Below are 72,089 nucleotides of genomic sequence, written 5' to 3'. Positions count from 1 at the left end.
TGCGATAAACCAAGTGGAATAGGCCTTTCCAGCCATTTGAGCCATGCCACCCAGCAGAAAAAGATGCAGACAATATACAACAAGCAACGACAGCAAAGCAAACCCTTTCCCAGCCCATCCTGTACCCCTATACACAGAGACAAGCCTCAAACTCCAGGACAGCCTGTCTCTGGACCTCCAACCTCCCTTTTACAATGATGATGATATTCAAACCCCAGCACAGACTTTGGTCAACTAAGAAAAGGTATTTTAAAATCAAGACCTTAATTCCACCACAAAGCTCAAGATTGGTGAAGAGATAACAGATGCATGGGTCATGATCTTTCAAGTGTCACTTGATTCTGGCATGGTCCCGGAGGACTGGAAAATTGCAAATATCACTCCATTTATTAAGAAGGGAGGAAGACAAAAGAGAGGAAATTATAGGCCAGTTAGCCTAACCTCAGTGCTTGGGAAAGTGTTGGAGTCCATTATTAAGGTTGAGATTTTGGGGTACTTGGAAACTAATGATAAAATAAGTAAAAGTTAGCATGGCTTTTGTAAAGGGAAATTTTGCCTGACAAATCTGTTAGAATTTGAGGAAGTAACAAGCTGGGTGGACAAAGGAGAGGCAGTGGATGTCATTTACTTGGATTTTCAGAAGGCATTTGATAAGCTGCCTCACATGAGGCTGCTTAACAAGATAAAATCCTACAGTGGTACAGGAAGGATACCAACATGAATAGAGGAATGACTGACAGGCAGGAGGCATAAAGTTGGCCTTTTCTGGTTGACTGCCAGTGACTAGTGATATTCCTCTGGGGTCAGTATTGGGACCGCTACTTTTCATATTGTTTGACAATGACTTAGATAATGGAATTGATGGCTCTGTGGCAAAGTTTATGGATGATATGAAGATAGGTGGAGGGGTAGGTAGTGCTGAGGAAGCAATGCGATTTCAGCAGGACTTAGACAAATTGGAAGAATGGGCAAAAGGTGGCAGATGGAATACAGTGTAGGGAAATGTATGATAATGCATTTTGGTAAAAGGAACAATAGTGCAGACTATTATTTAAACGGGGAGAAGGTTCAAACATCAGAGGTACAAAGGGTCTTCAGAGCAAGACTCCAAGAACGTTAATTCACAGGTTGAGTCTGTGGTAAAGAAGGCAAATGCAAACTGGCATTTATTTCAAGGGGAATAGAATATAAAAGATGAAGCTTTATAAGACACTAGTCAGGCTGCACTTGGGAGTATTGTCAACAGTTTTGGGCCCCATATCTCAGAAAGGATGTGTTGTCATTGGAGAGAGTCCAGAGGAGGTTCACAAGGATGATTCCGGGAATGAAGGGGCTTACATATGAGGAGCATTTGGGCCTGTACTCACTGGAATTTAGAAGAATAGCAGGGGATTCTCAATGAAACTTACCGAATGTTGAAAAGGACTAGATAGGGTGAATGTCGAGAGGATCTTCCCTCTGGTGAGGGTATGCAGAACTAGAGGGTACAGCCTCAAAATTGAGGGGTGACCTTTTAGAATAGAGGTAATGAGGATTTTTTTTAGCCAGAGAGTGGTGAATCGGTGGAATGCTCTGTCACAGACTGTGGTGGAGGCCAAGTCCGTGGGTATACAAGGCGGAAGTTGATTGGTTCTTGATTGGTCGGGGCATCAAGGGATCTGGTGCGAGGGCAGGTCTATGGGGTTGAATGGGATCTGGGATCAGCCATGATGAAATGGTGGAGAGGACTCGATGGGCTGAATGGCCTGATTCTGCTCCTATGTCATAGTGGGCATCACAGAGCACTGCAAAGTAAGTCCCTATATATCGTCTCCACAAACTCATTGGAAGAACAAGTGAACTGACCTTGGCATCCTCTTCCAGGCCAACTCGTCCTTCTCTCCGCTAACGACAGTGGGGTTCATGTGCCCATCACCAAATTCCCAAAATATTTTCCAGAATCAGAATCACTGACGTATGTCATGAATTTTGTTGTTTGTGGAGGAATTACAAGGCAAGATATAAAAGATCATTATTGGTTAAGTAGCGTAAAAAGAAAGCAAAATAGTGAAGTAGTGTTCATGAACCGTTCAGAAATCATATGGTGGTGGGGAAGATGTTCCTAAAACGTCTAGTGTGTGTCTTCAGGCTCCCATACCTTCTCCCTGACGGTCATAATGAGAAGAGGGCAAGTTCTGGATAGTGAGGGTCCTTATTGATGGATGCCTCATTCCTGAGGCACTGCCTTTTGAAGATGTCCTCAATGGGATTCCATCAACAAATTCCCAAAACACATTCCATGACAGATACTGGAACAGTGGACAGACTTACAGGCTAGTCTCAAACCCCTGAACAATACAGGACCTTCACTGTCTCTGGGGAACCTCCAGCTTGAAGTGGAGAAGTGGGGAACCAGGCTGGTACTGATGCCATGCAGCGGGGGAGCACTGAGACTCCCTGTGGGGCAATTGCCGACCCCACTGTTGACGAGTCTGCAGTTGCCGCGTTGGCCTCACCAGCCGCCTCAGAGCCCACACCGGCGCTCCTAACCCTGAGGTGTAATCCAGTCGCCTAATGGGATTAAAAAGTTGTTGAAATGTTCAGGTGTTGAAAGGCACTTTGTTAGTTCAGTTTCACACTGGGCTAAATCTGGACGGGAATCGAGAGACCGCAATGGCTTGTGTCCAAGGAGAAGTCCTTCTGACCGGCGGTGAGCCTGTTATTTTACCAGGATTTATTTTAACTTCCTGCCGGCGGTGTTATTTTTCATGCTCTGAATGACAGACTGGGTGTGTGAATCGGGCTGCCTTTCCCGCGTTGTGTGTTTGTCTGAAGGAAAGGCCGTTTCCGTGGTAAAATAGTGACCATCAAAGGTGACCCATTCCTCCCCACTTCCAAACTTTGCTCCTGGTGCTGCATTTTTTTTTCACATCCGCAAGAGCACACTGAGCATGCCCGGCAGGGAGCCGCTGCGCACATTGCGAAAGAAAATTGGGAAATGTCACTGCAGAGTGAGTCATTCACGGGGCGGTGTGGTTACTTCCCTTCGCACGCCAACGCTGCGCCTTGAGACTTTGCGCTCCACTTCCCCAATCCACGCTCTCAGTGTCACTCAGACACGGTAATGTGACGAGCTGGACGCGGGAAGCAAACCCGGGAAATGATGACTAATCTTTACCTTTCTTCCTGATGATTTAAGTGAAAAGGAATCCTCCCTTTTCACAATTCCTTCAGGGATATTTTAAATTGCAGAAAAGATCTGAGGGGTATAGACAGGGTAAACTCAAGCAGGCTTTCTCCGCTGAGGCTGGGGAGACTGGTACTAGAGGTCATGGGTTAAGGGTAAAAGTTGAAATGCTTAAGGGGAACATGAGGGGGAACTTCTTCACTCAGAGGGCGGTGAGAGTGTGGAACGAGAGGGTGGATGCAGGTTCAATTTCAATATTTGAGAGAAATTTAGATAGGTACATGGATGGGAGGGGTATGGAAGGCTATGGCCCGTCCACATGAAGGTCCATGGGACCAGGCAGAATAATAGCCTGGCACAAACTAGATGGGCTGTAGTGTTCTGTGATCATGGTCTTTCTTAGTAAAAGCAGTCCAGCTCAATTCAAACTAAAGTAAAAAAAAGAAATTGCAGGAAACACTGATCAAGCAAAGTGCTGGAGGATCTCTGCAAGTCAGACAGACTCTGCGGAGGGAATTGGACAGCCGACCTTTCAGATCAAATCCCTCCACTTGAACTGGAAGTGTAGAGGGGACACATACAAAGTGCTGGAAGGTCAGGGTGCATCTGTGGAGGGAACTGGACGGTCAACATTTCAAGTCATGAACCTTCACCTGAGAAGATAGGCAGTATAAACAGGTGGAAAAACCGGCAGGTTGTGGGTGGACCCAGGTGAGGAGAGGTAATAGGCAGATGGTGGGAGCAAGAGTGGCAGGTGGAATGCAGTGTGGGGAAGTGTATGGTCATGCACTTTGGTAGAAGGAATAAAGGTGTATTATAGTTTCTAAACAGGGAACAAATCCAGAAAGCAGAGGTGCATTTAGGGACTTGGGAGCCATGGTGCAGGATTCCCTAAAGGTTAACTTGCAGGTTGAGTCAGTAAGGAAGGCAAATGCAATGTTAGCATTCATTTCAAGAGGACTAGAATATAAAAGCAAGGATATAATGCTGAGGATTTAAGGCATTGGTCAGGCCATATCTGGAATATTGTGAGCAGTCCTGGGGTTCATGACACCAGGAATTAAAGGGTTAACTTATGAGGAGTGTTTGATGACTCTGGACCTGGACGTGCTGGAGTTGAGAATAAAGGGGGATCTCATTGCAACCTACCAAATATTGAAAGGCCTAGATACAGTACACGTTTCCTATAGTGGGGGAGTGTAGGACCAGAGGCCATAACCTCAGAATACAAGGACATTCCTTTAGAACAAAGCTGAGGAGAATTATTTTTAGGCGGAGGGGTGAACCTGTGGTGTTCATTGCCACAGATGGCTGTGGAGGCAAAGATCCTCATCATCTCCCCGTAGTGAGGATGTAGACGTGCCAACCTGATCTGTGCAGTTTCTGTGGCCTAATGAATGTTACAGGGTCCTAGCATGACCTTTTGTTAACGGGACCATCAATAATTCAATGTCTTTTTAACACTCGCTGCCTCTCAAGTATGGACCTGCAGTCTAGGGTCATTTCCTGATCTGTCTAAAATATCAACCCTCCCTCCAGCTGTACTTCATTGATGAATCAGTAATTTTTAAATTGTCACATATACTAAGATACAGTAAAAAAACTTTTTTGCTTGACATCCAGACACATTTCATTGCAAATTTTCAGCTTGCAACCAGCTTTTTGTACAAATATTGAACATAATTAAGTTTATGGACAAATTAATGATGCAACAGAAAATGACATTGAAATATATGTTTGGTCTCCACTCTTGTTGCCATTGGGTCTGTTTCAGAGCATTTCTATTTATCGCAGAGCATTTGCAGTTCCGATCACACATGACAGTGCTTAGACTCTGACTTCTGTAGAACAGTACAGGGCACCACCCTCTCCACTATGTGGAGAAGCCTATGGGCCTTGTCTCAGTCTCCCTCTCCTCCACCTGCCATGGACCTCTCTGACATTCCATCTGCTGCCAGATTTGTCTGGGTAGCCTCCAACCTGATGGCATGAACATCAATTTCCCTCTTTGGCAATTCTTCCCCTCTTCTATTCCCCACTCTAGCCTCTTACCTCTTCTCCTCACCTATCTCTTCCTCCTATGGTCCACTCTCCTCTCATATCAGGTTCCTTCTTCTCCAGCCTTTTTGATTTACCTACCACCTTCTGGCCCCTTCCTTCCCAGTCCTGAAGGGTCTCAGCCCAAAACTTAAGACTCATTTATTTCTACAGATGCTGCCTTCAGCATTTTGTGTTGTTCTGTAGAATAATCAATTGGTGTCATTACTCTTCCATCAAGTTTTGCATATTTATGGTTTGGCTGATTTATACAGTCTATATGTAATAGTTACTTGCACATAGTACTTTATAGAATAGCTTCTATATTTATTGTGTTTTTTATGCTGCATTGGATCCAGAGTAATAATTTTGTTCTCCTTTGCACTTGTGCGCTGAATGACAATAAACAATCTTAAATCTTTTTCTAGAAATAGCTATCTCCTTACAGGCTATCCCTGGGTTACTATACATAAAAAACATGGTCCCATATTATCAAAGGCAAGATGTCCATTCACTCCTTTGAATGGCAGAACCAACTCCCTCTTCACATTTAGAAATTGTTGTGCCTTTAGGGTGCTTTTTACACTATTCATTTCAATACGGTGAAGGCTTGGTTACTAGAGGGATAAGTGTATTTTCTAAGATGTGGTCCCAGCCCTGTATTAGTCACACTAAACTACTCATCTCAATTAAGTCATTCATAATAGCAGTAAGAGTCAAACCTCCTGTACATTCCATAACTCTGCACTCCAATGTGTAGATGCAGAAAGGATGAGCTGAAACATGTCAGGAGCTCTTGGTGCTTTGAAAAAAAACTGTCAGCTGTGCATTTTAACCTTAAAAGAACCCTTGTAACTGATCACCAATCAGACGCATTAACCTAGCTACAATGTATTATTATCAAGTAAATCTTGTGACTTGAGTAAGAATGTAATTTTAATTATCAATAGCTTCTAATGTTGTGAACCAAAATAATTGCAAGTATTTTCTTTAAAAAAGTTATTTGAAAACGCTGGTCAGGCTTTTTGTGGGAAAAGAAACTAGCAGAATTTGGGTCCTCAATCCTTCAGTGGAACTGCAAAAATAATATTTTGCAGAGATTCAGCACTTGTATTCTGATACGGATTTTAGAATTAAACGTAAGTATTAAACTTGTCAAAATTAGCTACTCAACATCTTCTCCCAAGTATTACCACCTTGTTGTGGTGGAGAGGCCAGAGATTTCTGAGAGCAATGCCACCTGGAGTTTCGCCATTTTGCACCTAGCTTCTGGTAAGGTCACCCATGGTGGCAAGGTCAAGGGTGTAATTCTAGAGTGAGTGATCCAACCAAGACCTGAACAGTGGAGCTGGTCGGTAGAGGATGACACAACAGCAGTGAAGGTGGAAGGTGGCTGCAGCATCTCAGGTTCCCCGGTCATTCTGAACTGACCCTGACCCCAATCTATCAAGGACCACGTGGTGGGTGGCTGCCCGTGCATCACGTTAAACAATGCCATGAGCAGGCACTCTCCAGTTATCCAGCATGAGGAAGCAGAATTGCTGTTCCTATTGATGCAATGAATGAGGAATCTTGAGGCAGAGATTTAAATTGCTTGAACAAAGAGTGGTTTAAAATCTCGAGTTGTTCAGATTTGGGACTGCATCTAAGATGGTGCAAACAGATTCCAGGAAATGAACCAACACCATGAATCTCTACTACAGACACTGCCTGATCCAAATAATTCCCTGTATTTCACTGTTGAAAAATCGTATTTAGCTCTACCACACAGAACTTGCAGTCAAATTTGAAATTTCTTATTAAAACTGATACACAATAGACTTGCAATATGAAAACAAATTCCGTAACAGCACAAACCATCTGCTCTCCACTAGAAAAGGGATTTGATACTTGTGTTATAGCTCCCAATTAACAATGACACTGAGATACTTCCTAGAATGCACTGGGACATCTTTGGGCATTTCAACATCAGATAGTTTCCCAGATGACGCAGCCAGGGTCAATCAAGCCCCAGCGTCAATGATCCATGAATTTCAACACCTCTTGATCCATAGCAACGAGGATGCACATTCTTAAGACTGTAAGATATAGGAGCAGAATTGGGCCATTTGGTCCATCGAGTCTGCTCCACCAGCAGCCTCGGGGACAGTCCTGATGGCTCTTCTCCTTGAAGCCAAGTTAAAGAGTAGGTTCTTCAGATGGGAGCACTTAGCACAGCAAATAAAGGGAAGTTTCAAAAAGGTACTATTTCAGAACCCACATCTTTTCCCTCAAACATGAAGGCACCTATTGATAATTATTTTGCATTCCTTTATTCTCACTAAGAACCTTCACAAGTGACAACAATATTCTGAAAGGAGAAATTCTTATCAGAGATTATCTTCATCCTTCCCTTTGAAAGCAAGAGGGTGAAAACTGCTGTACAGAGTTCCAGATGCATTAGTTTTATTAAAATAGTATTCACCAAGCAAATAGATACATCTGAAAAACAGCAGGACAAAATGTGTACCCCAAATTCAAACATATTCCAGGTTGAGTCAATAATATGATTGGGTTTCTTTCACAGCTAATAACACTCTGAAGCTTTTGCGATCAAATGCCAGTCAGCAGTATTTGTTGACAAGAGGCAACTAATCCAACAATAACAGTGGTAAGTACATGGGCGGGAAGGGTACAGTCCCAGTGTTGGTCAATGGGACTAGGCAGCATCATAGTTCAGTAGACTAGATGGGCTAAAGGACGTGTTTCTGCACTCTACCACTCTGTGACTCTAATCCCCCGGTAAAATAATTTGTTAGAAAGGTCAGGGAACCTTTGCATAACCAGAGCCAGCTTTTCAGGTCAGTGACTTTCCAAGAATTTCAGTAACAATGTTTTCTTTCAACATTAAGTAAGGCCATGAATCTTGGAAAATAAAACTTAATAATGCAGCTGTATTTATTGACAACTTCTAATATTGTGTATATAGGTTCTGAGAAGTCATTGGTACCAAGCCCATGCTGCACGTTTCAAACCCACTAATGCTTTCATGCCTCGCCATTTACTTTACCAACCCCCAGACCAGTAACACCGAAGCTAATGACAGCTTCATCAATATTAATCCTGCTGAGACTAGTGTCAGTCTTGCTGGAGGAATACAGCAAGTCAGGCAACATCTGTGGAGGGAAATGTTTCAGGTCAAGATCCTTCACATGGACTGGAAGGAGACAACAAACAAAATGGGGTTGGGGGTCAGAGCAAAATGAATGGATTTATCCAGCAGGCAGAAACCTTACCCATCCTCACTTGTAACCCAGGCATGAAGTTCAAACAAGCTGCTAGAAATAAAATGAGCAGCCATTTCATTACTCAAGACCCACGATTTCAATTGAACCCAATAAAAATGTTTTAATGTCAGATCTGATAAGCCTATACCTGTTAAACATAGTTACAAGCAAAATCCTAATATTCAATCACTTTGTAACCATTCATAGACTTTACAGAATGTTAATATGGATCAACAACCAAGGGCAGTTTTACTGGTGCAATATCAGCCAATGAAAAGGGACTGAAAGCATCCAAACGAGTTAGGGTTTTGATAAGACTAAAGATTTATCTTAAGTGTTTCAAATTGGGAATAAAGTCATTAATGTATCAGATACAACCATTTGTCTAGGAAGATCAAACTACTACTTTGTAAGACATGGCATAGTGACAAGTGTAGCTGCACACCCAGAATTTCACACCATTCCAGCCCGCTACAAGCTAATCCAAAACACAGCTGTCAACACGCCACCTTGGCAGCTATACTCATTCCGCTGCAAAATTATGACTTACAACCAAGCATCAAATTGTGTTCCAATCTAATTTGCTATACAAGCATGTCTGCAAAAGCCAGTCCAGGGCAAGTCTTTTAAGTTGTATGAGGAGACCAGCTGTAGACAATAATCATAAAGAAAAAATACTTTATACATATCCCAGGCCCAAGATGACTTTATAGGCAACAGAATTCACATTTTCCTGTTTAAATGGCCTGTATATTAAGGCAAAAAAAGCTCCTACAGTACAAACTACAACTTGCAATTCAGGCAACTGGCTGCACAAGAGTACCTGCCAATGAAATCATAATTCTTTAGTATTTAATGTCAAGGCTGACAAAAAAAAAGCCATTTGAACAGGAAGCTGGATGGTCTGCTGCATTAAAAATAAAAATCGGTGAACTCCTTCATATAAACAGTAGACACATCCCCGAGATCAGGAAACAGAATAATAACTGTATCCACAATTAGCCCCAGGGACAACAAAATATGCACAAAGGGACAAATCCTATGAAAAATGTATACAGACTGGCTGAGAAGTGTGGATATAAATGAAACATTAATAAAGGCTACAGACATTTACACTGTCAATTTTATTTTTTAGTTACAGTAATTTAAAAAGAGCAGACCGGCTGGATGAAATGATTTAGTCCCATCATTACGGAATGATACTAAGTGTACAGAGAATGATTGTGGTCATTTAACATGGTCGCTTCGTAACCCAAACCAGCTTTTTACCAGATGGGCCCCTATAAATAGGTGTAATTTTTGAGAAAGTCCATGAATGTACAAGATATGTTACAAGTACAACACTGGTTCACGCAACATTGACGTCTGTGACCATTTAAACAAATTTCTTGAATTCATCATACAAGACCAACACAAAAGCACCACCCATGCCTCGCAGGACATTGGACCAAGCACCTTTGAAGAAAGCTTTGCCACCCTCATCCTGCAAGATTTTCTTCCAGCAGTCAATTGTTCCTTTGTACATGATGTCAGCTGGAAATAGAAAGAATTAAAAAGAAAAGTTAGCTCAACCTCTATCAAAGAAAACCTCAACCAATCATCAAAAGTAACACAAAATGTCACTCGGCTGGTCAGTCAGAGTGGAATAAACAGTTGACGTTTTGGGCCGAAACCCTTCATCAGGACTGGAAAGAAAGGCGGCAGAAGCGTAGAGGGGAAGGAATACAAGGGGGCAAATGATTGGTGAAATGAAAGGTCGCTCTGCTCTACCCAGAATAGTGAGGCTTGTGAGATCCCACACAATGCAACTACCCAGCACGACTCTCCACTGGAGTGTCGAGCAACCACGAATAGTAGTTAGCTGTCAGCTTCTCTCACCCCTCCCATAAACAATGCTGGCAGGGAGTGAGGACTATGTCCAGCTCCAAAAGGAATCAGTAAATATTCCCGCTCAGGACGATTACAGCCACAGGAACTCCAGTAAGCTCCTTCTGCAGTACTTTTTAAAATATTTCTTACTGTGATGGTAATTGTTTACTGTGTAGGTGCTGCACGTCAGGGAACAAGCTCAGTTCTGTCTTAAGCATGCAATAAAGATACGAACTCAACAGCTACAAGAGACCGACTGGCTCCTGTGCCCAGAACCTACCTCCTTTCCGCCCAGACTGCATCATCATACGACGACGCACAGTATCAAATGGATAGGAAGTCACACCAGCAACGGCTGTCACAGTCTGAGCAATCATCCAGCTGACCACGATGTGGGTGTTCTTGGGGTCTGGGAGCATTCCTGGAGGAGAAAAGAGAACGGTAACGCTTAGCACCTGCAGGAAGCAACTTTGCGAACACGAGCGCGCACGGACGAGGCGTCGCAGGCTCACCTTTGGCAGTGTCATAGATCCCGAAGTATGCAGCTCTGTAGATGATGATGCCCTGTACGGACACGTTGAAGCCCTGGTAAAGTCCCTTCAGACCATCCGATTTGAAGATCTTGGCAAGGCAGTTGCCCAGACCCGAGAACTCCCTCTCTGCGGCAGACTTCCCAACATCCGCGGCCAGGCGCGTCCGGGCAAAGTCGAGTGGGTAGACGAAGCAGAGAGATGTGGCCCCGGCAGCACCGCCAGACGCCAGGTTACCAGCAAAGTAGCGCCAGAACTGTTTCTTGTCAATACCACCGAGGAAGATCTGCTTGTACACATCTTTGAAAGCAAAGTTGAGCGCCTGGGTGGGGAAGTATCTGATCACATTGGCCAAATTCCCACGCCAGAAGGAGATGAAACCTTGCTCTTTTGGGATGCGTACAACACAGTCAATTATCCCTTTGTATTGCTTTTCTGCTGCTATCTGCTTGCTCGCATGTTGCACCTGTAATAGATACACTCAAATTAGTTGGGGGTATCAAAATGGCCAGGAATGGCAGACCTAAAGCGATATTTAAACATCCTTTGGACTCTACACTGGCGAAGCTGATCTGTACAAAGCAGCCACGCTCGCAAACTAATCCCGCCCCCAAGCACTAAGGTGACCCTGTCTCGACTTCTAAGTGGCCAGGGCAGGTTTGACCTTCCAACTGCATTGCCTGCACACCGTTTCCTTAGCTACCGGCTTGCGTTTCCGGTTGCACTGGAGAGCCATGACATTGGGCGCCTACTGCACCGGGCAGACTGCAAAAGCCCCGAGAGCGATGGCGGGTGCGCTGTATTGCAGCTCCGACCCATCGGCATGCGAATTCCGCAGTCACTGGCGCTCTGCAGCGCCGAGCCGGCGCATCCCGTCCCTCTGCACAGCGACTGCGGGATTCCGCGAGATTAGTCATCGCAGCAAGCAGGGAAACACCTTCTGGGAGGGGCAGAACAGCTGAAACTATCCAAATTCTTGTCACGACGACAACCTCACTACAGACTGAACAAGAGAGATCCTGGTGATTTTACCGACAGATTCCCCCTCCCCCCTTACAATACACGTGCCTTGGGAACAATGAACAGGTCGGACCCAGGAAGCTCTTGTTCCTCTAACCATCACTGAACAACTTTTACTAAAAAATGCTTAAAATCCTCTCCCATCGGGTTAATTCCCCCACCCGGCTCGCCTCCGGATCCACAGTAGGAAGCGAGGCCGAGATGACTGCAGACTAGACCTCCCTCTCTTGGCGCCTCCTCCATCAATGTTAACTGGCCTTGTCCAATAGGCCGCGCTCCTTCTCCTTGCTACGACCTTGATTGTCTTGTAAGTCACGTTTGAAAATGTACATTTTTTTAAAAAAATAAAGAAAACACTACGGATGGCGGCCACATGAATGCAAAACGCTTTAACGTAAATGCTAAGTAGATGCTTATTAGCCGAATAGGGGAAGACACACTCATTTTCAGTAAGGTACTAGGTGATCGAAGGAGGAAGCTCCATTTTACATTCTACTCTACTCGAGTGGAGGAAAAAATAGTTTCATTAGAGCCAATTTTTCCTACGGATAACCACCAAGAGTGGATGCAATGCCGTCATGTCGCCCGCCGGCAGTCTGCTTTAGTACTGAGGAAAGAAAAGATAATCAACTGTTCGCGACGCCGAAATTGCATTAAAAGGCCTCGATTACCTGCAGTAGAAGCTTCACTCTCTCGATTGGGGCTACGGCCGTCTTGGAGATAGCAGCAGCCACGCCACCAGCCAGGAAATCCTTACTGAAACTTATGAGCTTGTCTGTTGCCATTTCGAGCTTCTTCAATTTACCTTCGCGTCCTTTGTGTTAAATATTGAATACAAGTGTCTCTTTTTTTTTAATTATATGCTGACTGACCACACAGCACTCCGAACTCCTGCCGGCGCCGATGAAATGGCCGACTTTGCAGCGGAAGTGAAGCTTTAAGGCGGCGAAGCTACCGCGAGAGCGCGAGAGCGCGCGAGCGGCTCCGGGGCGCGGCAGCCGCGCGTCTGATTGGTCGGCCGTGGCACTCCTCGCTGTGTGATTGGCCGGGCCGGCGTGGCCCCCGGGAGGCTCGCGCGCCGGCCCATTGTCCCGGGCGGACACGGGGGGGGGGGAGGGGGCGGGTGTTGCTGCGGAGCCGAGTGTAACCCGGGGTCCGCACTTTGTAACAGTGTAACAAACCATTGTTACTGTGCCAGCCCCCTCACCCACATCAATTACCACCTCGTTTGGGTGGAGACGGAGCCAGTAACACATCCAACTCCTTGAAGGTCACATTATCGCTTGGTTGCATTTTTCTCAGACTCTTTCACATGATACCGGTTCCGTGGAACCGCTGATTTCAAATTTAAAGTCAGCTCATTGCTGATTTACTGATGGTAACCTACACACGGGTTATGTCAGAAGGACGTTAGAGTGAGAACAGTTTTGAGTCCTTGCAACATACAACTGATGCATTTTTAAAGTTTTACTGCGGATTTACTCTGTTAAGGGTCAATTCGAGTTAATGACCAAGACTTTATCACCCTTTCCAGTCCAGTATTCTTTACCGTTCCTTGCTGCCCTTTCTTGCTTCCGGACAATCACGACGTTTTATTTCGGAGAAATATGCGAGTCTTCTCTGATTTTCCATCTTTTACGACTCAGTTGAACATAATCTTGCTTTTCAGCGGCAAATTTGCACGATTTAGATCCAAAATAAGATTTTAAACAGACTTAAAATATATCGGCACACAGAAGATGCGGTTTATCCTGTTCTGAAGACTCGTTCCCCTTTAAAAAAAATCCTGGGTATTAGTTGTGATTAAGAAGATTGAAGTGAGTTTAAACTGAACGCTGGGCGTTTCGATCGCATAACGTGAGAGAGTCAATGCTGTACTCCAGGATTTCTAAAGAGTCAAATGCAGACTTTCAGATCAACACACGCAAAATACGGAAGGAACTCGGTAGTTCAGGCAGCCTCTGGAGAGTCCTTCCTCCGGACTGGAAAGGAAGGGGAAGAGCTGCTGGTGAAGGATCCTGCCCGACCGGCTCAGTTGCTCTGCATTTCCAGCATCTGTAGAATCTCTTGTGCTTTAGCTGTGATGTTAAATTAAGGCGTTGCTTCCCAAATAAGACAAAACAAAACAAATCAACAAGGAGATCTAACTGAAGTTGAGTCATCTGGATTCCGGAGAGGAAACCAAGCAGCTGGACCTATTACTTCCAGTCCAGTCGGAGGTGAGGGGGCAGCACCGTAACGAGGAAACTGAGAACAAACTTGTGAATTATGATCCAGGCTTGTCTAATATCTGTGTGCACTGAGATTCACTCTGTTGTGGACTAAGCTTCGACTCGGACGGAGAGGCCAGTCAGTAGTGTTACATACCCCGTAACTGGGTCACTTACCAGCAAAGATAGAGAGGTCCGTTGAAGTCTGATGGTACTATTTTTAACAGTATTTATTGATAAAAATACACAAAAATAATATTAAATGCAAACACACAGATAAGATACGTCGTCAATACTAAATCTAAAAGCGCGGGTATAATAATAATCAATAAGAAATAGCTCTATCGTTGTCTAGGGGATAATGTACTGTCCGATGGAAATATAAAAGTCACTTTAGTTCAGCCAAGCTGTAGGCTGCAGCCTTTTTGGTTGGAGAGAAAGACGGAGGTTTAACTTGCCCATTCCTTTTATGATGTCAATCCTTCGAGAGTCGTTGGGGGACTGATTTCCCCTTCGAGGTTAGCTAAAGCCGTGCTTCCGTGGCAAGACCCACCAATTCCGAGGCGAATGGAAAAGGACGCATGTGGGCTGGTTCCACTGGCTTTGGCCGTTACAGGAGTTCTAGCATTTCTTCTGGTGCGTCTGAGGGGCTGTTCCCCAGACCCTCTTTTATCCTGACTCACAGGGTCTCAGATGTCAATCAGGTTGGGATGATGCAATCCCTCCACCAACTCCCCCTCGGTTCATTGCCTGGGGGGGGTGCTTCGATGCATCGTACAGGATTCAATACACAAGTCTGTCTCCAAGAGACAATAGCCGTTATCAATGGTTCCGCCTTTCGGAGGCCAGGACACATTCCAAACTCTTTGTGGATTCTGCATGTCTTTCTCTCATTTCCTGGGTCTCCCGATTGGAATCAATAGCGATCCTGCCATTCTCAAAAAGGAGGGGGCCACAGGCGTAACAGTAGAAGTGTTCCTGAAAGAGAAAATGCTGCAAGTGTTCTGTAGGTCAGGCAGCGTGTATGGAGGAACAAACAGCTAATGGTTTGGTTTGATGACCTTTGGCCAGAGTGTTCTGATTTCCAGCATCAGTGGATAATTTTGTTTAAACGTGAGGAAATCTGCATATGCTGGAAATGCAAAGCAACACACTTTGCAAAATCCGAGGGACTCAGCAGGTCAGGCAGCATCGATGGGAAAGAGTAAACAGTCGACGTTTCAGGCCGAGACCCTTCGTCAGGACTGGAAGGGAAGGGGAGAAGTCAGAATTTTGTTTTCTATTCTCCCCCCCTCCCCAAATATGTATCTCATTCTGAAGGAAAAACTGATTTTTACCCCATTTCAGGAAAAGCCACTTGAAGACTGTGATACTAGAATCTGGAGCAACTGACAATCTGATAGCATAGTGGTTAGCACAACGGTTTACAGTACCAGCAACCCTGGTTCAATTCCCGCCGCTGCCTGCAAGGTGTTGTACAATCACCCCACAAAAACGTACACCGGGTGTTCCCGTTTCGGGCTAAATCCTAAATCGGGGGTTTGCTGGACAGTGTGGTGTCAAAATGCCAGAAGGGCCTATTCTGTGTTGTACTCAATAAATAAATAATCCACTGGAAGAACAGCAGCATCTGTAGGTGGAAGGGAATTCCCGGTTTTGGGACCAAACCCTGCATTAGCAGATTGTTTCCTGCATGGAAAGATTCCAGTCTGTAGCAGGCCCAGTTACACTCCTGGAAGACCACGGACCATAAAGATATAGGAGAAGAATTAGGCCTTTTGGGCCATTGAGTTTGCTCTGCCATTTCATCATGGCTGATCCATTTTTCCTCTTGGTCCCAATCTCCTGTCTTCCTCTCGTATCCCTTCACGCCCTGACCAATCAAGAATCTGTTAACCTCTGCCTTAAATATACATAAAGATTTGGCCTCCACAGCTGCCTGTGGCAAAGAATTCCACAGATTCACCACTCTCTGGTTAAAGAAATTCCTCCTCATCTCCATTCCAAAAGAATGCCCCTCTATTGTGAGGCTGTGTCCTCGGGTCCTAGACTCTCCCACCATAGGAAATATCCTCTCCACTTCCACTCTGTCAAGGCTTTTCACCATTTGACAGGTTTCAATGAGGTCACCCCTCATTCTTCTGAATTCCAGTGAATACAGGCCCAGAGCCATCAGACATTCTTCATATGACAAGTCATTCAATCCTAGAAACATTTTCATGAACCTCCTTTAATCTTTCTCCAGTTTCAGCCCATCCTTTCTAAGCTAAGGGGCCCAAAACTGCTCACAATTCTCCAAGTGGGGCCTCACTAGCGCTTTATAAATTTTCAAACTACATCCTTGCTTTTATATTCTAGTCCCCTTCAAATGAATGCTAAACATCGCATTTGCCTTCCTCACCACAGACTCAACCTGCAAATTAACCTTTAGGCAATCCTGTACAAGGGCTCCCAAGTCCCCTGGCAATGTCAGAGACAGCTTTTTACACAGAGAGATGTGCGCATGGAACGTGCTGCCAGGGGTGCTGGTAGTGGCAGACACCTTAGGGAGAGTTAGGAGGTTCTTAGCTAGGTACATGGATGAAATTAAAATGGTGGGCTATGTGGGAGTGAAGCATTGGCTTGTTCTTGGAATAGGTTAAAAGATTGGCACAACATTTGCACCAGAGGGCCTGTACTGTGCTGTTCTGTTCCATGTTCTGTGTTCTAAGAGAGTCCCTTGTCCTCAAAGGGTTAATCAGGCACTAGAATTTCTCTCCAGACTCAGAGAGAAGAAACAACAGTCCTCGTGACCTCCCCCCCCCACCCCCACCGCCAAGCAGCCTCTCTTACGTGTGTATGGATTTTCAGAAGGCTTTGATAAAATCGTAGGAAAGAGGTTAATGTGAAAAATAATGTGGCAAGCTGGAATGCATTAAATATTGACATTTACAGACAAGAAAGGGAAAATAGGAATAAATGGATCTTTTCTGGTTAGGAGGCACTGACTAGTGAGGAACCAAAAAACCCAGTGCTTGTGACCCATGTTTGTTGGATTAGTTTCATTTCAAGTTCAAGTTTATTGTCATTCAGCTCCACACATGTATACAGTTAATTTAAACATTCCTCTGGGACCAAAGTGCAAAGCACAGTACATATATCAAATACAGCACATAAAATAATACTAACGTAATAATATTAAGAGAAAATTTAAAAGTATTCTGTATACAAGTTGACACAAAGTTCATATATGACATATAGTTAAATATACAACGGTATTTCAACTACTGGCGCTGTCATGAGTAACCTGTACTGGGTGGCAGCAGTGTGTTCAGAAGTCCCACAGCCTGGGGATGGGGTTCCCAACCTTTTTTATGCCACAGACCAATTAAGCAAGGGGTCCGTGGACCAGAGGTTTAGAACCCCTGGCCTGGGAGAAGAAACTGTTTCCCAGCCTAACAGTCTTATACTGTGGTACCTTCAGACTGATGGTAGAAGGTTAAAGAGATTGTGGGACGGAAAGTGGGGGGGGGGGGGGTCTTTGACAATGTAGAGGGGCTCTGCAAAATCAATGCTTCTGCTATATGTCCTAGATAGTGGGTGTGGGAGGAGGGGAGCGAGACCCCCAATCATTCTCTCAGCAATCCTCACCATCCATTTGGCATCATGGTTGGCACAAACATCGTGAACCGGACTGTCTCTTCCTGTGCTGAGCTGCCCTCTATATTGATTATTTGGATGAGGGAGCTATGTATAACATTCCTTACACTGTCAATGACATGAAACTGGGTGGGGTCATGAGTTGTGAGGAGACTTCAAGGGACTTGACTCCTGATGTAGGGCCTCGACCTCTTGCCAGTCTCTATAGATGTGCTAACTGGCTGCATCACAAGCTGGTATAGAGGCTGTAGAGGGCTGTAGGTTCTGCCAGCTCCATCACAGGCCAAACCCTCACCACCACGCAGCTTCAAAATGTGATGTCTAAAAAGGCAGCATCAATCACTAATCACCCTCATCATCTGGGATGTGCCCACTTTGTATTACCACATCAGACTGGTACAGAAGCCTAATGTATCAACATCTACCATTACCCTGGCAGAGTGTATCAGACACTTCCCACTCTCCGTGTAAAGAAACTACCTCTGACATCATCCCTGATCTGAACACAATACTCCAGGTGTAGTCTAACATTACTATGTGGTTCCTGATCTCAGTCCTCCAACTAATAAAGCCAACACCCCGTCAGGCATCATATTGACTCCTGCAGAGTTCTATAGAAGTACGGCAGAGATCATTCTCACTGGTTGCATCACAGCCTGGCATGGAACCTCCAAGGCACACTACGACTGCAAGAGACTGCAGAGGGTCACGGACTCAGACAGATCCCACGGGCATGGGTTACCTGAAATCCTATACTTGGGTTGTAGACTGGGCAGCTGGAATGTATGTGTTTGTCAGTGGAAAAGGCCGAGGATGGACAGGTTGGTGTGGGAATGGGAAGCGGAGTTGAAATGGCCACCGGCTGGAAGCTCCTGCTGACCGCTGTTGGCAGTTCGGATGCTTCACAAACCAGTCACCTGGTCTACGCCGGTGTCTAAGGGATGCAGAGGAGGCTGGAAGGTAAAGAGGAGGCTGCAAACAGTCAGCCATTTCTACGCAGATGCTGCCTAAACTGAGAACGTTTCAGGTTGATGACCTTCCTGTAACAAATATTTAAGCTCTTTCTCCACAGCACTGCAACTTATTTAATTTACCTGTTTTGAAAGGCGTTGTTAAATTGGCTCCTTGCGGCCTTTCAGGCAGTGGGCTACAAACGACAGCTATTTTATTATCAGGTTCTTGTGTCAGTCACCTCTGGATCTTTTGTCACAGCTCTTCCCAGCTTTGGGGACACCTACAGGAAGAAGTGCCTAAAGAGAAGGCAGCATCTGGGACATGCCCTCTTTGGGTTGCTACATTTGGAGAAGAAATACAGGAACCTGAAGACCCACACTCAACATTTTAATAACGACTTCTTCCCCTCTGCTATCATATTCCTAAATGGTCCATGAAACTATGAACACTGCTTATTGCAGAGAACATTCATGAGGATGTTGCTGGGATTTGAGGACCTGAGTTACAGGGAAAGTTTAAATAGGTCGGAAATTTATTCTCCGGAGTGGAGGCAAATGAGGGGAGATTTGATAGTGGTATACAAAATTAATGAAGAGTACAAATTGGGTAAATGTCAGCAGGCGTTTCCCACTAAGTTTGGGTGAGACTAGATTTAGAGGTCAAGGGCTAAGGGTGATAGGTAAAATGTTTAGGGGGAACTTCTTCATTCAGAGGACAGTGAGAGTGTGGATAGCTGGCAGCACAAGTGACAGATGCAGATTCGATTTCAACATTTAAGAGAAATCTGGTTAGGTACATGGATGGGAGGGGTATGGAGTTCAAGTTGATGGGACTAGTTCAGCGTGGACTAGAAGGGCCAAAGGGCCTGTTCCTGTGCTATAATGTTCTATGACTCTATTACGGCCTCATTATTCCTCTTTTGCACTGTATATTTACTTCTGTAACTTATAGTAGTTTTTATGTCTTGCACTGTACTGCTACTTCAAAACAACAAATTTCACGACTCTATCGGTGATAGTAAACCTGACTCTGATCCTGTCCGCATGTGACTGAGAAATTGGTTCAGCATTGGCCAAGCCCAATGCAAAAGTTAACTCGAGGAAAGGTTTACTTCAGGGGCGTGACAGATTGCCGACTGTTCAAATGGATAGAATGGAGCAAAAAAGTATAGGAAAATGTGCTGGAATAGTTGAATGGAAAATCCTCCAATATCTTAATAATTCCAGATTTGGGATGATCGACAAGTTAATGTCATATGCCTCCTGGTGGACAGTTACAGTACAATATCTGAAGCTACATTTCAGTGCAGGTGATGTGAGTATTTGGTCAGAGGCTACCAAGGAAGGGGTTAAAGTGACGTCTCTGGGGAGCACCTATACCCTTCTTAATTCTACTGCAATGTTTTTGTAACTCTTTGCAAAATCTCATGATGCTTAAGCCAGGTCAGAATTATATACAACAGGAACGAATGAAATTGTCAGGAGCTTGGAACAGCATTTTGGCCAAACTCTTCATCCTGACTGAGTGAACATACACTTAGTGGCCACTTTATTAGCTACACCTGCTCGCCAATGCAAATATCTCATCAGCCAATTGTGTGGCAGCAACGTCATGCATAAAAACATGCAGACATGATCAAGTTTCAGCTCAAACGTCAGGATGAGGGAGAAATGTGATCCAAGTGACTTTGACCGTGGAATGATTACAGACAGCAGTCTCTAGAGTTTACAGGAAATGGTGTGAAAAACAAAAAAAAAATCCAGTGAGTGACAGGTCTGTGGGTGAAAATGCCTTGTTAATGAGGGAGGTCAGAGGAGAACTGGTTCAAGCTGACTGCAACTCAAATAACCCTGCGTTAAAAATAGTGGTGTGGAAAAGAGCATCTCTGAATGCACAAAATGTCATGAAATGGATAGGCTATAGTGGCAGAAAACCTCACTGCGTTCCACTTAATAAACTGGCCACTGAGTGTATTCTGTTTGAGTCCAAGCAGAATATGTTCATAGGAATATTAAACATAATTGTGCAATTTTGTAGGACAGGAACATTTGACCTGCCTAATCAAGTTTATGTGTCTTTTAGTCTAATTGGGCAATCCACAGTTCTGTCTATTCACAATGTCCTTTAACATTTTTCCCTTATCAAACAGCTTAAGGTACAAAGGACAACGCCAATAAAACACTTAAGAGACCAGAACTTTGAAATTTCACCTTCCAGTAGCTGGGGTGTAATGACAGTTGTAAGAATCAAGGACAGTGTTAGTCAGGTGACTTAAGGTAATATATTTCTCACATACTTTCATTTTCAACTCAGATCACTTCCAGGGGTTTGGAAGCAATCTGAATTTTCTGTAGCATCATCAACTTCCAATATCTGGATGTCGGGGATATCATCAATGAGAGCTGCTGACCCCTTGGTTAATGTTTAGGGGTCCATTGCATAAAGAAGGTTGGCAATCTCTGCCGAATGCAAGTAATCGGAGAAGTGATCCATATCTGAATCTTTGTCCTCAACCTGCCTATCCAATTGCAACAACCTTCGATTCCAATAGTCTCAGTAACTCAGCACGTACAGATTATCAGGGCAGATAATTACACAGATCTGTAATACTCAGCAAGAAAATTCCTATTAATTTCATTTTTAAACTGGTGGTCCATTACTCTAATATTCCAGATAGGTTATACATGTTATACAAGGATAGGTTGAGCAAGGTAGGGCTCTTCTCTTTGGAGCAAAGGTGACTTGATAGAGGCTTTATAAGCATAGATAGAGTGGACAGCTAGAGACTTTATTCTAGGGCAGAAATGGCCAATAAAAGGAGCATAACTTTAAGATGCTTGGAGGAAAGTTTGGGGGGGGGGGGAATGTCAGAGGTGAAGTATTTACACAGAGAGTGGTGGGTGTGTAAAACTCCCTGCCAGGGGTGGTGCCTTATTAAGGGCATTTAAGAAACTCTTAGGTAGGAACCTGATGACAGTAGAATGCAGGGCTATGATGGAGGGAAGGGTTAGATTGATCTTAGAGTGAGTTAAGAGTTCGGCACAACATCGTGGGATGAATAATCTGTACTGTGCCGTACTGTTCTATGTTCTACACTAAACTAACAGGGGAAAGGTCCTGAAATTGTTACATTTCAGGATGCTGAAAGGATTAGAGGGTATAAGCTATAAGGGAGGTTGGACAAACTTGGATAATTTCTTCTAGAGTTTCAGAGACTGGGAAGAGACCTCATAGAAGTTTATACAATTATGAGAGGTGTAGACAGGGTAGACAGTAAGAATATTTTTTCCCCAGGATAAAAATGTCAAATGCTAGAGAACATGCATTTAAAGTGAGTGGCAGAAAATTTGAAGGAGATACAGGGGTAAGTTCCTTTCAAAGTTCAAAGTAAATTTATTATCAAAGTACATATATGTCACCGTGTACAACACTGAGATTCATTTTCCTGTGGGTACACTCAATAAATCGATAGGCTAATAAGCATAACAGAAGCAATGAAACTTCGGTGTTTAACCAGAGTGCAGAACACAACAAACTGTGAAAATACAGAAAGAACGAAATATAATAATAAATAAATAAGCAATAAATATCGAGAGCATGAGATGAAGAGTCTTTAAGAGTGAGTCCACAGATTGTAGGAATATTTCAATGATGGGGCAGGTGAAATTGAGTAAAGTTATCCCCTTTGGTTCAGCAAGGAATTGAAAGTTGTGGTTTAAAAGTACATTTTTTAGAGGGCAATTTAATGCTGCAGATTGTAGTGAGAGCAATTCAAGAGAGATATACTTAAAAGTATATTTAGAAGTATTCTCTAAACATTGCCATGTTTCTCCGGCACCATCGTGACGTCTTTCATACAGAGAGTCGCAGGCTGCTGAGTCAGCAGTAGAGGTAGAAGCAGATTAGATTGTGCTTTTAAGAAGCTTTTAGATAGGCCTGTGAATATGCAGAAAAGGGAGGGATATGGATCATATAAATTCGGAAAGATTTAATTTAATTTGGTATTCTGTCTGGTACAGACATTGTGTGCTGAAGGGCCTTGCTATTCTGTATTCAGGGGGTGTCATATTTGACTGGGTCTTCCAGCCATATTTAATTCAAGATTTGTAACTAATCTTGGGTGGTGCAGTGGAGAAATGTCTCTACCAAAGCAGGGGTAAGGTACTCCTTCCCTGCACTAGCCTGGAGTTCACCCTTGGGCATGGTATAACACCTGCTTAGCCACCCGGTCAGGGTCACGTGAAGTCATGGGAGCAGGTGGTGGATGGCCGTAGGAGCAGCCGGTGCAGATCACAAGTCCTGGTTATGCGACCACTGACACCAGGCAGACAATCTCTAAAGAGTATTGATGATGGCTGGGGTCACCTGTCTTGTATAGACACGGCCCAGAAGAAGGCAATGGCAAACCACTTCTGTAGAAAAATTTGTCAGGAACAACCATGGTCATGAGACAAATGATCGCCTACATCATACAGCCCTGGCACATAATGATTAATGATGTAACAATCTGACTATAAAGAAATATGAAACAAGTTGGTAGCCTTTTTCTCTAGAAAAGGATGGACCAAGAGATGGCTTGATGGAAGTCTTTATGATAGGATAAGAAGATGTTTCAACTTACAGGAAGGAAATTAGTGGTCGTAACATTAGTCACTATAAAATCCAAAGGAGGATTCAGTCAGAATGGTCCAATCAGCCACAATGCACTTATATCATAAGCCCATAAGACACAGGACAGAATGGGTCATTTGAACCATCGAGTCTGCTCCACCATTTGATCATGGCTGATTTACTTTCCCTCTCAAGGCCACTCTCCTGCCTTCTCCACTTAACCTTTGATGCCCTTACTAATTAATCAACCTTGGCTTTAAGTATACCCAATGACTTGGCTTCCACAGCCAATCTCTGGCAATGAATTCCATCAATTCACCAACTTCTGGCTAAAACAATTTGTCCTCTTCTCTGTTCTAAATAGACGTCCTTTTATTCTGAGGCCATGTTCTCTATTCCTAGACTCTCCCAATTCAATAGGTTGATAGGTACATTCATCGTCAGAGGAATGTATACAATATACGTCCTGAAATTCTTTTTCTTCACAAACATCCATGAAAACAGAGGAGTGCCCAAAAGAAAGAATGACAGTTAAAGTTAGAACCCCCAAACGTTATGGAAACATCACCTCCACGTCTACTTTCAATATTTGTTACATTTCAAAGAGACCCCTTTTAAGGAGCTGCTGGATAGGTAAAGTAAGAAATGAATGACAGGATACATTGAGAGGGTGAAATGAATCAATCAGAGAGGGGATCTTTGTACAGCATCAACTCCAACATATTCCTGGTGGGCTGAATGGCCTGGCTGTAAAATTGTGTGATAGATTCTAATAGATTCACCTTTGGTTTCAGCAGCAGCATGACCATGGACATGAAATACTAGATAAAATGTTGTGGACTTCAATCCTCATGGACCAGTCTGGTCCTCCCAAGATCAGAACCATCATCAAATTCACATAGTTGATCTTAATACTTTGCTCTACCACATTAAAGCAAATTGCATTCCTTGATTAGTTTGCTTAGTAGCCAGATAGAATGGCTACTATAAACCATTCTACTTGGGAACATCTTGAGTTCAGTACCATTTCCTTTAATTTCTGATGCCCAAAATACGTTCCATTTTGGTGGAAATGAGGATTGAACTCAAGTGCAGAGAAACTGACTGCTGATAATATCCCTAGAATCCACTTCCATGCTGGAAGAAACTCATGACTTGAGGCAAAGAGATGGAGGCATTGATCCAGTTATATGAGTCAGCATCTCTATCCTATGCTCAGTCCAGTTCTTCACGTCTGGGCCCCAGTTTAATTAAACCATGATAGATCTGCAACATCCCATAATCCATCAGTCCAATTATACGACCACAAGGCGTAGGAGCAGACGGTTGAGTCAGCTCCACCATTCCTTCATGGCTGGTTTATTGTTCATCTCTGTCCCATTCCCCTGCCCTCTCTGTGTAACTTTGAATGTCCTTACTAATCAAGACCCACACCACCAGGCTCAGAAACACTCATTACCCCTCAACCATCAGGCTCCTGAACCAGCCTGGATAACTTCACTCACCTCAACACTGAATCAATTCCACTACCTATGGACTCACTTTCAAGGACCCTACAACTCATGTTCTTGATATATATATGTATATTTATTAATTATTTTTTTCTTTTTTCTTTTTGATATTTGCACGATTTGTTGGCTTTTGGCACATTAGTTGTTTGTCTGTCTTTGTATGCGGGTTTTCACTGATTCTATCATTTTCTTTGTATTTACTGTGAATGCCCACAAGAAAATAAATCTCAGGTGACATATATTGTGACATAAATGTACTTCAAATTTTGATATGTCACCATATACAACTCTGAGATTCATTTTCTTGCAGGCATACTCAATAAATCTATAGAATAATGACCATAACAGAATCAATGAAAGAGCACCCAATTTGGGCGTCCAACCAGTGTGCAAAAGACAATAGAAAAATAGAAAACCTACAGCACAATACAGGTCCTTCAGCCCAGAATGTTGTGCCGAACATGTACTTACCTTAGAACTACCTAGGCTTACCCATAGCCTTCTATTTTACTAAGCTCCATGTAACCTATCCAGGAGCCTCTTAAAAGACCCTGTCATATCTGCCTCCACCACTGTCACCGGTGCCTATTCCACGCACTCACCTCTCTCTGCATAAAAACTTACCCCTGACGTCTCCTCTGTACCTACTTCCAAGCACCTTAAAACTATGCTCTCTCGAGCTATCCATTTCAGCCCTGGGAAAAAGCCTCTGACTATCCACATGATCAATGCTTTGCATTATCTTGTACACCTCTATCAGGTCACCTCTCATCCTCCATCGCTCCAAGAAGAAAAGGCCGAGTTCACTCAACCTATTCTCATAGGGCATGCTCTCCAATTCAGGCAACATCCTTGTAAACCTCTTCTGCACCCTTTCTATGTTTTCCATGTCCTTCCTATAGTGAAGCGACCAGAACTGAGCACAGTACTCCAAGTGAGGTCTGACCAGGGTCCTATATAGCTGCAGCATTACCTCTCGGCTCTTAAACTCAATCCACGATTGATGAAGGCCAATGCATCGTATGCCTTCTTAACCACAGAGTCAACCTGCGTAGCAGCTTTGGACGTCCTATGGACTGGGACCCCAAGATCCCTTTATCCTCCACACTGCCAAGAGTCTTACCATTAATACTATATTCTGCCATCATATTTGACCTACCAAAATGAACCACCTCACGCTTATCTGGGTTGAACTCCATCTGCCACTTCTCAGCCCAGTTTTGCATCCTATCGATGTCGCGCTGTAACCTCTGACAGCCCTCCATACTACCCACAACACCCCCAACCTTTGTGTCATCAGTAAATTTACTAAACCATCTCTCCACTTCCTCATCCAGGTCATTTATAAAAATCACGATGAGAAGGGGTCCCAGAACAGATCCGTGAAGCGCACTACTAGTCACTGGCCTCCATGCAGAATATGACCCATCTACAACCACTCTTTGCCTTCTGTGGGCAAGCCAGTTCTGGATCCACAAAGCAAGGTCCCCCTGGATCCCATGCCTCCTTACTTTCTCACTAAGCCTTGCATGGAGTACCTTATCAAATGCCTTGCTAAAATCCATATACACTACATTACAATAAACTGTGTAAATACAAAAGAAAGAAATAATAATTATAAATACATAAGCAATAAATATTGAGAACATGGGATGAAGAGTCCTTGAAAGTGAGTCTCTAGTTTGTGGGAACTGTTCAGTGTTGGGGTGAATGAAGTTATCTCCTTTGGTTCAAGAGCCTGATGGTTGAGAGGTAGTTACTGTTCCTGAACTTGGTGGTGTAAGTCTGGAGGGAGCATGTCCTGGGTGGTAAAGGTCCCTGCTGATGGATACTGCTTACCTGTAACAGCGTATTGTGTAGATGTGCTCAGTGATGGGGAGGACTTCACCCGTGAGGGACTGGGCTGTATCCAAACAAGAGAAAATCTGCAGATGCTGGAAATCCAAGCAACACACACAAGATGCTGGAGGAACTCAGCAGGCCAGGCAGCATCTGTGGAAGAGAAAAGTACATTTGACATTTTGGACTGAGACCCTTTCTACTACATTTTGTAGGATTTTTCATTCAAGGTCAATGGTGTTTCCATATCCGGCTGTGATGCAACCTGTCTGTATACTCACCTAGACTCCTTCTTTGGGTGGGACTCATTTCCACCTCGCCACTCTTTCATAGTAGAGGGCATTTATTTAAGGAGAGAGGGAAAGGTTTAAAGGGAATGTGAGGGGCAGTTTTTTCCCCACATACAGAGAGTAGTGGGTACATTTTTTTTTACTTTTGCTTGTTTTTTCTTTCCGCTCTTTTCTGTAAGTGTATACCTCGGATAAATACTTTGTGGAGATTTGTGATCTATATGATTATATGATATATATGTACAATGTCTGAAATACATCTTATGGAAATGTTTGTTTGATGATAAACTTCAATAAAAAAATAAATGACAAAAAAAAGGAATGTGGTGGTTGAGGCTGGTAGACAAGGACATGAATGTGCAGAGAGTGGACAAATTGGATCACGGGCAGGCAGAAGGCTTTAGTTTAATTTGGCTCCATTAGCTTAACTGGTTTGGGACAACATCCTAGGCCAAAGGGGTTGTTCCTGTGCCGTGTTGTTCTAGTTTGTATTGCTGCTGAGGTAAAACCCTAAGAGAGCGAGAGAGAGAAATTGACTTTCAACTCACGAGAGAGCATAGGCCGTCAACTATTTGTTGTTGATGTTTCTGTAGGTGGCAATTTCTTGTTTTTACGAGGTCGAGTTGCTAGCTCAACGCTCAACCCAGCACGGATGGGAAGGGTGCATGGGAGCCGGCTGGATTCAAAGTCCAGCGCTGATGTCACCACACCACCAGCTGGTAACTCCATTCCTAATAGTTCTGTCAGATTTTCTTCACCAGAAATACTGCAGCTGTTCAAGAAGGTGACTTGTCCTCTTCCATTCAAGGTGGGCATTAAATACTGTGCTTGATGATAAAAAAAAATGGCAAGCTATGCAGGAGGGACGGGTTAGATTGATATTAGAGTAGGTTCAAAGGTTGGCACAACATCATGGGCCAAAGGTCCTGTCCTGTGCTGTAGTGGTCTATGTTCTATGTTCTTGTCTGCAAGGCTGCATTCTGTTAGTGACTAAGAAAGGTCCCTCAGCTCCTTATATAATCACAGGAGTTTAGAAGAAAGAGGGCAGATCTGATTGAAGCCTGTCGAATATTGAAAGGCCGAGATAGAGTGGATTATGAAGAAGATGTTTCCTGCAGTGGGGGAGTCTAGGACCAGAGGGCACAGCCTCAGAGTAGAGGGGCGTCCCTTTAGAACAGAGATGAGGAGGAATTTCTTTAGCTGGAGGTGGTGACACTGTGGGATTCATATATGGTTGTGGAGGCCAAGTGATTTGGTATATTTAAAGCAGAGGTTGAGAGGGATAATAAATCAGCCCTGATGGAATTCTGGAGCAGACTTGATGGGCCAAATGGCCCAATTCTACTCCTATATCTTATGGAAATGTACATATCCTTAATCCCTTACCACAAACTGTTCAAGTTTTGATGAGAAGAAAGAAAAGCCCTGTGAAGTAAAAAAAGCTGCAAAAGTGAAGTGTTAAAAGTGGGGGCGACACAGTAGCATATTGGCTAACATAGTGTTATTACAGGGCCAGCTATAAGGTTAGGGTTCGATTCCCGCTGCTGTTTGAAAGGAGTTAGTACATTCTCCCCATGACTGTGTAAGCTTTCTCCGGCTGTTCTGGGTCCCCCCCTCCCCCACACATTCCGAAGTGTGGACTACAGACGAAGGCAAAAGAAGCGCAAGGAAAAGGAGAAACACTGCACGCAATGGCAGCCAAACTATTGAAATGGTAACTGCACAGGAATGGAAAAAGCTGCAGTAGGTTGTAAACTTAGCCACTCCATCATGACACTAATCTCACCACCATCGGGACATCTTCAAAAGGCAGTGCCTCAAGAAGGTGGCATCTGACGTTTAGAAACCTCACCATCCAGGCCATGTCCTCTTCTCATTACTACCATCAGAGAGGAGGTACGGGAGACGGAAGACACACACTGAGCGTTTCCAGAACTTCTCCCTCTCCGACATCAGATATTTCTGAATGGTCCGTGAACTATTTTTGCTTTTTTTTTTAACACTTTTAATTAATTTTGAAATATTATATATTTGTATATGTTGATTGTAATATATTTTATACATCGCACTGTACTGCTGCCACTAAAGAACAAGTTTCACCACATATGTCAGTAGTAATAAACCTGATCTAATTCAGATTCTAACACGAGGAAATCTGCAGATGCTGGAAATTCAAGCAACACACACAAAATGCTGGTGGAACGCAGCAGGCCAGGCAGCATCTATAGGGAGAAGCACTGTTGATGTTTCGGGCCGAGACCCTTCGTCAGGACAGATTCTAATTCAGATTCTGATGCCTATACCGTGCGTCTCGGATTCCGAGGGGTCCTCTCATTTTCAGATTAACCCTTCACTGTTAGTTTCCTGCAGCTAATTTTAAGTAGCTTTCTGGATAACTCTTCACGATGCTAATTGGTTGTTATTCAGCCATTCGGCCCATCGAGTCTGCTGTGTCGTTCCATTATGGCTGAATTATTATCCCTTATATGTACAAATACTTGAAGTAGTTTTGTCAACTGTCAATTTCGCATAAACATAGAAAGTCAGATTATAGCTTCTGAAGGAGTAAACAGAATTAGATTTTGGACTGAAGTTGAAGAAAAAAAACTTTTCTAGTGACTCGTAGAGAAGTTCAAATTTCAAATTTTTAACGCTTGTTTTGGCTTCGCTTCGCTTTTTAATTTGATTTAAAAATACAAATAGCAAGTTTGAAAAGAAAGACCAAGATAAGAAGCAACAATATTAAATGGCCATTTTGAACAGTAAGCAAGAGTTGGCGCTGAAGGAGAAACAGCGGGAAATGGTCGCAAAGATGTTTTACAGAAAGTAATATTGTTAACCACTTCAGTCACTGCCTTAATATGAAAAATCAAAATAAACTTCTTGGATATATACTCACTGAGTGGTCTTCTGTTGCAGTGGCCCATCCACTTCAAAGTCTGGCATGTTGTACTTTCAGAGATGCTCTTCTGCACAACACTGTTGTAATGCGTGGTTATTTGAGTTACTGTCACCTTCCCGTCAGCTTGAACCAGTCTGACCTTTCTCGTTAACAAGGCATTTTTGCCCACAGATCTGCCACTCACTGGATGTTTTCCACACCATTCTCTGTAAACTCTAGAGACTGTTGTGTGTGAAAATCCCAGGAGATCAGCAGTTTCTGAAATACTCAAACCACCCCGTCTGGCACCAATGGTCATTCCACAATCAAAGTCACTTAGATCACATTTCTTCCCCATTCTGATGTTTGGTCTGAACCTCTTGACCAGATTTGCATGCTTTTTTGCATCGAGTTGCAGACACGTGATTGGCTGGTTAGATATTTGTATTAACAAGCAGGTATAGAGATGTATTGAATAAAGAGGCCACTAAGTGTATGTTCCTCGTCGTGGTTTAGAGGCTTGTGTGCCTCAGTGACCCGGAGTCCTATGTTGGCTTTACGTTTTGGCTCTTGGTAGGGTCACCCATACCAAACAAGTCACAGAGTAGAAGCCAGACTAAGAGTGGTCCACTGGCCCTCTGGGTTTGGGGGTTCAGCTCAGGGCTAACAAAAGTGTTACAAAAACAGCAATGAAGAATCCTCCTACAACTGAGTGTGACAATATTCCTGTTTCTCCACCCAGGATTTGCATGACCGACAGCAGTGAAAACCGTGAGGAAGCTACTGACATTCCCAGCGCTGCCTGTAAGGCCTGTATGCTCTCCACATACCACGTGGGTTTCCTCTGGGTGCTCCGGTTTCCTCCCACAGTCCAAAGACGTACTGTTTGGTAGGTTAATTGGTCCTTGTAAATTGTCCTGTGATTGGACTAGGGTTAAATTGGGGGATTGCTGGGCGGTGTGGCTCGAAGGACTGGAAGGCCCGTTCCGCAGGGTATCACAATAAATACATAACAACGAGGGAAGCCCTGAACACCGCCAGGGGTCGAAGACCATCATTACCGCCCTCAATGCCAGCGGCATCATTGGCAGTAAATGAGTGAGTGTCTGCTATTACAACAATTTTTACAAATTAAAAATAAAATATCCTTGACCCTTTGGCAAATAGGTAAACTCCCAAGACAGCATTTGCACCCCGCAGAAAGCTGCCATTCCCCAATAACCAAAGCAGGAGGAAAAATGCTGGCACTCGGGCAGGTCAGTTTGAAGTAAACTGCAAGGACCATAGAAGGGAAACTAAAGTTTCACACAACAGCATTTTGTTGGCTGGATTCACCCACCATGTGATCACCAGTGGAAGAAATCCAACAATCCCGTCAGAATCACATTCGGAATGCCAGCTTACATTAACACTCGGACTGGCACCTGTAACCCTGATGTTTAGGCAATCACACAAGTAGGGGTGGTGGAGAAAGATCACAAATGTATCAGGAACTGTTCTGGGATGTCACAGTCTGGTCAATTTATAGATGTGTTATTGAAGCACTTATTAGATATAGCAACAAGTATTTTAGTCATCTTTAAAAGTTTATTATACATAATAATTTAAACAATCATAAAAACATGAGATGATCAGAAGGATTTCTATCTTTAGCCACATCGGGCATAAAGATTGTATAGAGTTCAAGTGTAAAACTGAATAAATTTGTTACCCATTTCAGCATCTGTTACGGTACTACGTCTTGGAAAAGGTGAACTACTGAAAGGAAGTCAGTGTATACCAGCAAATTATTTGTAACTTCAGTTTTACGAATCCTTCCTTCCTGTGCTGTGAGTTTTGTTTGAATAGTAAAACAAGGCAAGGAAGAAAGGTCAAAGTTATCCTTTCTAATTCATGCAACAAAGTAAATGATCTATAACTTGATAAGTATCCACACCGGGATTTGCTCCCAAGTTCATCATGTTATCTTTTTTTTGAACTTTACTCATTACCCTTCACCAACAGCATCTCAAATCACAGCGGTTTCCATACGTTAACTATGTCGATAGCTTTCAGCTCTAAAGACACCAACCCTCTCATCCCTTCAGTGACCAAGTCCTTGCTGACATTTAGTGCTGCACGAGCAGCAGTTTCCTCCAAACCCTGCACCCCCACCCAAAAACCTTTTCTCCATCTGCCACTGTTAAAACGCTCTCTTTGACTAGCTGCCTAAATATTACCCGAAGAGCCTTGCGTTGAGATTTATTCTGATAACATTCCCATGAAGTATCCTGGGTAGTTTTGCTACCAAGAGAAAAAGGCTGCTAATAAATATGTGGCTGTGATTTTAATAAACGTGTTAGAAATCAGGTTTATTTTTATGTAGAGTCATAAGGTGGATTCTGATATGCAATTAACTACTAAAATATAATCACCTCAGATGTTGACGTCATTGTGTCACCAGACAGCTTTGCTAATTCTAACTATAATTCTAACTTCTTGTTTTTCTCACAGAATTCAGAACACAGTCGATAACGTTCTACACTATATGTTGAGATTCATCATGCCCATTCCTCATCACTCTCTTTGGTGAAGGCATTCATCTTCCCCTTAGACCTTTGGTTCTTTTTGTTAAGAAAAAGGCTCAATATAAAATGGAAGTTTTTAATCAAAGCTTTAAAAATAATTTCCCTGTTATCTTGCCCCAGATGCCACAGCCACAATGCCATTGCTCCACATTGCCCGTACATATTAATAGGGGAGGCTGATGTCACTGAACTCATCATGAAAACGAGCAGCATATCACTTGTGCGTTGAGAATCCAGTTCATTGTAGGAAGAGCTTTCAAAGTTTCAGACTTTAGGATGTTTTATGCCCCTGCTCTTTCTGATTTTTTTACGACGTGGAAGATTGTAACATAGGAACAGCCAGTTGCTGTCCTCCTGCTCTCATTGTTGCAGGAGCCACCTCTGTCTTTCCCTCGCTGGTGAGAGGGAGCTTGTCTGAGATGCCCCAGTGCTGGGTAGTTTCGACGGACTCTGGATCAAGATCTCTTTTGGGGGCTTTGCCGTTGCTCGCATGGTGGGGGTTGGGGAGGTCAGTGAGTAAGTGTGAGTAGGGGTGGGGGGGGTTGACACTTTTGGTGCTGCTACTGCAAAGGGTGGGGGAGAGGGTGTTTTGGGGCTTCCATGTTCTATCATTCATTCTATGGGGCCTCTTGTTTCGCGGATGTCTGTGAAAAGTACAAATTTCAGGTTTTACACTGTATACATTCTCCGATATTAAATGAATGACTTGGATGAGGAAGTGAAAGAGCGGGTTAGTAAGTTTTCAGATAACATGAAGGAGCTCTGGATAGTGTGGAGGGTTGTTATGGGTTGCAATGGGACATTAACAAAATGCAGAGCTGGGCTGAGAAATGGCAGATGGAGTTCAGCCCAGACAAGTGTGGAGCAAATCATTTTGGAAAGTCGAATTTGAAGTTAGAATATAGGAGTAATGGGGGCATTTTTGGCAGTGTGGAGGAACAGAGGGATCTTGGGTTGGTGTTTAGGGGCATTTTAGAAAGGCACATGTGTGATAGAAGGATGGAGGCCATGTAGGAGGGGAAGGGTTAGATTGATCTCAGAGTAGGTTAAGTGGTCAGCACAACATTGTGGGCCGAAGGGCCTGTACTGTGCTGCAATGTTCTATGCCCTAATGTAACTACAGGAAGAGTTCACCTCAATAGGCAATTCACCTCAGTCAGCATTATCGCATTCACCTTTGCTTTGAATTCATCAATGTTCAGTGCAGCATGAGCAGGACCAGCTGTCTGGAGAGGAAGGTTCTTTCTGACCAGCCAGTTGCAGTCTGTGTTTGAGGTTTACAAGGCTCCTGTAATATGGATCCCTTCGTTCCGGTGTCTCATCCCCACCACTTGTTGCCGAGTCTGGATTGGTCAGTCTCGAAGCTCTTCCCCCTGATCAACCTCTTCAGTTCCTGGAGCTCCTCAGCCCTCAAGCTCTGGTCCACTCCAGGGCTGAGCTGATAGCTCAGAGGCGACACGATGTAGCCATTCTTGTACAGGCAAGCCCGCTTACAGAATTCAAACGTGCTAAACATCAAACCATAGTATGGGACAATCTGAAAGTTAAGTCAGAGCAGTGGTTACATCAGGCAGACAAAAAGGCAAATCATTAAAGATAAACATGAGAGCTTCTTCCAACAAGCGTATTTGAGACTCAAATATTATATACACTCTGTCCAGGAAGAATATAAAGAAATTGGAGTGGCATGGTAGCTTAGCAGTTATTGCAACACTATTACAGCGCTAGTGACCTAGGTTGAGTTCCGCGACTGTCAGTTCTCCCCGTGACCGCGTGGGTTTCCTCCAGCTGGTCTGTCTACCCCCACATTCTAAAGACGTACGGACTAGTTGGTTAATTGGTCACACGGGTGCAACTGAGCAGTGCATGTCTCTCGAACTAAAAAATAAAGAAAAGTCAACCTGCACTGAGAGATGAGAGAGGGGAGTTGCTGTGCTAAGAACAACTTTGGGATTATAGAGAGGTATCACGCAGAGATAATACAAACAAAGCCTTTGATCCCGACTGCTGTTGCCCTGGTGTGATTTTGTGAATATTATCATCAAAACGGCCGGCACAACTTTCAGCTGATTCCTGGGCATGGCCCTGTGGGTTACCGTAGGTGCTGTTCAGGGTGAACTAACCATGGTAGAGCACAAACACAGACTCCAGAGATCCCGCAGATGCTGGAAATCTCGAGTAACAAAAACAGAAGAGGCATTGGTTAGACCACATTTGGAGCACTGTGAGCCACTTTGGGACCCTTATCTATGTAAAAATGTCCTGGCGTTGGAGAGGGTCCAGAGGAGGTTTTCAAGAACGATCCTGGAATGTAAAGATTAAAGTATGAGGAGCATTTGATGTCTCTGGACCTGTACTCACTGACATTCACAAGAATGGGGGGAAGGGAAGCTCATTAAAACCCAATGGATATTGAAAGACTTGTATAGAGTGGACTTGGGGAGGATATTTCCAATAACAGGGGCGTCTACGACCAGAGGGGCCACAGACTCAGAATAGTAGGACATCTACAAAGATGAGGAGGGATTTCTTCAGCCAGAGGGTGGTGAATCTGCGGAATTCATTGTCACGGGCGACTGTGGAGACCAAGTCATTGGGTATATTTAAAGTGGAGGTGGATAGGTACTTAATTAGTCAGGGCGTCAAAGATTACAGGAAGAAACAGGAGAATGGGGTTGAGAGGGAAAGTAAATTAGCCATGATTGAATGGCAGAGCAGACATAATGGGTTGAATGGCCTAATTCTTCTGGTCTTATAAGTAGTTGGTTGCCAGAAACAGACAGAACCTCCAGCTAAGATTAGAACTTTGATAAAAGATAATAATGGTTAGGACATCAGGATGATAAATCGAATTATCCTATTTTGGGGCTTTTGCTATGAAGTTGTTTGTGCAGCTCACAGCCCCCTTGCCCCTCGATGAGGCTGTGCACCTTAATGGAAGGAGTAAAGGGGGAAATAAGGTTGGGGTAGGGCACAGTCATCGGGAACTTGATAGGTGATTCAAGATTGCTTAATGCCATTTCCAGTACACAAGAACGAAATAATTGTTGCTCCAGATCCAATATAGCACAAGATAAAGAACACAAGAATGAAAAAACACAATAAATATAAATACCGTACCTATATACATAGACTGAGTGAATGCCCATAAAGTGTTGCTAGGTACAGGGATGTCTGCACATAGGTGACTCTGGTTGAGCGAAGTCCCCAAGTAATTGAGGGATTTAAGAAACCAAGACTGATCAGATGTAAGATTCCAACAGAAGTTAGAAACATGCAGACAGACAATGGACATTTGAGTATCACGTGGTGAGAGAACTCAACATTGCTAATTAACTAGGTTCCAAATGTTTATCCATCTGGATTTGCCAAATGGATTGAGTAGAGTTTTCAAACAAAATAAAATCTCTTATCCCTGTGAACTGGGTGTAAATACCAGGAAGCCATTACAATTTACTGTTGCTCCGCGTGTTGTTCTGCTCCGCGTGGTGGGCCTAGTGCCGGCATTAGTGGCAACACTAACGAGCTGTGCCAGTACATCTTAGCTTGTTTGGTTGTTAATGCAAACAATGTATTTCACTGCACGTTTTGACATATGGTACTGTGCAAAAGTCTTAGGCACATATATAGAGCTAGAGTGCCTAAGACTTTTGCACAGTACTGTGTATGTCAATGTGGAGTAGAGATGGAGTTTGTAAATCGGAGGGAGCGAAGGATGGTGAGGCTGGGGCACCATGGGAGGGGTGTGGGACAGGTGGCTGAGAAGGAGTGCCAGGAGTCAGGGGTGGTATGGGTGCAGACACACCCAGCTCTGAGACACCAGGCAAGGTCACTCGATTCCAAACAATTTATTTATTGATCATTACAGAATGTCCCTCTGGTGCTTCCTGTTCCCTCCCCTCTCTCTTCCCCTCTTTCCAACCATGATTCCCCTCTCCCTGCTCCCCTTCCCATTCTCAGTCTACAATAGAGACCCATATCAGAATCAGGTTTATCATCACTCATGTATGCCATGAAATTTGTTTTTTTTTGCAACAGTGAAGTGCAATACATAAAGTTACTACAGTGTTGTGCAAAACCCTAGCTATATATATGCGCCTAAGACTTTTGCACAGTACTGTACTTGTGGTAAATAATTTGGAATCAAATCTGAATCAGAATTGAACCTCCAAAAAGTAAAGTAATATTTCTGTAAAACTCAACTGAACTCACTTATTTATTTATTTAGAGACTCCGGACGGCAACAGGCCCACACTGACCAGTTACACCCACACTGGCCAATTACACCCACACTGACCAGTTACACCCACACTGGCCAATTACACCCACACTGGCCAGTTACACCCACACTGACCAGTTACACCCACGTGGCCAATTACACCCACACTGGCCAATTACACCCACACTGGCCAGTTACACCCACACTGACCAGTTACACCCACACTGGCCAATTACACCCACACTGGCCAGTTACACCCACACTGACCAATTACACCCACACTGACCAGTTACACCCACACTGGCCAATTACACCCACACTGGCCAGTTACACCCACACTGACCAGTTACACCCACACTGGCCAGTTACACCCACACTGGCCAATTACACCCACACTGGCCAGTTACACCCACACTGACCAGTTACACCCACACTGGCCAGTTACACCCACACTGACCAGTTACACCCACACTGGCCAGTTACACCCACACTGACCAGTTACACCCACACTGGCCAATTACACCCACACTGGCCAGTTACACCCACACTGACCAGTTACACCCACACTAGCCAGTTACACCCACACTGACCAATTACACCCACACTGGCCAGTTACACCCACACTGGCCAATTACACCCACACTGACCAGTTACACCCACACTGACCAATTACACCCACACTGACCAATTACACCCACACTGACCAGTTACACCCACACTGGCCAATTACACCCACACTGACCAGTTACACCCACACTGGCCAATTACACCCACACTGACCAGTTACACCCACACTGGCCAGTTACACCCACACTGGCCAATTACACCCACACTGGCCAGTTACACCCACACTAGCCAGTTACACCCACACTGACCAATTACACCCACACTGGCCAGTTACACCCACACTGGCCAATTACACCCACACTGACCAGTTACACCCACACTGACCAATTACACCCACACTGGCCAGTTACACCCACACTGGCCAATTACACCCACACTGACCAGTTACACCCACACTGACCAATTACACCCACACTGACCAGTTACACCCACACTGGCCAATTACACCCACACTGACCAGTTACACCCACACTGGCCAATTACACCCACACTGACCAGTTACACCCACACTGGCCAGTTACACCCACACTGGCCAATTACACCCACGTGGCCAATTACACCCACACTGGCCAATTACACCCACACTGACCAGTTACACCCACACTGACCAGTTACACCCACACTGGCCAATTACACCCACACTGGCCAGTTACACCCACGTGGCCAGTTACACCCACGTGGCCAGTTACACCCACACTGGCCAATTACACCCACACTGGCCAGTTACACCCACACTGGCCAATTACACCCACATGGCCAATTACGCCCACACTGGCCAATTAGGCCCACTTGGCCAATTACACCCACACTGGCCAATTACACCCACACTGGCCAATTACACCCAGATGGCCAATTACACCCACACTGGCCAATTACACCCATGTGGCCAAATAACCTACCAACCCGTATATTGGACTGTGGGAGGAACCCGGAGCACCCAGAGGAAACCCACGCGGTCACGGGGAGAACGTACAAACTCCCAACAGACAGAACTTCGGTCTCTCTGCTGTAATACCCTTACTCTAACTGCTACATATGTTGGAGAACATCAGAAGGCGCTGAGAGGGGTGTTATGAAACACAACAGTGAGATGTTAAGGCAGGCGATGAAAAACTCAGGCGTGTGGTAGGTTTTAAAGAGTTGTTAAGGAAGAAAGAGGTGGATGAATTGCGAAGATTTAAAGGCAAGAGCCAATCTGTGTGACGCCAGGAGGTAGTAGATAACAGCCCAATCTTATCTCTGCTGACAATGGCACCACTGTACAGCACTTACAGCCTCTTTATGAAGAAGAACCATCTTGAGCTGATGCAGTCTATGCACTGTCTGTGTAACTGTGTATCAACAGAGTGTCTTTGTGGTTTACTAGGCTGCTTCAGAGAGCAGTTCAAACCAACCACATTGTGTAGATCTGGAGTCAGAGGCCAAATTGGACAAGGCTTTCAGACATTTTTCCCTGTCAGATATTCGTTGGTATTTTACAACAATCTGAAACTTCCATCATCTCCGTTACCCACATGAGTGTTTTTATTCTGGATCAGAGTCATGGATCTCTACAGCACAGTAGGCCCTTCAGCCCATCTAGTCCATGCCAAACTGTTATCCTGCCTACCCCCATCGATCTGCACCTGGACCATAGCCCTCCATACACCTCCCACCCATGTACTTTTCCAAACTCCTCTTAACTGTTACAATAGAACCCGCATCCATAACTTCCTCTGGCAGCTCATCCACACTCATACCACCAGTAGTGAAGAAGTTCTCCTTAAATATTTCACCTTTCACCCTTAACCTATGACCTCTAGTTCTAGTCTCATCCAACCTTACAGGGAAAAAAATTGCTAGCATTGACCCTATCTATAACCTTCATAATTAATTAACCTTTAATTAGCTAGCTAATTAGTAGGTCTAGTTGATTAACAGAACTAATCTTTCCTATCTGATAGTGGTTGGACTTGTACTTATGTTTGCAGGTGATGTGGATAGGATTAGCTTGATTACCATCCTATAGTTTCCTGACAAACTGAACAATATCAAATCGCTTTTCTGACTATTGATCAGTTGTTCCTTCAAAAGCTTCTCCCCCGGATAACCCCCCCCCCCCCCCCGGCAATTAATCTGATCAACCATTCAAGATAGCCCCATCTTCTATCTATTAGCTCATTCACTGCCCTGTAAACACTTCAAACCACTTTCCATAATGCTTGTAAATTCATGCTGGTGCTTCAAGATTCAAGATTACACAAATGTAAAGGGGAACGAGATAATTGTTACTCCAGATCTGATGTAGCACAAAACAACCACAATAATAAAAGCAAACACGAGGAAATCTGCAGATGCTGGAAATTCAAACAACAACACACACAAAATGCTGGTGGAACACAGCAGACCAGGCAGCATCGATAGGGAGAAGCACTGTCGACGTTTCGGGCCGAGACTCTTCGTCAGGACTAACGGAAAGGAAAGATAGTAAGAGATTTGAAAGTAGTGGGGGGGAGGGGGAAATGCGAAATGATAGGAGAAGACCGGAGGGGGTGGGATGAAGCTAAGAGCTGGAAAGGTGATTGGCAAAAGTGATACAAAGCTGGCTCAACTCTGCTCTCAAACGCATCTCTCCCATTTCCCGCACATCTGCCCTCACCCCATCCGCCCGTCACCCCACTCGGGATAGGGTTCCCCTTGTCCTTACCTACCACCCCACCAGCGTCCAGGTCCAACATATAATTCTCCATAATTTCCGCCACCTCCAACGGGATCCCACTACCAAACACATTTTTCCCTCCCCCCACTTTCTGCTTTTCGCAGGGATCGCTCCCTACGCGACTCCCTTGTCCATTCGTCCCCCCCCCCATCCCTTCCCACTGATCTCCCTCCTGGTACTTATCCTTGTAAACGGAACAAGTGCTACACCTGCCCTTACACTTCCTCCCTCACCACCATTCAGGGCCCCAGACAGCCCTTCCAGGTGAGGCGACACTTCACCTGTGAGTCGGATGGTGTGGTATACTGCGTCCGGTGCTCCCGGTGTGGCCTTTTATATATTGGTGAGACCCAACGCAGACTGGGAGACCGTTTCGCTGAACACCTACGCTCGGTTCGCCAGAGAAAGCAGGATCTCCCAGTGGCCACACATTTTAATTCCACGTCCTATTCCCATTCTGATATGTCTATCCATGGCCTCCTCTATTGTTAAAATGAATCCAAACTCAGGTTGGAGGAACAACACCTTATATACTGGCTGGGTAGCCTCCAACCTGATGGCATGAACAGTGACTTCTCTAACTTCCGTTAATGCCCCTCCTCCACTTCTTACCCCATCCCTGACATATTTAGTTGTTTGCCTGTTCTCCATCTCCCTCTGGTTCTCTCCCCCCCCCTTTCTTTCTCCTGAGGCCTCCCGTCCCATGATCCTTTCCCTTCTCCAGCTCTGTATCACTTTCGCCGATCACCTTTCCAGCTCTTAGCTTCATCCCACCCCCTCCTGTCTTCTCCTATCATTTCGCATTTCCCCCTCCCCCCACTACTTTCAAATCTCTTACTGTCTTTCCTTTCAGTTAGTCCTGACGAAGGGTCTCGGCCTGAAACGTCGACAGCACTTTTCCCTATCGATGCTGCCTGGCCTGCTGTGTTCCACCAGCATTTTGTGTGTGTCGCAATAATAAGAGAGCACAATAATAAAAACACAATAAATAAAAATATGTAAGAAAGCTTATATACCTAGATTGATTGTATGTCCATGAAGTGGCACCAGGCACAGGAGTGTCTGTAAATACGGTGACCCCGACAGGAAGTGATAAAGTAGTGGTGGTGAGCTACGTTAGTTGGTGGAGGTGTTGATCAGCCTTGCTGCTTGGGGAAGGTAACTGTTTTTGAGTCTGGTGGTCCTGACACGGATGCTACATAGCCTCCTCCCTAATGGGGGTGGGGCAAACAGGCCATGAGCAGGGAGGGTGGAATCTGTTATGATATTTATGTATTTAAGCACATTTTATTTCAAATATGTACATCTAACTTTAATTTTATATAATTCTTTATTCGCTATAATTGTTGAATGATGTTGGTTTTGCTGCATGTCGTGCCCTGACCAACACACCACAGCAAGTTCCTAATCCATGCAAATGTATATGGTGAATAAAGCTGACTCTTGAACCATCTCTAGTGTTTGAACGCACAGCAGAATCAACGCATTTCTTCAGTTCTGTGTCCACCTGACAACTGCTGGTTTTATCGGGGCTCGGATTACCTTTAGTAGATTGGCAGAGAGGCCGTTCCACAGACTCAGAAAACCCTTTATCTTCACAATTTGCTTGAAACAGTCGATGATACCGGTAAAATGAACATCAACGCCACCGTAGTGCGGGAGCAGCGGACTTTGTGCCTACAACAAACAATGAAAGAGACAGTTATTGTTTTTCCCTTAATTGATCAGATTAAATGTTTGTTTACTAAATGGTCACCATTGTCTTTATCATTGATAGGTCAGATTAATGCTATTAAGTTGACTACGTTTTTATATATATTTCAAGCGGCACCAATTTTTATTCCGAAATCCTTTTTTGACAATGCTGATTCCAAAATTTCTTCATATATATGGCAGAATAAAAATCCTACGTTAGGTAAAAGATATTTACAGAAGTCAAAAAAGGAAGGTGGATTGGCATTGCCAAATTTTAGATTTTATTACTGGGCAATTAATATTCGATATTTGAAATGTTGGTTAAGGGATTTGGATTTATCTCCTAGCCCTCACTGGGTAAATCTGGAAACTAAATCTGTACAAGGATTTTCATTGGGTTCTATCTTAGGGAATTCTCTTCCTTTTGCTCTTTCTAAATTACATAAACGAATTGACAATCCAATAGTTAAACACACTTTACGTGTATGTTTTCAATTTAGGAAATTTTTTGGGTTGAATCAATTTGTTTTAGCAATTCCTATTGTATCCAATTTCTTTTATCATCCCTCTATTATGGACCAAGCTTATTTAGCTTGGAAGACTAAAGGTATACTACAATTTTCTGATTTATTTTTGGATAATTGTTTCATGTCTTTTGAACAATTATCTAATAAATATAATTTGCCCAGATCTCTTTTTTTTTAGATATTTACAGATTAGGAATTTTTTAAACACTGTACTTCCTACCTTTCCAAATTTAGATTCTATGGGTATTCTGGAGAAATTGTTTTCAGAAAGGTGTAATATCAAATGTTTACAATATAATTATGAAAATATGTTCAGAGGCCTTTTATAAGATTAAAAATGATTGGGAAAGAGAACTTAACTTTACTATCCTTATTGAGAATTGGGATAAAATTCTTCAACTAGTTAATTCATCCTCTATATGTTCTAAACATTCATTGATACAGTTTAAAGTTGTGCACAGGGCTCATATGTCCAAGGATAAATTAGCTCGTTTTTATTCCCACATAAATCCTATTTGTGACAGATGTCATTCTGAGATAGCTTCTCTAACTCATATGTTTTGGTCATGTCCGTCCTTGGAAAAATATTGGAAAGACATTTTTGATATTATTTCTACAGTATTGAATATTGATTTACAACCTCATCCTATTACTACAATCTTTGGTCTACCAATGATGGAGTCAATTCGTTTATCTCCCTCTGCTTGTTGGATGATTGCATCCCTTACATTAATGGCTAAAAGATCTATTTTGTTGAATTGGAAAGAAATTAATCCCCCTGCCACATTTCATTGGTTTTCTCAAACTATGTTATGTTTAAGTTTGGAAAAAATTAGAAGTGTCATATATGACCCTTCTATTAAATTTGAAAAGACTTGGAGGCCATTCATTCAATGTTTTCACATGATGTAATTCGACCCTGTTCCAATCCTACTTTTTTTCTGGTTCTGATTATATATATGCAGAGAGGATCGGAGTTGGTGACACTGATGATTTTTTGTCTTTTCTTAGACACTATAAACAGCCCATTTTTTTTTTCTATTAGTTAGTGGTTAGTTTGTTAGATTAGTTCTTGTTTTTTGGGGTAAAATTTTTTTTTCTTTCTTTTTCTCTTTCTTCCTTTTCTGTTTTTTTTATATTGATATACCTAGTTTTTTTGTCTTGTCTATATTATATTTGTATCACCTGTGGTTTGGGAAGACTTAACTATATTGTACTTATTGCTTACGTATCCTTTTATGCTCATTTTAATTTTGTAATCCCAATAATTATGTATCAATCTTATCATGTTGATATTAATAAAAAGATTGAAAAAGACAGTGATGAAATGCTTTGAGAGGTTGGTCATGACTAGACTGAACTCCTGCCTCAGCAAGGACCTGGACCCATTGCAATTTGCCTATCGCCACAATAGGTCAATGGTAGACACAATCTCAATGGCTCTTCACACGGCATTAGACCACCTGGACAACACAAACACTTGTGTCAGGATGCTGTTCATCGACTATAGCTCAGCATTTAATACCATCATTCCCACAATCCTGATTGAGAAGTTGCAGAACCTGGGCCTCTGTACCTCCTTCTGCAATTCGATCCTCGACTTCCTAACAGGAAGACCACAATCTGTGCGGATTGGTGATAACATATCCTCCTCGCTGACGATCAACACTGGCACACCTCAGGGGTGTGTGCTTAGCCCACTGCTCTACTCTATATACCCATGACTGTATGGCTAAGCATAGCTCAAATACCATCTGTAAATTTGCTGACGATACAACCATTGTTGGTAGAACTTCAGGTGGTGACGAGAGGACGTACAGGAGTGAGATATGCCAACTAGTGGAATGGTGCCACAGCAACAACCTGGCACTCAGTGTCAGTAAGACAAAAGAGCTGAATGTGGACTTCAGGAAGGGTAAGATGAAGGAACACATACCAATCATCATAGAGGGTTCAGAAGTGGAGAGAGTGAGCAGTTTCAAGTTCCTAGGTGTCAAGATCTCTGAGGATTTAACCTGGTCCCAGCATATCGATGTAGTTATAAAGAAGGCAAGACAGTGGCTATACTTTATTAGGAGTTTGAAGAGTTTTGGTACGTCAACAAATACACTCAAAAACTTCTATAGATGTATCATGAAGAGCATTCTGACAGTCTGCATCACTGTCTGGTATTGGGGGGCTACTGCACAGGACTGAAGGAAGCTGCAGAGGGTTGTAAATCTAGTCAGCTCCATCTTGGGTACTAGCCTGCAAAATACCCAGGACATCTTCAGGGAGCAGTGTCCATTATTAAGGACCTCCAGCACCCAGGGCATGCCCTTTTCTCACTGTTACCATCAGGTAGGAGGTACAGAAGCCTGAAGACACACACTTAGCAATTCAGGAACAGCTTCTTCCCCTCTGCCATCAGATTCCTAAATGGACATTGAATCTTTGGACTCTAACTCACTTTTTTAATATATAGTATTTCTGTTTTTTGCAAGATTTTTAATCTATTCGATATACGTATACTGTATAAAGTATACTGAATAAGATTTATTTATTTATTATTATTGTTTTTCTTCTAGATTATGTATTGCATTGAACTGCTGCTGCTAAGTTAACAAATTTCACGTCACATGCCGGTGATAATAAACCTGATTCTGACATGTCCGTGACCTCCTCTTTGAGCCAAGATGAGGACACTCTCAAGTTGGAGGAGCAACACCTTATATTCCATCTGGGTAGCCTCTAACCTGATGGCATGAACATTGATTTCTCCTTCCGGTAATTCTTTTCCCTCCCCTTCTTCTTCTTCTTCTTCTTCTACTCTCCTCTTTGGGCTCTTGCCTCTTCTCCTCACCTGCCTATCACCTTCCCCTGGTGTCCCTCCTTCACCTATCACCCTCTAGCTTTCAACCTCCCCCCCACCAACCTTCTATTCTGGAAACTCCCATTCCAGTCCTAAAGACGGGACTCGGCCTGAAATGTTGACTCTTTATTCCTCTCCATAGATGCTGCCCGACTTGCTGAGTTCCTCCCGCATTTTATGTGTGTGTTACTCTGTGCAGTAATGTCTGTGTTCAGTACGTACTTAGAATATAGTTCACTCAGTGACAGCATTAAAGTCACCAATGAGGTGAGACACAATCTACTAAAACAGGATCTGGAGGCACAGACTGGCTGCTGTGTGACGGGTACAATTTGACCTTCAACACACCCTTTCATTAGGCCAGCTGACTGTAGGCCGTGCCTCCAGCTTGCAATCAGATTCTCTCGGTTAGAAGCCAGTCGTAAAATACTTAAGCACATGGAACTCTAATTTTCTCAAACTTAGAAAGTGACTAGTTCCGATAATGTCACCAGGCCATGCTAACACACCAGCGAGGCACAATGTTCTGATATGTTGGGCTTTGGAGTTCGGTGCTCAATCCCAGTGTCCTCTGTATGGAGTTTTCAGATTCTCCCCATTTCCTCCCATATTCTAAACATGTACCAGTTAGCAGGTTACCAGGTCATTGTAAATTGTCCTGCGATTAGGCTAGGGTAACACTGGTGGGTCGATGGTGGCCCAGTTTGGTGGGTCAGAAGGGGCTGTTCCACAACGTATCTCTAAATTAAACAAAAACAGAATACAAAACAGCTGAGTGTTTCTGGTAAATCAGTGAGCAACCAGCTGGGGAAAAAAACACAACCAGTGAGATTCTAGAGAAGTTAATAATTAATGCTGTAAAAGGGTGAAGGATTAGTGTAAAGAGGATTTCCAGAACTTTCTTGGTAACCTCATCCACACAGAACTTGCCATGGGGTCTGGAGAGATGGCTGCAGGTACAGGGCAGAGTAAATGCGGACACTGGTAAGGTGAGATATTCACAGGGCTCAGAACAACAATAGGTGGAGGGGCAGGTCCGTGTTGAGGAACCGGGGAGTCTGTAGAAGGACTCGGACAGATTAGGAGAATGGGCAAAGAAATCGCAGATGGCATATGGCGCATGGGTCATGCACTTTGGTAGAAGGAATAAAGATTTAGAATATTCTCTAAATTTGAAGTAAATTCAGAATTCTGAGGTGCAAAGGGACTTGGAGTTCTCGTGAACGATTTCCTAAAGGGTAACGTGCAGGGTTGAGATGGTGGTAAGGAAAGGAAAGGTAACGTTAGTGTTCATTTTGAGAAGTCTAGAATATTAAAGGAAGAATGTAATGTTGAGGCTTTATAATGCGTTGGTCAGATTGCGCCTGCGGCATTGTGAGCAGTTTTGGACCCTTTACCTAAGAAAGGATGGGCTGACATTGGAGAGGGTCCAGAAGAGGTTCACAAGAATGATCCTGGGAATGAAAGGGTTAAAGTATGAAGAGCATTTGGCGGCTCTGGGCCCGTCCTCGCTGGAGTTTAGAAGGATAAGGGGGGAAACTCATGGAAACCTATCGAATATTGAAAGGCCTACATAGAGTGAGCATGGAGAGGATATTTCCGAAAGTGGAGGAGTCTAGGAGCACAGGCCATAGCCTAGGAATGGAAGGACATCCCTTCTGAACAGGGCTGAGTAAGAACTTCTTTAGCCAGAAAGTGGTGAATCTGCGGAATTCATTGCCACAGACAGCTGTGGAGCCCAAGTCATTGGGTCTATTTAAAGTGGAGGTTTACAGGTTCTTGATTAGAAGGGGATCAAAAGTTATGGGGAGAAGGGGTTGAGAGGGATAATAAATCAGCCATGATGGAATAGCAGAGCAGACTTGATGGGCCAAATGGCCTAATTCTGCTCCTTTGTCTTTAGTCTTATGGACCTGCCATAACCCTCCCCCAGTATTATTGAAAACTTCACTGCTGGTCTCATTGTCTCTGTTCTGTGTTTCAGCACCATTTAGATCTGCGGCTCTGTTTCAATCAGTGATGCCAAATAGAAAATCATGGGAGGGGGGAATATTTTCACAGATTCAGGTGTCCTGAAGTTTCATGTCCACTGAAAAACTCTTTCATGCAGTATTGGAAATACAGTAAGCAATTTGCATACATCAAATTCTGCTTAGATTTGCTTTACTAATCACACGTGCGTTAAAACATGCAGCGAAACGTGTTGCTTGAGTCCAGGTCGGAGGTCGTGCCAGAGCCGGCCTGCAAGTATCACCACACTTCTGGAGCCGGTGTAACCTGCCCGCGGCTCACCAACCCTAACCTCTGCGTCTTCAGCACCATTCTCCTTCTTTGCTTTAGATTTAGAGTCACAGCGAGCCCAACTACACCCAACTCACTAACCCGCTCGCCTTTGGAACACGGGAGGAAACCGGAGCACCTGAGGGAAACTCGTGGCGGCGGGGAGAGTGTACTACAAACGCCTCACAGGCAGCGGGGTGTATTGAACCTGGGCCAGAGGTACTGTACACCCTCCCCGTGGAATGGGGGGGGTTTCCCCAGGTGTTCAGGTTTCCTCCCACAGTCCAAGTACGTACCGGGTAGGTTAATCCGCCGTTGTAAATAGTCCCGTGATTAGGTTAGAGTTAATCAGGGTTGTGGGGTTGCCGAGGTAACGTGCTCAAAGGGCCCACCCTCTGGTGTATAATAAATAAATAAATGGGGAATAGGAGGGGCAGAATTTGAAGGTGACTGGAGGGAGGGGGGGATATCAGAGGTACGTCTTACACAGAGAGTGGTGGGTGCATGGAACACACTGCCAGGGGTAGTGATAGAGGCAGATACATTAGAGTAACTCCTAGATAGGCACACGGATGATAGGAAAACGGAGGGTTATGTAGGAGGGAAGGGTTAGATTGGTCTCGGAGTAGATTAAAAGATCGGCACAGGGGCCCTCTGTTGTGCCGTAATGAACGATCTCCTCCATTTCCCAGACATCCACACTCTCCCCATCTTCCTGCCACCTTAACAGGTTTCGAGTTCCCCTTGCCCTCATCCGCCACCCCGTGAGTCCCAGCATCCAACACAGCATTCTCAGCAGCTTCCACCATCTCCAACGGGATCCTAACACCAAACATACCTTCACCTCACCCCCACTCCCCGCTTTCCACAGGGCTCACTCCCTCGTCCATTCATCCCTCCCCACTAATCTCCCACCTGACAAGCCACAGAAATGCTGCACCTGCCCAGTCACCTCCTCCCTCACCTCCATTCAGGGCCTCAAACAGCCCTCCCAGTTAAGGCAGTAATTCACGGCAAATCTGTCCGGGTCGTCTATTGTATCCGATGTTCCCAATGGGGCCTCCCCTACATTGGGGAGACCTGACATGTATTGGGGGACCGCTTTTGTCAAGCGCCTCCTCTCCATCCGCCAGGAGCGGAATTTCCCATCGGCCAACCGTTTTAATTCCCATTCCCATTCCGACATGTTGGTCCATTGCCTCCTCTTTTGCCACAATGAGGCCATCCTCAGGGTGGAAAACCAGCACCTCACATTCCATCTAGGAATATACTCACGCTCCAAACTGATGGCATGAATCTCCTTCTGGCAATCTTTCCCCTCCCCCTTTCCCCACTCTCACTGCTTCTCACTTGCCCATCACCTCCCCCGGGTCCCCTCCTCATTCCCTTTCTCCTATGATCCCTCCTCCTCTCCTATCAGATTCCTTCCTCTCCAGCCCACTAACTTTCCCACCCACCTGGCTTCACCTCATCATCTTCTGGCTATCCTCCTTCTCCTGCTCTTTATTCTGGCAACTCCCCACCTCCTTCTTTTCCAGTCCTGAAGAAGGGTCTCAGCCAGAAACGTCAACGGTTTATTCATTTGTGTAGGTGCTGCTGAGTTCCTCCAGCATTTTGTGTGAGTTGCTCTGTGTTCAATATACATTTAGAACGAAGTTCACTCAGTAACATAATTAAAGTCACTATATTTATTAATTGAAATACAGCCCGGGCTAGCACCTCCCAACAAACCCCAACTTCACCCTAGCCTAATCACGGGACAACTTACAATGGCCAACTAACTTAACAACTGGTACGTGTTTGGACTGTGGGAGGAAACCAGAGCACCCGGAGGAAACCCACACGGTCATGGGGAGAACGTACAAACTCCAGGAATGAGGTGAGACACAATCTACTAAAACAGGATCTGGAGGCACAGACTGGCTGCTGTGTGACGGGTACAATTTGACCTTCAACACACCCTCTCATTAGGCCAGCTGACTGTAGGCCATGCCTCCAGCTTGCAATCAGATTCTCTCGGTTAGAAGCCAGTCGTAAAATGCTTAAGCACGTGGAACTCTCATTTTCTCAAACTTAGGAAGTGATTAATTCCTGAAGTGTTACTGGGCTGTGCGAACATGGTCATGTAGCAGTTTGCACAATGTTATTATAGGTTGGGCTTTGGAGTTTGGAGTTCAGTCTCAGTGCCCTCTGTAAGGAGTTTGAACATACTTCCCGTCAATGTGTGGGTTTCCTCCCACTGTCCAAAGATGTACCATTTAGTTGGCTAATTGGTCGTTGAAAATCGTCCTGTGATTAGGCCGGGAATAAACCCGTGGGTTGCTGGGCAGTGTGGCTCAAAGAGCCTGTTCTACAACATATCTCTAAATTTAAAAAAACAGAATACAAAACAGCTGAGTGTTTCTGGTAAATCAGTAAGCAACCAGCTGGGGAAAAAACACAACCAGTGAGATTCTAGAGAAGTTAATAATTAATGCTGTAAATCGGTGAAGAATTAGTGTAAAGAGGATTTCCAGAACTTTCTTGGTAACCTCGTCCACACAGAACTTGCCATGGGGTCTGGAGAGATGGCTGCAGGTACAGGGCAGAGTAAATGCGGACACTGGTAAGGTGAGATATTCACAGGGCTCAGAACAACAATAGGTGGAGGGGCAGGTCCGTGTTGAGGAACCGGGGAGTCTGTAGAAGGACTCGGACAGATTAGGAGAATGGGCAAAGAAATCGCAGATGGCATATGGCGCATGGGTCATGTACTTTGGTAGAAGGAATAAAGATGGAGACTATTTTCTAAATTTGAAGTAAATTCAAAATTCTGAGGTGAAAAGGGACTTGTTCTCATGAATAATTTCCTAAAGGGTAACGTGCAGGGTTGAGATTGTGGTAAGGAAAGGAAAAGTAACGTTAGTGTTCATCGAGAGGACTAGAATATAAAAGCAAGCGTGTAATGTTGAGGTTTTATGAGGCACTGGTCAGACTGCACCGGTTCTGGGCCCCTTACCTTAGACCGGATGCGCTGGCATTGGACAGCCTCCTCAGGAGATTCACGAAAATGATCCCGGGAATGAAAGGGTTAACCTATGAAGCATGTAGTTGCTGGAGTTTAGAAGAATAAGGGGAGAGACTCATTGAAAACTACCGAATATTGAAAAGCCTACATAGAGTGGATGTGGAGAGGATGTTTCCTATAGTGGGGGAGTACAGAACCAGAGGGAACAGATAGAGTGGATGTGGAGAGGATGTTTCCTATAGTGGGGGAGTCTAGGACCAGAGAGCACAGATAGAGTGAATGTGGAGAGGATGTTTCCTATAGTGGGGGAGTACAGGACCAGAGGACACAGAGTGGATGTGGAGAGGATGTTTCCTATAGTGGGGGAGTCTAGGACCAGAGAGCACAGATAGAGTGGATGTGGAGAGGATGTTTCCTATAGTGGGGGAGTCTAGGACCAGAGAGCACGATAGAGTGAATGTGGAGAGGATGTTTCCTATAGTGGGGGAGTCTAGGACCAGAGAGCACAGATAGAGTGAATGTGGAGAGGATGTTTCCTGTAGTGGGGGAGTACAGGACCAGAGAACACAGCTTCAGAACAGGAGAATATCCATTTAGAACCGAGAAGAAAAGGGGGTTTGTTTAGCCGGAGAGTAGTGCATCTATGGAATTCACTATCACAGACAGCTGTGAGGGCCAAGTTATTGCAGAGGTTGATAGGTTCTTGATTAGTAAGGTGGTCAAAGGTTACGGGGAGAAGGCAGGAGAGTGGGGTTCAGAGGGATAATAAGTCAGCCATGGTGGAATGGTGGAGAAAACTCGGTGGGCCAAATGGCCCAATTCTGCTGCAACGTCTTATGTCTTATGGTTTCTCACCTGCATCTTCCTTTTCACAGTCTCAAAAGGGAAGGAAAGAGTCTGGGCCACAGAGGCTGCCAGGCAACCATTGACAAAGTTCTGGAGCGGCGTGAATTTCACACTGGGCTTATTCCATAGCTTATCCAGGTTAATGTAGACCAAAAACGACCCTGCCGAGAAAGGTACTGCTCCTGAAAAAGAAAAGGCAGGAATTAACTCTCAATTAATTCTAAAGCAATATCACATAAGATCCTTAAACCTTATATTTAAATTGAAATGGGATTTATTTTATTTTCATTTATCGATACAATGCAGAAAAGGCCCATCCAGGCCAACAACTCGAACCCCAGGACAATTCACCTCCCAACTAGTACGCCTTCGGACTGTGGGAGGAAACCGGAGCACCCGGAGGAAACCCACGCGGTCACGGGGAGAACGTACAAACTCCTTACAGACGGCGTCGGAATTGAACTCCAAACTCAGGAGCCCCGTGTGTGCCACATTTATATCGGCTGAAGTATCACTAAAGGTAACGTTACAGAGTGTACAAGATGATCAGACACATAGATAAAATTGACAACCACAGATTCCCCCCCCCAAGGCAGAAATGGCTAATACGAGAGTGCATCATTTTAAGGTGACCGGAGGGAAGTATGGCGGGGACGTGAATGTCAGAGGTAGTGTTTGTTTTGTTCACACACGGAGAGTGGTGAGCGCGTGGAACTCACTGCCAGGGGTGGTGGTAGAGGCAGATACGTTACAGGCACTGAAAAGACTCTTCGTTAGACTAATGGATGATAGATAAATGGAGAGTTATGGGGGAGGGAAGGGTTAGATTGATCTTAAGAGTAAATTAAAAGGTTGGCACAACATTGTGGGCCGAAGGGCCTGTGCCAGGCTGTAGAGTTCTATGTTCAAATAATCTATTTGTAAACGGCTGGGTAAGAGATAGATAACAGACAGGAGAGTGAGATTGAAACAGTCTTGAGGGATGTCTTATCGGATGAGCCTGCCTGTTCCAATCACTTTATTCTGGAATTTTTAATGGAAGGAGTCAGTCAATTATTGACACAAGTGAACATATACCCAACGCTGGCTGGGGAAGTAATATGTAGGACAAATTAGAATATATTTGTGGGGTTTTGCATGACAAGTTTCATGCAACTTTCTGAAGAAAGGAAATTATTTGGATTTGAATAACTGAAGTTATTTAGAGTAAACTGTTCAAATCCTGGGAAGACAGCAGCCTGCGTACTGTATGCCCACATGAACGTCATTGTGATAATGACTACCAATTTATTTTGACAATGCTGCTTAAGTAGGCACAGAGCTCATAAAAAGTGACGAAACAGATTTTTTAACATCATAAACCAGCGGGCTGTTGTTACGTCTCCCGCTCGCTGTGAAAATGTGGGGGACACCCCCCCTCTTCCTTATTAGGGAGAGAGAGAACCTGTGGGTTGCCGAATGCTGGATGAAATGCGATAGCCTTTGGGGTGACTGCAAGGTCTGTGTCTTTGCTATCGCCTAGCTCGCGCTTGTGCTCGGTAACGGGGAGGGGAGGGGGGAATCGTTGCTCACCACCGCTTACACGTGTGAGGGAGTAACGGGGGGGGACATTGGGGTTCTCATGTTTAACTGTCGTTCATTCTTTGGGGCACTTCTCTGTTTTCGGGGATGTTTTGTGAAGAAAAAGCATTTCAGGGTGTACATTGCATACATTTCCCTGACATTAAATTGAACCTTTGAATTAAAAAAAAAATCATTCATTGGTCAAAACGTTTTCGCTAAAGCCTCACAATCTCCTGAAAGAAGAAACCTCCCAGCCGGGAAGCTGCCAGACCCGCTGAGCTCCGCCAGCGTTTTGTGTGTTTGCTTTGGGTTTCCAGCATCTGCAGGACTTCCCACCTTCAGCTTTCCCTCAGACATCTACCTCCAGAACGGGGCTTCGACCTGCCACTTGCGATGGATCCCCTATGTTCCCTGGGTCAGGTTCAGGCCGAGCTGAGGCACGGGTTCCAGGCCTGAGGGAAAGAAATGACCCACGGTTTGGCCGATTTCAGCGCCTGGCCAGGTGAAAACCTCAGGGCGTCGGGGCCGGAGGAGAGGGCCGGGCCGGTGTTCAGCTCGCTGGTCGGTGAGGTTTACTCGTCTGTGCCGAACTGAGGCCGTGACAGGCTCCCGGATCAGCTGTGACTGTCAACTCACTTTGGTGAACTTCAGTTCTGACTGCCAGCTGCTTACTTTTATTGCCTGCCCTATTTGTTTTTTTTTACCTGCTCGTTGGGTATTTGACGGCCTTCTTTTTCAATGGGTTCCATTGGGTTTCTCTGTAAGGAGACAAACCTCAAGGTTGTATATAGATAATAAATGTACATTGAACTTTAAAGCAGCTTGGCAGAATGCAAGATATCAGTTTCTAGGCATTTGTAACAACACCCAGGAAAAGGAAATGCTGGAGGAACTCAGCAGGTCAGGCAGAGTCACAGTTACGTACATGGCTTCATAGATTTATAGGCTGGTAAAGAAGGCATATGGAATGCTTTCCTTTGTTAGTCAAGGAGCTGAGTTTAATATTCAGAAAGTTATGTTTCAGCTTTATAAAACTCTAGTCAGGCCTCATCTGTATGATAAGAGGTGTTCAAGACAGGCGCCTGAATGTGCAGTAAATGGAAGCTTTGGGCATTGTGTAGGCAGAAGGGATTAGTTTAGTTGGGAACTTGTTTACAGATGTAATTAATTTGGCACAACATTGTGGACTGAAGGGTCTGTTCTATGTATGGACGGAAACAAACAGTTGACATCTCTGGCAGAGACTTTCAATACCTGACTGGATTGTGAAAGGATAGAGAAAGCAAAACCTGTGTTGTGGCACCACCTAGTGGCGAACACAGGTAAACGCCACTGGCCTGCATTACTTTTTTAAACTATTTAAGATTAAGTTTTTTCCCCCTCCACATTACAGATTACCCTGCACAATATTTGCCACCTCACTTGGTAACTGGGGCCTGCACAACTTGCATGTGGATTATGGCCAGCTGGTGGCACAGCGCCAGACTCCGGAGCGAAGGTTCCCGAGTTCGAATCCAAGCCGGGCACCCCCCCCCACCCCCCGAGCACGCTTTCCATCCGTGCCGGGTCGAGCGTCGAGCTAGCCACTCGGCCTCGTAAAAAAAAAGGGTCGAGTCAGGAATGTTCATACCGTGACCCGTTTAATCCGAAAGGAGACCAAAAAATCCTGACACCACGCGCCAGACAAGAATGGCTGACCGTCTGGTGCGACACACAAAACAAAAATGTGGATTACGTGGCACAGTGGCCCACGGAATCAGATGCAGCAACACTGAGCCAATGGAGGAGATATTCAGCCAGGTTGGCTACTACTGGGTGAGAGGGGAAGGCATTCTGGAGAGACGGGCGTAGAGCTTTAGGAAGGGACGTTAGGGTCCAGGCAGCCAATTGTGCAGCTCACAATGGTGAAATAAAGGGATCAGGAAAGATCACAGGACAGAGGAGCAGAATTCAGTCCAATTGGTCCATGCGGATCCCCTGCTGGTCTGGCTGGCTGATTTATTAACCCTCTCAACCCCATTCTCCTGCCTTTTCCCCATAACGTTTGACACACTTCCTGCACCAGGAAACACTGAGGAAGCCAGAATGTTTTGGGAAAAGATGTTGCTGGTGTAAATTGCACACACTTAACTCGCTCTTCCAGAAGTTGGGGTGAGACTAGAACTAGAGGTCATAGGTTAAGTGTGAAAGATGAAAGGGGTCCTGAGGAGGGACCTCTTCACTCAGAGGTCGGAACGAGCTGCCAGCAGAAGTGGTGGATGCGGGTTGGTTTTCAACAGTTAAGAGAAGTTTGGATAAGTTCATGGATGGGAGGGGTATGGTGGTCCAGGTGCCGGTTGACGAGACTTGGCAGAATAATAGTCTGGCGTGGACTAGATGCAATAGTTGCCGTGAGATGAAGGTTCTGGAGTTGATGAGGTATTCTGTATGAAGTGTCTGCTTCACGTCTGCAGTGGAGAGAGTCAGCAGCTTCCCATTTCTGGGCATTAACATCACAGGTAACACAGCAGGTAGATGTAATCATGCAGGAGGCGTGCTGGCATGTTTACTTTCCAGAAAGGAGGAGATTCAGAATGTACCAGGTATGGAGACGGGTTGGAGCTTTTTCACTCGGGTGCTGGATAATCTCATGGAGGCGTATAAAACACGAGAGGCATAGGCAGGGTCAACGTGCACAGTCCTTTTCCCCAGACTGTGGAGAATCACTTGTGTGTATGATTTGCTGCTCCAATGTAATTTCTCTACGAGCTGTGTCTACCATTTAGAAGCTTGAAACTTCTCTTCAATGGGAATTCGGTGAGACCCTCTCACTGATCCCCCTCTGTGACCTCTGCTGCTCTCCGACTCTCGCCCAGCCTCGCTACCCCAGCCGCATAATTCATCTGCAAACATTTCTTCCTTCCCTTCCTCTCCCTTCTTAGCCTGGCCTCTTCCCCCTGCCTTCCCAGTCCTGGTGAGGGGTCTCGGCCTGAACCATCAAATGTAAATTCCCGTCCATAGTTGCTGCCTGACCTCTGTGTGTGTTGTTCTGGATTTCTAGCATCGACAGAATCCCTTGTGTTTCAAAGTTCAAAGTAACTTTATTATCAAAGTACATATATGACACCATATACAACCCCGAAATCCATTTTCTTGCAGGCATTCACAATACATCCAAGAGACACATCAGAATCAGTGGAAGCTGCACCCAACCAGACAGACAAGCAAAACACAACTAACGGTGCAAATATAAAACAGAAAAAAATAATTTAAAAAGAGCAATAAATATCGAGAACATGAGATGAAAAGTCCTAAAAGTGAGTCCACAGGTTGTGGGAACAGTTCAGTGATAGGACAAGTGACGTTCATGCCTGCTGTCAGACAGGAGGTACCGTAGCACGAGGACAAGGACTGACAGGACAGAAAACATCTTCTTCCCCCAGGGCCGAAAGTCCACTGAACTCTCTGCCACCACCTGGGTCTTCCCAGATGCGAAGTGCCAGTAGAGTTTACTGTTTCGTTTTTAAACTAATAAAGTAAGTGTAACTTATTATTTGTTAATTTACTTGTGGTAATATTACATTATGTGCGCGAGTTATATGTACTGTGTTGTGCACCTTGGTCCGGAGGAACATTGTTCCGTTAGGTGGTATAGAGCACTGTGTAAAGTCTTCAGCACGTTATACATCTAGGGTGCCCAAGACTCCTGCACAGAACGTAGTAATTTTATGTATTGCACCGTACTGCTGCCGCAGAAAAAAGAACAGATTTGATTACATACGTGAGTGATGAGCCGATTTGGAGAGGTTGAGAACGGACTCTTTGGCAGCAAAATGCAGCTCCGAAGTGAATTGCCGGACAGTGTGAATTCTTGCACTGTCACGTATCTGGGGTATGTAGTAGGTCGGGGCAACTGGCTCCTGTACAAGCCAAGGTACAGGCTATTGCCGACGGACAAGAAAGCTTTGAGAAGGTTTTTAGGAATGGTGGGGTATTACCAAAAGTTCTGTAAAAACTTTGCAGATATCGCCCTCCCCCTTACAAAACTCCTGGGGAAGAATGAGATATTTGTATGGACTGACCTTTGCCAGGAGGCGTTTGAACAACTGAAAACCATCCTGTGTTATCATCCCGTGCTCAAAGCACCTGATTTTTCAAAACCATTCTCTATAGCTAGTGACGAGGCTGCTGGGGCAGTATTGTTGCAAAAGGGTGCGGATGACATTGAACACCCAGTGGCTTATTTCTCCAAGAAACTTAATGTACACCAGAAAAATTATGCCACTGTGGAAAAAGAGTTACTATCTAGTGTTCCAGGCCTGGAGTGATTCGCGAGGCGGAGCCCAGGGCCTAATGTGAGGTACAATCCGCTGTTTGGAGAATTTAAACGCCAGTCAGGAAAGGCAGGACACTGAGAGTCGGGTGAGGGTGGATCACTCTGGGTGTCAAGCCGACTTTGGAGAAGTTGAGAACGGACTTCTCCGGCAGTGACATCTGGACCTGGAGTGATTCGCTGCAGCGGAGCCCGGGCCCTGATGCGAGATATAATCCGCTGTTCGGACAATTTAAACACTGGCCCCTCTGAGACACTGAGGGTGTGAGACTCCCCCCGGCCGCCTCGCTTTGTATCTGCGGAATTTGCAGCGACCTGATGAACGGAACACCGAGGATTTGTCTCTACTCCGAGCTGCTCCGGGGATTTGGATCGGAGGATTCAGGTTTGGTTCCGAATGCTGCTGCTGTTGTTGTTGCTCGTTACCGTTGTTTGCATGAGTTGGTTTTTTTTCTCTTTCTTTGGCGCATTAAGGGTTGGTCATTTTTTTAAAAAAATTTGGGTTCTTTCGGGTTCCTTGTTTTTTTACTGCCTGTAAGCAAACAAATCTCAAGGTTGTACAATTTATACATGCTTTGATAATAAATGTACTTTGAATCTTTGATCAACCTGATTCTCCATCTTGGATTGAGTGGGAAGGGGGCGGGGCGGGGGAATCATGGTGGAAAAGGGGAAGGAAGAGGGGAGGGCGAGGTTAAGCACCAGAGGGAGGAAGAGGGGAGGGCGAGGATAAGCACCAGAGGGAGGAAGAGGGGAGGGCGAGGTTAAGCACCAGAGGGAGGAAGAGGGGAGGGTGAGGTTAAGCACCAGAGGGAGGAAGAGGGGAGGGCGAGGTTAAGCACCAGAGGAAGGAAGAGGGGAGGGCGAGGTTAAACACCAGAGGGAGGAAGAGGGGAGGGCGAGGTTAAGCACCAGGGGAAGGAAGAGGGGAGGGCGAGGTTAAGCACCAGAGGGAGGAAGAGGGGAGGGCGAGGTTAAGCACCAGGGGAAGGAAGAGGGGAGGGCGAGGTTAAGCACCAGGGGAAGGAAGAGGGGAGGGTGAGGTTAAGCACCAGAGGGAGGAAGAGGGGAGGGTGAGGTTAAGCACCAGAGGGAGGAAGAGGGGAGGGCGAGGTTAAGCACCAGAGGGAGGAAGAGGGGAGGGCGAGATTAAGCACCAGAGGGAGGAAGAGGGGAGGGCGAGGTTAAGCACCAGAGGGAGGAAGAGGGGAGGGCGAGGTTAAGCACCAGAGGGAGGAAGAGGGGAGGGCGAGGTTAAGCACCAGAGGGACGTCAGTATCATTGGAATCAGAATCAGGCTTAAAATCACCAGCATACATCGTGAAATTTGTTAACTTTGTGGCAGCAGTACAATGCAATAAATAAATTTAAAAAAAGAATTACAGTGAGTAAATATAAGTATATTAAATAGCTAAATTAAGATAAATAGTGCAAAAATCGTAAATCTTTAACAAAGTAGTATTCATGGGTTCAATGTCTATTTTGAAATCAGATGGCAGAGGGGAAGAAGCTGTCCTTGATTTGCAGAGTGTGAGCCTTCAGGCTTCTGTACCTCTTCCCTGATGGTAACAATGAGAAGAGGGCCTACCCTGGGTAGCGAGGGTCCTTGATGATGGAAGCCAGCCCCTCTCCACCCCACCCCTCCGTCCCCGGTCCTCCTCTGCCACCTGCCCCACAGCACTCCACCCTCGCCATTCCCAACACCCTTTGCTCCCGCCAGACTTACAAACCCGCTCTCACCTCCACGTTGACAAACACAGCACTATGCAAACAGTTTTGGGCACTCTGTTATACATCTGTGCCTATACTTTTGCACAGCACAGTACATGAATGACAATAAACTTCAACTCGAATTCGACAAGATCAAGGATATTTTTTATTTACAAGGGGTAAAGACAAATAACATAAAGAGTGGGTGAGAACTTCATAAAGAATGATTTTAGAAAGAGCACAGTTAGTTCAGTAGTACCTTTTAAAGACCATCCCTCTGCGACCAAACTCTACGTTCTCTGACAATAGGCGCTGACAGAGAACGTTAAATGCTGCAACCATCTCTAACTCAGAGCAGACAGCGCTATCCTTGTCTACACAAACATTTAGGAGTTGTCAGATGACGAACATATTCAGCGATGGATACAGGGCTTTACACTCCCCCCACGGCCGGCCGTGCGTACCTACCCAGGATTGACAGCGTAGCTCCTCTGTATAGTGCTGAGAATCCCTCCCTGGTGTAGACAGTCAGCAGAGTGTGGCCGATTCCTCTGTAGGTGGGGGCCCTGCTGTTCTGAACAATCAGTCGCGTCTCGATCAGTTCCGCAGGGTAAGTCAGGACAGCAGCCACGATTCCTGCCAGGCTCCCTGCTACAATGACACCACAATGCGAGACGTGGCCTAAATCGTCCATGAACAGGTTTATAAATCTGGAAAATAAACAGACAATGTCTCATTGGTCCTGGAATCAACGTGTCGTTTTGTAGGCTGGTAAACGGACATGTGGATAAATCTAACACAAAGTTCACCAGAAGTCGGAAAAATCAGAGCACTAGGCTTTAAAATGTGGGGGAAAGTGGGAAGAGCAGATAGCCTGGTCGGAGTAACACACACCAGATGCAGGAGGAGCTCAGCACTTCAGGCAGCAGCAGTTTTGCCGAGACCCTTTATTGGGAATGGAAAGGGAGGGGGGAGAAGCCAGAATAAGGGGGTGATGGGGAGTGAAGGAGTACAAGATAGGAGAGAGTAGGTGAGGGGGATGGAGTGAGAAGCTGGAAGGTGATAGGTGCAAAGGTAAAGGGCTGAAAACAAAATCTGAAAGGAGAGGTCTGCAGGACAATTCCTCGCTCCCCTCCAATCTTACTCTGCCCCTTCACACTTGTTTTTCCACTAATTTTACCTAGTTCTTATTTTCTTTATTTGTATGGCATTTTAAGAACACAAGAAATAGGAGCAGGAGTCGGCCATCTTGCCCATCGGGCCTGCTCTGCCATGCAATAAGATCGTGGCTGATCTGGCCATGGACTCATCTCCACCTACCTGCCTTTTCCCCATAACCCTTAATTCTCCTACTATGCAAAAATCTATCCGACCTTGTCTTAAATACATTCACTGACGTAACCTCCACTGCTTCATTGGGCAGAGAATTCCACAGATTCACTACACTCTGGAAAAAGCAGTTCCTCCTCATCTCAGTCCTAAATCTACTCCTCTGAATCTCAAGGCTATGTCCCCTAATTCTGGTTTCACCTACCAGTGGAAACAACTCACCTGCCGCTATCTTATTTATCCCTTTCACAATTTTATATGTTTCTGCATAATCTCCTTCCAGTCTTCTGAATTCCAGTGATTACAGTTCCAGGCAACTCAATCTCTCCTCATTGTCTAACCCCCATTATCTCTGGAATCAACCTGGTGAATCTCCTCCGCACCACCTCCAAAGCCAGTATATCCTTCCTCAAGTAAGGAGACCAGAACTGCACGCGGCCTCCCCAGTACCCTGTACAGTTGCAGCATAATCTCCTTGCGCTTAAATTCAATCCCTCTAGCAATGAAAACCAACATTGCATTTGCCTTCTTGATAGCCTCCTGTACCTGCAAGCCAACCTCTTGTGATTCATGCACAAGCACTCCCAAGTCCCTCTGCACAGCAGCGTGCACAAGCTCTGCCCAAAGTCCAGAGAGTTTTGGTAAATTATCAACAAAGCTTCACCTATAACTTCTGCCATTTCTTTCTGTACCCTGGGATGCAGTCCATCAGGACCTGGGGACTTATCTATCTTCAAGCCCACAAGTTTGCTCAGTAATACCTCTTTAGTGATAGCTATTGTATCGAGGTCCTCACCTCCCATCACATACATCACATCTCTCTTTGGCATGTTAGACGTGTCCGCCACCGTGAAGACTGACACAAAATAGTCATTCAAAGCCTCTGCCATTTCCTCATTACCCAATATCAATTCCCCCTTCTCATCCTCCAACGTTCCCTTTAGCCATCCTTTTCTGCTTTATATAATTATTAAAACTTTTACTATCCGTCTTTATATTTTGTGCTAGTTTATTTTCCTAGTCCGTCTTCCCTTTCTTTATTGCTCACTTATTGGTTCTTTGTTGCTCTTTAAAGATTTCCCAGTCTTCCAGTTTCCCACTACGCTTGGCGACCCTGTATACACAAGCTTTTAGTTTGATGCTGTCTTTTATTTCCTTAGTTATCCAAGGCTGGCTCTCCCCACCCTCACTGTCCCTGCTTTTAACTGCAATATACTTGAGGCAACTAACTGACTCACCAGCAATTTCCCTTCCCCTCCTCTTTCTCCTGAACAGCCTTCTCCTCTCTGTACTGGCCATCTCACCTCTCCTCTCTCATTTGTGATGCAGGTTTCTGACCCAAAATGTTGATGAATCCTTTCCTTCCACAGATGCTGATCGGCCTGCTGAGTTCCACCAGATTGTCGGTTGCAAAAGACGGGCACAGTTTGGTCCCATGGCTGTTCGGTGTGCCAGGACTACCTTGAGCTTCTTGTAACCTGCCACTTTAATTCTCCGGTCCACTCCCAGCCTCACCTATCAGTCTGGGGCACCTTGCTCTGTTACAACGACACCCCACACTACCTCATCATATGTTTGAGCATGTTGCAATCTCCTGGACTTAACATCAAATGCTACAACTTTACATAACTCCAGTGTTTGCTCCCAGGAAGACAAGCTGATTTGTTTGTGGCTGATCCAGAACAAGACAAGCTGATGTGCCTTCATTTCCTCAACCAGTGTGAGATGAGGAACTGCTGCGTACTCGTTCGTGCAGAAACGTGGCTCCAGGACAATATCTCATGCACTGTCAATCTTCAGGCCATGCCTCTCAAGGACTTGTGCTAATATTATATTTTGTGACTGTACGTGCCATCCTAACTAGATGTGTTCTGTGTGGCTCTGTGTGTTCTGCTTTCTACCTTGACTGCAGAGGAACACTGTTTTGTTTAGCCACATACATGTTCAACGACAATTGAACTTGAACTTGATTACTTCCTTTCTCCATCTCCGAAGATCATCCATCTGTGACCCTGGCTCAGCTTGTTTGTGTTCTCTCTTCGTCTCACCTTGGGTGGAGGTGATGCCAGCCTGATCCGCACTTGGCAACACCTACATCCCGGGCCCCCCCCCCCCCCATATATCGGCAGAAGATTAAAAAGCCCTGAGAAAACGAACCGCCAGGTTCAAGGTCAGCTTCTATTATTGCAGGACACTCGAATGGACCTCCCATACGATAAATATGTACTCTCGTTCTCTTAGTCTACCTCATCAAGACCTTCGCCTTTTTGTCTACCTACACTGCACTTCCTCTGTCATTGTAACACTATTTTCTCCCATTTTCTCCAGACTCGAGGGGCATCCACGGGCACCCACATGGGCCCCAGCTATGTTTGCTTTTTCATTGGGTAGGTAGAAGAGTCCAGGTTCCAATCCTTCCTCGTATTACTCCCCAACTCTTCCTCCGCGGCACTGGTGTTGTTTCATTCACCCGTGCTGAGTTCACTAACTTTGCTTCCAACTTCCATCCTGCCACAGACATTTTTTTTTTCGTTTTTCAGTCATTTCTTCTTGGTTCAGTTCTGTTACCTCTCCCCCCTTTCTCAAACTCTCTGTCTCCAAAGAGACAAACTGTCGTCCCGACATCTTTTATAAACCTACCGATTCCCACGGTTATCTTGACTCAACCTCTTCCCACCCCGCCTTGTGTAAAACTGAAACTCCCTTTTCCTTAATTCCTTCATCTCTGCCGCATCTGTTCCCAGGATGAGGTTGATTGATGCTGTCCTCACCTGCAACTCCTCCATTACCCGGCCATCTGCGCTCACCCCATCTTCCCGGTGACCGAATAATTCAAATCCAATTCCCATCCCCATATGTCCTCCAAGACTACCCTCAGGGTGGAGGAGCATCATCTTATATTTCATCTGGGTAGCCTCAAACCTGATGGTTTGAATATCAATTTCTCCTTCCATAAGAATATTTTTCCCACCCCTCCCCTCTTCTCCTATTCCTCACTCCAGCCTCTTACCTCTTCTCACCTGCCTATCACCTTCCTCTGGAACACCTCCCCCTTCCTTGTCTCCACTCCCCTCTCCTGTCAGATTTTTCCTCTCCAGTCCTTTACCTTTCCTACCAAACTGGCTCCACCCTTCACCTTCTAGCTACCCTCCTTCCCTCCCTCCACCTTTTTATTCTGGTGTTTTCCCCCTTCCTTTCCGGTCCAGAAGAAGTCTCGGCCGTCAACTGTTCATTCATTTCCATAGGTGCTGCCTAACCTGCTGAGTTCCTCCAGTATTTTGTGTATGTTGTTCAAGATTTTCAACCATCTGCAGAACCTTATGTTTACATTAACTGCTTCCCTTTTCATAAATACTGAGTGTTTCCAGCATTTTCTGTTTTTAGATTAATTCCCAACATCTGCAATTTTTTTTTCCATTTTTCAATCATTTCTTCTTGCTTTAACTCATTCCTTCTGTTGTATATTTAATATTTCAGTAATATTTAAATAAATGGAATGTACCGAGAACCTGAGGCCAACACCAGGAACCACCTGGGCTGCACGGCGTGGGGTCTGGGGTTCAGGTCCCGGTGGTGACGGTCCAGTCCGGGTCTTGGGCTGGACCCCTCGCGCTTACTCTACATCTGCCCACAAAAACCTCCAGATGAGAGTGACAGGAACGAGAGAAGTCATGCCAGCTCGGACGTCGCCCAGATTAACAAGGTCTGTGCCAATGGTTGGGGAACTGGGACCACCTGGTGAGAAATTGGCTACTGGAACAAACCATAAATGGACGAGACTGGACAACGTGGAATTAATGGAATGCCACTTCAACAGTAACCCACACGAAAGACAATACATCAAGCGCATGCGGAGACTCGAAGACCGTCGGTCACATTCACGGAAAAGCAGATGGTTCCCCAGTGATCAAATGTTGCCAACAGAGGATTGCTATCACATCTTGCATTGGAAGACATACAATCACGACGCACCCCAACAACATCACCGCAGAACCAAGCCAATCGGGAAATAAGAGTTCAAATCCCACCTCCACAACTCACAGGTGGTGCAAAGGTGGTTGTATCACGTTGCACAAGTTCGAACCTCACCTCGGGGCATATCAGCGCTGGCTGCTGCAATCAGAGAGAGGAGATCATTGCTAAACTGGTCAATCAATGAACTAGGCTCCGCAGACTTGGAGATAAAACTCCATCAGACAGCGCGCTGGAAGCCGCCAATGAAACTCTACCGATAATTGCAATCTCCATCATAACTGGGACCAATAACCTGATACATGCATCGGCAGAAAGAGCCCTACAGGTGCTGGGCTACGAAATGAAACACAGTAGAGAGTGGAGAGTACTGTCATAACCCCCCTCCCCTCCCCCCAGCGATGAAGATTGAAAACCACAAGGGCGGCCGGACGTCAGCTGACTAGCCGAGCCATGAAAAGGTGGGAAGACCAAAGACTCATCTCGGCCACTAAGCACGTCCACAGCTGAAGCTCTGGAAACTGCCAAGCGATGGTTAACAGCTCTGGCTGCCAGACTACAGAGGTACACTAAGGACACAAGAGGCCAAGCAAATAAATGCATTAGGAAAAGTATTGGCACATTTCCAGAGCAACAGCATGCCAGTACCTGAACCAACGAAGACTGCAACTGAGGAGCACTGGAAGAGTGTGTGGGGGAGAGAAGCATCACATAACACCAGTGCCCAGTGGCTGAGAGACCCTCAAGCAAGCCTCTGCAATCTCCCAGAGGAAGAACCAGTCACCGTCACAGCAGCAGATGTCCAGCAACAGGTAGCAAGTATGAAGACCTGGACATCACCAGGGCCAGACATGATCCACGCCCATCGGCTGAAGAAACTAACAGCATTACATACACGGCTGGCAGCTCAAATGAATCAGCTGCTTGAAGCAGGCTCCCACACTGACTGGCTAACTCAAGGAAGGGTAGTACTCATAATGAAGGATCCTCACAAAGGAGCAACACCATCAAACTACCGGCCTATAACCTGCCTGTCAACAACATGGAAGCTCCAGTCAGGCATCGTAGCCACCAAGCTGAAGGGACGTGTGTAAATTCCTGAACTCTGCTCAGAGGGGGATTGGTAATGGAATCAGAGGCTCCAAGCACCAACTACCGGTGGATAAAACAGTCAGGCGAGACCCCAAGACCAGACAAACTAACCTAAACACAGCCTGGATTTACTACCAGAAAGCATACGACCCAATGCCCCACACATGGATCCTGGAGTGCCTGTTTCTGTACAAGGTCAACAAGATGTGAAGGACCTTCATCAAGAATTCAATGCGCCATTGGAAGACAGTGCTAAAAGTTAACTCAAAGCCAATAGCACAAGTGATCATCATATGTGGAATATACCAGAGTGATGCACTATCCCCAAAGCTGTTCTACATAGGCTTGAACCCCTTCAGCCAGATCATCTCAGAGAGTGGATGTGGGTAGAGGCTCAGGAGTGGAGAGACCATCAGCCACCTCCCGTACATGGATGACATCAAGCGACATGCCAGAAATGAAAGAGACATTGACTCACTAATCCGACCTGACAAGGGTGTACAGCAGAGACATCGGGATGTCATTTGGACTGGAAAAGTGCAGCCGGTTGGTCGTGAAAAGAGGCAAACTCAACAAAGCTGAAGGAGTTACCTGAAGGCCACATACCAGATGTACAGGACAGCTACAAAAACTGGGGATCCTGCAGGCACAGGGAAGCCACGATGAGGACACAAGGAAGGCCGCAACATCCAAGTCCTTCCAAATAGTGAGGCGGGTCTTAAAAAGCCGGTGGAATGGGAAGAACAAGCTCAAAGCCATCAACGCGTTCGCCCTACTAGTCATCAGATACCCAGCTGCAACAGTGTGCTGGCTAAGGATTAACTGGAAGCCACTGACATCAAGACCCAGAAACTACTAACAATACATGGAGGATTCCATCCAAAGTCCAACATCGAGCAACTGTAAACCCACCAGAAAAAAGGAGGACGGGGACTTGGAAGTGACAAGACCATAGTTCTGGAGGAAATGCAAAACTTCCATGAGTACATCAGGAAGATGGCCCATGAGGACGATCTGTTAGGAGAATACCTCAGACAGCAGGCAGGGGACATGGAAATGGAAGTGGGTGAAGCAGAGCCAGAGGATCAGAGGCCATGGCAGGACAAGCCACTGCACGAGATGTACCATCACCGGATATCAGAGGTGGCTGACATAAGAAAGCCCTATTAGTGGCTGGAAATGCCACTGCTACAAGACATTGGTGAGGCCAAATTTGGAGTATTGGGTACAATTCTGGCCACCGAATTATAGGAAGGATGTCAACAAAATAGAGAGAGCACAGAGGAAATTTACTAGAATGTTACCTGGGTTTCAGCACCTAAGTTACAGAGAAAGGTTGAACAAGTTAGGTCTTTATTCATTAGAGTGTAGAAGGTTGAGGAGGGCTTGATAGAAGTATTAAAAATTATGAGGGGGATAGATAGAGTTGACATGGATAGGCTTTTTCCATTGAGAGTAGGGGAGATTCAAACAAGAGGACATGAGTTGAGAGTTAGGGGGCAAAAGTTTAGGAACTTCTTTACTCAGAGAGTGGTAGCTGTGTGGAACGAGCTTCCAGTAGAAGTGGTAGAGGCAGGTTCAATATTGTCATTTAAAGTAAAATTGGATAGGTATATGGGCAGGAAAGGAATGGAGGGTTATGGGCTGAGTGCAGGTAGGTGGGACTAGGTGAGTGTAAGCGTCGGCACGGACTAGAAGGGCCGAGATGGCCTGTTTCTTTGCTGTAATGGTTATCTGGTTACTGGTCAACCAACTGGACAAGGAACAGAAGAAAGCGACAGTAATAGATGTGGCAATCCCGAATGACAGTAACATCGGGAAGAAAGAACATGAGAAGCTGGATAAATACCAGGGATTGAACGAGCAGATAGAAACGTTGTGGAAGGTTAAAGCGAGATATATAAAACAAAAACGTTATATGATATATATTCAGCATTCTTGCTCGTTTAAATAAGTCATTATGGGTTGTGTGTATAAATTTGTGATTGCTACGTCATCCCGTTACCAAGTGATACGGACACGCCTCGCTGAAAGTAGAACTCAAAGTTAGACCCGCATTTTCGGACTCCCATGTCTTCCTTTGATTGGGTTAATGTTTTGGCGTTAGAAAACGGAACGCCCTCCCCATCTGATCCAGGGTTCAATCTAGCGCACAGCGATAACCCGACCCAGGAGCCGGAAACTCTCCGATTACAGCGTCGATGTGTGCTGACCGGCGGCCGGCCCGGGATTGGCTACACGGGGAAGGCGTGAGCACCGACTGCCTCGGTAACGTGACCGCCAGTGACCCGACTTCCCAAACATTTACAACCCGAGACCCAGTCCACGAACGGCTGAACTATCTTCTCCTAAAACCGAACCCATCAACTTACTGAAAATATTCCGTTAAAGAAATACATTGTTGCAAAATAAAAACTCGCACAAATGTATCTGTGTTAATCTGATACTAATAGGTCCTTCATATCCGCAGGGATCTCTCCTTTCGGCTGTAGCTATGTACAGTATATTACCCGGTAAAATAAGCCCCCAATGATTCTCTTACTTGTTGTAAGACGACAGTTGAATGGCGTTGTAGGGGAAAAGACGCAGGCAGGCGATGAAATTCCCCTTCCACAGAGCCCGCAGTCCCTCGGCCTGGCAAAGTAGCTGGAAAGTTCTGAGGAAGCCTTTCTTGCTGTGGAAGGTCCCCACTTGGCTGAGCACCTTCACCACGTCCAGGGGACACGTGAGGGAACGGCTGAGAACGCCGGCCACGGCCCCGCAGCTGAGACTTTGGCAGTAGGTGATCCGGGAGTCTCGCTTGCCCACCGCCATCCTCCACTTCTCCCGGCAGCTGCCCGGCTGGACTGCGGGCAAAGCTGACAGCGACTTCCAACGATCAGTGACGAGATGCCGCGGGCTGTAGGGGGGGTTGGACTAGGAGCCCGGAACAGGTTTGAAACTCCGAGGCTGAACGTTGCTTGTGTGTGTCATCACACCACAGCGGTGCCTTTGGACCGAGCCCAGTGCATACGGCGATTCAAGGCTGGTTCGTAGACCGAATGCTGGCTGTACAACCGGATCTGCTCATCGGCCAGTCCTGATCAGTTACCAACAGGCCTTTACTTAGCATCGGGCTCCGTGTGACTTCCGCGTCCTTGTCGTAACTTTTCAAAGTGCTTCGCAGCCAATGAAGTCTGCTGAATCGGAGTTACCGTTGTAGAGATAAACAAGCAAATATCTACTTTAAACAAACCGCACAACAGTGTGCAGAGATAATCAGTCTTAGTTGACCGGTGATTACATGGGCTGGTTGTCGGGTGATCACGTTCCCATCTCAATACTTTTGCTCTCACTTATTTAGTGAATATGTTTAATTAGATTCGATAAATTTAAAATTATGTTTAATTTAATAAAAACATTTATTATTGTAATTTATAGTTTTATTATTATGTATTGCAATGTACTGCTGCCACAAAACAACACATTTCATGACATGTTCCAGTGATTCTGATTCTGATCCTAGTTCTGAGAGGACGGGGGTATATGGCTCCACACCCAGAAGAATGAGGACAAGTTAGAGGGAAACACACACAAGGTGCTGGAGAAACGTCAGCAGGTCAGGCTGAAGGTCCTCTCAGTAGAGAGGAATAACAATGACGAGGGGTCTCACCTGAAACGTTTGTTTGTTTCTCTCCATATATGTTGAGTTCCTCCAATATCGACTACAGCTCAGCATTTAACACCATCATTCCCACAATACTGATCAAGAAGCTGCAGAACCTGGGCCTCTGTACCTCCCTCTGTAATTGGATCCTCGACTTCCTAATCAGAAGACCACAGTCTGTGCAGATTGGTGATAACGTCTCCTCCTCGCTGAAATTCAACACTGGCGCACTACAGGGGTGTGTGTTTAGCCCACTGATCTACTCTCTATACACCCATGACTGTGTGGCTAGGCATAGCTCAACTACCATCTGTAAATTTGCTGACGATACAACCATCGTTGGTAGAATCTCAGGTGGTGACAAGAGGGCATACAGGAGTGAGATATGCCAACTAGTGGAGTGGTGCCGCAGCAACAACCTGGCACTCAATGTCAGTAAGATGAAAGTGCTGATTGTGGACTTCAGGAAGGGTAAGATGACGGAAGACATACCAATCCTCATAGAGGGATCAGAAGTGGAGAGAGTGAGCAGTTTCAATTTCCTGGGTGTCAAGATCTCTGAGGATCTAACCTGGTCCCAACATATCGATGCAGTTATAAAGAAGGCAAGACAGTGGCTATACTTCATTAGGAGTTTGAAGAGATTTAGTATGTCTGCAAATACACTCAAAAACTTCTATAGATGTACGGTGGAGAGCATTCTGACAGACTGCATCACTGTCTGGTATGGGAATGGGGGGGGGGGGGCGGTGGCTACAGCACAGGACCAAAAGAAGCTGCAGAGGACAGTAAATTTAGTCGGCTCCATCTTGGGTACTAGCCTATAAAGCACCCAGGACATCTTCAGGAAGCGGTGTCTCAGAAAGGCCGTGTCCGTTATTAAGGACCTCCAGCACCCAGGGCATGCCCTTTTCTCACTATTACCATCAGGTAGAAGGTACAAAAGCCTGAAGGCACACACTCAGAGATTCAGGAATAGCTTCTTCCCCTCTGCCATCTGATTCCTAAATGGGCATTGAACCCTTGGACACTACCTCAGTTTTTTAAAATATATTACAATTTCTGCTTTTTTGCACCTGACCAGTCCCTGTACAATGCCCCTGACATAGATATCCGGGATAATCCAGACAGCCAGTACTTTTCTCCCCAGGGTTGAAGTGTCTAAGACCAGGGGGCATGCGTTCAATGTGGGGGGGATTATAAATTGCAATTTTTAATCTATTCAATATAGGTATACTGTACAAAGTATACTGACAAGATTTACTTATTTATTTATTGTTATTCTTCTGTATTATGCATTGCATTGAACTGCTGCTGCTAAGTTGACAAGTTTCATAACAAATGCCAGTGATAATAAAACCTGATTCTGACACCTGCAGAATCTCTTGCGTTTATAAGTTAGAGGGGAGAAGTTTATATTTAACTCAGAAAGGGAGGTGTCTGTAATGGGTTACTTAAGTTAGTTCAAAGTAAATGTATGATCAAAGTACATAAATGTCACCAAGTACTACCCTGAGATTTGTTTCCTTGCAGTCATACTCAATAAATCCATTATAGAATCAACGAAAGACCACATCAACTTAGGTGTTCGACCAGTGTGGGAAAACAACAAACTGTGCAAATATAAAATTAAAGAAATAATCAATAAATACTGAGAACCTGAGATGAAGAGTCATTGAAAGTGAGTCCATGGGTTGTGGGAACATTTCAATGATGTTGAGTGAAGTTGAGTGAAGTGATCCCCTGTGGTTCAAGAGCCTGATGGTTGAGGGGTAATAACTGTTCCTGAACCTGGTGGTGTGGTCCTGAGGCTCCTGTACCTTTGTCCTAATGGTAACAGCGAGAGGAGAGCACGACCTGCTGAGGATGGGGGAGGGTCCCTGATGATGGATGCCGCTTTCCTGCAATAACACTTCATGTAGATGTGCTCAATGCTTGTGAGGGCTTTACCCATGACGGACTGAGCTGTAACCACTTCCTTTCGTAGGATTTTCCATTCAAGGGCAACGGTGTTTCCATACCAGTCTGTGATGCAGCCAGTCAATATACTCGCCACCAAGTATCTATAGAAGTTTGTCAAAGTTTTAGATGTCATGCCAAATCTCCACAAACTTTCACGTAAGTAGAGGTGCTGCTGAGCTTTCTTCATTTTTGCACTAATGTGCTGGGCTCAGTACAGGTCACCCAAAATGATAACACCAAGGAACTGAACGTTGCTCACCGTCTCCACCTCTGATGAGGACTGGCTGTGGACCTCTGGTTTCCATCTCCTGAAGTCAATAATCAACCCCTTGGTCTTGCTGACATTGGGTAAGAGGGTTTTGTTATGGCACCACTCAGCCAGGTGAGACCCTTCGTCATCGTTATTCCTCTATGATAGTGGTGTTGTCAGCAAACTTGAATATGGCATTGGAGCTCTGTTTAGCCTCACAGTCATAAGTGTAAAGGAATTAGAACAGGGGGCTAAGCACACAGCTTTGTGGTGCATCTGTGCTAATGGAGATTGTGGAGGAGATGTTGTTCCCAATCCAAACTAATGGAGTTTATAGGCTTACTAATATAACAGGAAGTTTGGTGAAGTTTAATGGACTTTTAACTAGACATATGATTATGAAGATAATGGAGGGATATAGATGATACACAAGAAGAGGACATTTAGTATAAGCTGGCATGAAGGTCAGCACAGCACGCACACGTTCCCGCACAGGTCCAGCAAAGAACTTTAAGAACCCAGTCTCCATACAAGAGGGGCGCCTAGTGGAGTGGTCATCATGGGAGCAGTTGTCATCAGAGTAGTGTGAGGCAGAGTGGTAAGGCTTTGGCTCAACAGGGCTTCGGTGAGAACAGGTGGAGGCAAGGTAAGTAGGTAAGTTCATTTCTGATTTCTTATTCTGAATTAACTCTGGAGGGAATCAGGGGTATGTCTACAGAGACAGTGTTCTGCTCTGGGTGTCAGATGTGGGATTTCCAGGAGACTCCCAGCCTCCCCAATGGCCACATCTGCAGCAGGTGCATCGAGATGCAGCTTCTTAGAGACCATGTTAAAGAACTGGAGCTGCAGCTCGATGACCTTCAGATCGTTAGGGAAAGTGAAGCAGTGATAGACAGGAGCTACAGGGAGGTAGTCACCCCAAGGCTACAGGAGACAGATAAATGAGTGACTGTCAGGGAAGGAAGGGAGAACATCAGCTAGCGGAGAACACCCCTGTGGCCATCCCTCTCAACAATAATTACTCCATTTTGATTGTTGTTGGGGGGGGGTTACCTACCGGGGGAAGCAACAGTGGCTGTGCCTCTGGCATTGAGTCTGGCCCTGTAGCAGGAA

General features: G+C 45.1%; 2 protein-coding genes across 2 annotated transcripts; both read right to left on the bottom strand.

Moving 5' to 3' along the window:
* Positions 1-9,574: 9,574 nt before the first annotated feature.
* Positions 9,575-12,817, bottom strand: slc25a5 (solute carrier family 25 member 5). Its single transcript, XM_073057845.1, has 4 exons — positions 12,560-12,817; positions 10,851-11,334; positions 10,619-10,759; positions 9,575-10,002 (listed from the first exon to the last, which is right to left on the bottom strand). The coding sequence occupies exons 1-4, from the start codon at positions 12,671-12,673 to the stop codon at positions 9,845-9,847; spliced, it is 897 nt and encodes a 298-aa protein (XP_072913946.1). The 5' UTR covers positions 12,674-12,817; the 3' UTR covers positions 9,575-9,844.
* An 18,573-nt stretch (positions 12,818-31,390) lies between these two features.
* Positions 31,391-68,257, bottom strand: slc25a43 (solute carrier family 25 member 43). Its single transcript, XM_073057844.1, has 5 exons — positions 67,661-68,257; positions 59,194-59,435; positions 51,150-51,322; positions 41,477-41,611; positions 31,391-33,927 (listed from the first exon to the last, which is right to left on the bottom strand). Exons 1-5 carry the CDS (start codon positions 67,930-67,932, stop codon positions 33,709-33,711), a joined length of 1,041 nt encoding a protein of 346 aa, XP_072913945.1. The 5' UTR covers positions 67,933-68,257; the 3' UTR covers positions 31,391-33,708.
* Positions 68,258-72,089: the final 3,832 nt, after the last annotated feature.

This window comes from Hemitrygon akajei, chromosome 10 (genome assembly GCF_048418815.1).
Source record: "Hemitrygon akajei chromosome 10, sHemAka1.3, whole genome shotgun sequence".
In the NCBI taxonomy this organism is placed as follows: domain Eukaryota; kingdom Metazoa; phylum Chordata; class Chondrichthyes; order Myliobatiformes; family Dasyatidae; genus Hemitrygon; species Hemitrygon akajei.
The sequence above is the reverse complement of the archived record's forward strand: the minus strand, read 5'-3'. Positions and strand labels throughout refer to the sequence as shown.

What these genes read in the sequence shown, in the direction of transcription:
- slc25a5 (XM_073057845.1), bottom strand. Translation starts at nt 12,673, where the DNA reads ATGGCAACAGACAAGCTCATAAGTTTCAGTAAGGATTTCCTGGCTGGT. An exon ending in GATCTATGACACTGCCAAAG is followed by an intron (nt 10,760 to 10,850) that starts GTGAGCCTGCGA and finishes TTTCTCCTCCAG; the next exon opens with GAATGCTCCCAGACCCCAAG. An exon ending in GCAGTCTGGGCGGAAAGGAG is followed by an intron (nt 10,003 to 10,618) that starts GTAGGTTCTGGG and finishes TTCTATTTCCAG; the next exon opens with CTGACATCATGTACAAAGGA.
- slc25a43 (XM_073057844.1), bottom strand. Translation starts at nt 67,932, where the DNA reads ATGGCGGTGGGCAAGCGAGACTCCCGGATCACCTACTGCCAAAGTCTC. An exon ending in CAACTGTCGTCTTACAACAA is followed by an intron (nt 59,436 to 67,660) that starts GTAAGAGAATCA and finishes TTTATTTTCCAG; the next exon opens with ATTTATAAACCTGTTCATGG. An exon ending in TCTCTGCCAATCTACTAAAG is followed by an intron (nt 33,928 to 41,476) that starts GTAATCCGAGCC and finishes CTTAACTTTCAG; the next exon opens with ATTGTCCCATACTATGGTTT.